The 72,089-nt window shown below is 40.5% G+C and overlaps 1 protein-coding gene across 1 annotated transcript; it reads left to right on the top strand.

Moving 5' to 3' along the window:
• Positions 1-26,492: 26,492 nt before the first annotated feature.
• Positions 26,493-34,413, top strand: KCNJ2 (potassium inwardly rectifying channel subfamily J member 2). Its single transcript, XM_004592951.3, has 2 exons — positions 26,493-26,797; positions 31,820-34,413. Exon 2 carries the CDS (start codon positions 32,036-32,038, stop codon positions 33,317-33,319), a length of 1,284 nt encoding a protein of 427 aa, XP_004593008.1. The 5' UTR covers positions 26,493-26,797; positions 31,820-32,035; the 3' UTR covers positions 33,320-34,413.
• Positions 34,414-72,089: the final 37,676 nt, after the last annotated feature.

Below are 72,089 nucleotides of genomic sequence, written 5' to 3'. Positions count from 1 at the left end.
AAACACTAAAAAGCCATCTACTGGGCTGCATTCCTTGGAGAGCTCTTCTTCAGGAAGAAAAAAACTTATCCACACGCAAATTCCCATGCATCTTGCTCTCTCATTACTTTAAGTTGTTTTTCTAAAGCAACTTGGAGACTCCGCAGTCATGGCCAGGATTTTGCTGAGGATGCCTTGGCAAGATGTGCACCTGTGGTCGGGCTACTCTGCACAGTGCGTGAATGGGTAGATGCATCCTCATGTTTCCACATTCCATAGACTCTCATTTGCTTAATACACACACATACACACACACACGTATATATAGAAACATATATATAATTAAAAATGAATAAGATAAACTGCTGCCTTTTACTGTTTGGTCTCATTGATTTATTGTATTTTGTAAATACTAAATGGGAAATGAATTCTGTGGATAGAGTCCGTTATCCCAGGAAAAAGCAACTGGGACTGAGAATCCTCCAAGGAAGGTGAGCTGTGCTGGAATCTCTCATTTCCCCAGCCCTGAGTGGAAGATTTGAAGACTCCCCAGGCTGCATGGAAACAGGTCAATTATTGAAAGCATTTCAGCAAGCCCCACAGATGAAAACCCAAACAAATAGATGAAGTCTTGCTAAATTGCATAGCCTATGAATGTCTTTTTCTCTCTGCTACCATTGACCTCCAGCAGCCTATGGAACATCCTTCATCACTACCTAAGTAACCTGAACTGGAGACAGAAAGGGGCCTATGAGAGTCAGTCATTGTGAAACCATCTTGTAGAAAGTTATCAGAAACCTTGCCATTTCCACATAAAATTCTTCAATCACATGCAATGCTCACTGTGGTTAAACGCCCTTTGTTTGAATTAGAAGCACATGTGGCAGATCAACTCATTATTGCGTTGTTGGATGACTCTTTCTGACATTAGTTTGCCTGGGGAATGCAGGGAGGCCGGCCTTGGGGGCCAGGTTAAGGGCAGAGCTAGCTTCTGCCTGCTGCCAATTCTAGGACCGAAGATTTGTAGGACAGCAGTGGCACATCAATTCATTTAACCAGATCTGTTCACAGAGGGGAAAAAAAAACCCTCCAAATCAGAAGACTTTCTGCCCAGAGAGAAATAGCAATGGAGCGATACAGCATGATTATTAATGATCAGCCAAGGGCTCTTTGAATAGTCATAGGAAATAAACAGTTCTTGTGCTGTTTGAAATTCATATTATCATATAATCATAAAATGTAAAAAAAAGATTTTTAAGAGTTTTTGTTAAATAGAAATTATTAAACTGTTAATTGATCGATAGAGAGGCTGGTCAAGGCAGGAAATGGAGGAGGGGAAAATGATAAGACACTGTGAATGAAGGAAATCTTCTCCAAAATGTATTCAAGCAAAAATGGTTGGATAAAAAAGTAAGCAAAAGCCTTGCACCTTTTCAAGGAAATGCTAATGTGCCAGTAGGCACAGCCATGATGAGCAAATCAAACCCAAGGAGCAGCTGCTGGTCTCTTGTGGAGGGAGGGGCCATAAGACCAAGAGTCCAACCTGAGAGACCCAGAGAGTCGGGCTGGCACCTGCTGCCAGTCTTCACTGTTCAACCTACAGCCACTCGGCTGGCATCCGTGCTTTTCATTCTCTTATCTGCAGGTTCTGCTGTTAACAAAAAAAGCATTTAAAACTCAGACTTAATTAGCAATAGTTGAGCAATGTTTTTGTCTACTGTGTGACGGATGAGTGAGTGGCTTAATCTCTGTACCGAAGTTTCTTCAACTGTGAAATAAGAAAAGTGGTCGTTCCTACTTTATAATGTAAGCATTAAAGAAGAAAATATCGCAGTGCTAATGAAATAGAAACTGTTGCTATCATTGCCAGCTGCAAATTCTTCATCTCTTTCAGGCACTGCCACTGTACTTTTTTTAAGCTTTTAACATTAAACTAGATTAAAACATCCACAAACAAACAAAATGAAAACGAGTGATCATGCATTTATTTGACAAAAGAAATATGTATGATACTACTGTGCTGTTTTCCGCAAATCACCTCTGATCACCTAAATAATGCTTTGTGTGTGTTGAGGCAAAAGCACCCAGTAAATGAAAAGTCTACTCAACGAAATCACACATAAAACTGAGCAAGCATTCCGAAGCAAGGAAGAAACAGGCTGCGTACAACACAGTGTAGTCCTCCTTCAATATGGACATAATTAGAGCAGTTTCTAAAAGGAGTTTCTTCATATTTTTAATAACATGTGATACTTTTACACTGTGGGGTGTATTTCAGTAAGTTGGAGGGGACCCGAGAGGGTTAGATTCATTGTTCAACGATGATCCTCTCACAACTGTAAAGAAGCCGCTGCTCACCAATCCTGGAGCGGCTCTCTGCCTGCGATTGCCAATGGGTTCCCTAAGGCTGCAGCTCACCCACAACAGTGACCAAGACTTCCCACGCTCTGGGAGAGCAGCAGCAGCAGCACGTTGGACTCCCTTGGGAATGGGGGCAGAACAACACTTCTTCTTTAATATGTGGCTTTTTTTTTTCAGTTAAACCAGATAGGAGTCAATTCAAATCCCAAATGTATCCATTTAATAATTTGTTCATGGTTGAGATTGGTTTTCTTCATGGGTGAAAACAGAGATGATAATCTTTGCCCTGTAGGCTGTCTTAGCCAGCTTTGTGCTACTTGAACAAAAACATGTATAACATAGCATGTATAGAAAAAACATATTTGCACACAATTTTTAATGCTCATACTTATTTGTCTTTTCATTGATCTACAAAGCAAACTGACAGAGGGAGAGATCTTCCATCTGCTTGTTCACTCCCCCAACGTGGCCACAGAGCTGGAGCTGGGTCAACATGAAGCCAGAAGGACAGAACTCTGAGTCTCCCACTGGGGTGGCAGGGACCCAAATACTTGAATCAACATCTGCTATCTTCCAGGATGCTCATTTGCAAGAAGCAGAGATGGTACTGGAACTTGGGTACTCTGGCAGTCAGACATGAACATCACCAACGGTTGCTTACACCACAGTGCCGCACTGTCCACCCACCACTGACTCACAGTTGCCTAGGGCTGGAAGTCTAAGATGGTGGGGACCCTTTTGTTGTGTCAATTTAGTGACAATGCTATTCGCGGAATCCAACCTTCAGATCTCAGCTGGAAGTATTACTATTTTTTAAAGATTTATTTATTTGTATCGGAAAGGCGGATATACAGAGAGGAGGAGACAGAGAGTAAGAATTTCCGTCCACCGACTCATTCCTCAAGTGACCGCAACAGCTAGAGCTACGCCCATCCGACACCAGGAACCTGGAGCCTCTTCTGGGTCCCCCACATGAATGCAGAGTGCCAAGGCTATCTTCCCAGGCCATAAGCAGGAAGCTGGATGGGAGGTGGGGCTGCCGGGATTAGAACCAGTGCCCATATGGGATTCTGGCATGTGGGAGGCGAGGATTTTAGCTGCTGGGCTATCACACCAGGCCTAGTTCAAATTACTCTTAACAAAATTCAGTGCGCTTAAAACTGACACACAGTCTGACTTTTAAGGAGGAGAAGACATTACTTTTAACATCACATTGGCAGGAAGCAAGGAGTGGCATGAAAAATGCAGGGGCTGGAGTAGAACGGTGAAATTTTGATGAGGGCAACCTATTGATGCGACGTTCAGCAAGGGCAGGATGCATGCCCCTCATGTTTGGTGAAGTGCCTCACATCTCTTGAGCTGTGGAGGTTGGGGAACATATTCATCTACAGGTACTACTCGTCCTGCTTGTTACGAGACAGTGCCGCTTCAGCTAGGTGATTTCTGCAGCACATGATGAACAAACCTAGCTGGTCAGCCTGCGGTTCTCTGCTACCTGGGAAAACATGGCTGCTCCTTTCTACCTTCCCAGTGAGCGTTTGTTAGTTACACTGCAACAAGTGTGCTGCCAGGCAGGAGGCTCTCCTACTTCTCTGAGTGTAAAGAAAGAAGATTCTCCATGCAAAAAAAAAAAAAAAAAAAAAAGATGTAAGATACACGGAGAACACATTGGAATATTTTGGGTGCGTCTTAGAGTACCAGACAAGTGGCTATTTCAAAATAATACATTTAAAGCTTTACTATAAAACACCGTTTCTAGAATGGCCTTTTTTCACATAATTCATGTGAGGGCGGGGAAAGGGAATGGCAAAGAGGCAAAAGAGAAGAGAAATATCAAGAGCTCGATTACTGCATCCTCCTAAATCTCCGTTGGCTGGAAGCCACAGTCAGAGGCTGCCCATGGAAATGGAATTCAATCATTCTAATGGAGGACGTGGGCATGCTAGCCCCTCAGCTAATCGTTGGCATCCAGAATGACTCTTCTTCTTTTTCTTCTCCTCCTTCTTTTCCATTGGTAAGTCAGATGTACAGAGAGGAAAAGAAACAAAAAGGAAGATCTTCTATACCCTGATCTACTTCCCAAGTGGTCACAACGATTGGAACTGAGCTGAGCCAATTCGAAGCCAGGAGCTTCTTCTTGGTCTCCCATGAGGGCGCAGGGTCCTAAGGCTTTGGGCCATCCTCAACTGCTTTCCCAGGCCACAAGCAGGGATCTAGATGGGCAGCGGGGCCACCGGGATTAGAATCAGTGCCCTTATGGGATCCTAGTGCATGCAAGATGAAGACTTTAATAGCTAGGCTCATGCCAGGCCCAGTTTTTATTCTTATGCTATAAAGAAATGCTTGATTCAGGGCTGATGTAGTGGTATAGCACATTAATCCTCCAACTGCTGTGCCAGCAGCCCATGTGGGCTCCAGTTTGAGTCCTAGCTATTCCACTTCTGCTCCAGCTCCCTGCAAAAGGCTTGGCAAAGCAGTTAAACTTAGTCCAAGATCTTGGGCCCCTGCACTCATGTATCTTGAAGCTTCTAGCTTCAGACCTGCTCAGCTCTGGCCATTGTGGTCATTTGGGGAGTGAACCAGTGAATGGAAGATCTCTGTCTCTCCTCTATCTCTAAAATCTGCCTTTAAAATAAAAACAGATAAATCTTTAGAAAAATAAAAAGAAGGCCTGGTGTGATAGCCTAGTGACTAAATTCCTCACCTTGCATGCACCAGGATCCCAGATGGGTGCTGGTTCTAATCCCGGCAGCTCTGCTTCCCAGCCAGGTCCCTGGTTGTGGCCTGGGAAAGCAGTCAAAGACAGCCCAGGCCCTTGGGACCCTGCACCCGCGTGGGAGACATGGAAGAAGCTCTGTACTCCTGGTTTCGGATTGGCTCAGCACCGGCCGTTGCGGTCACTTCGGGAGTGAATCAGTGGATGGAAGATCTTCTTTGTCTCTCCTCCTCTCTGTATATCTGACTGTTCAATAAAAATAAAATCTAAAATAAAAAAAGCAAAAGGAATGTTTAAGTAATTAGAAAATAACTAAAACTGAACTGAGAAAGCATCATTAGTTTCATCAAACATTACAAAATTTGGCCTTTTGCACCTATAAATGTGGCTTGTTATCTACATTATGATTCTTCAAAATTTGGCCAAAAAATAAATAATAACTAATCTGCCTTTTGGGGAATTGATGATTGAAGGAAAGCAAAATGTTAAAACCAAAAGCTAGTGTAACATTCGAGTGATGTTCTTTTGCAATACCGTAATAATAACAGCGTTAATAACAATTACCAAATGCCTCCGGTATTTGCAGTTCTGTCAAGAGACTAAGGATTCTTGGTCACCATTGTGCCACCTTGTGGTCACAAGAAAACACACTCTCCCCCCCCCCCCCCCCCCCGCAAGTGACTTCATTAAGTGTTTTTCTCCCCTTGCTCTGGGATAATATTTGAAAGAATAAATTAGAAAATATGGTGCTGAGATATGTAACAAAATATTGGGGCTACCACTCAAATCAGAAATTAGCACACGCTGAAAAATAGCGAATGCTATTGGTCTAAGTGTGGGTTCCAAGACCAGACCTTCCTCCCAGTTACCTCAACATGGTTATGTAATGGAAAGATGATTTTGGAGCTAGTTTAGGCTGTCCTTCTCAATCCAAAAGTAGAGGCAGAGAAATCTGGATAAGGCCCATGAGAATCTAATAAATAATTCAGCAATCTATGTGTTGCAAGAGAAAGCAGCCAGAACTGAGGGAACAGTTACCAATACTGTGTGAGAATAATCATTCTCAGTTATAGAAACAGCTTCACAACCACAATTTTCAAAACATGAGTAAAAATTTGTTTTTTTGATATGTGTATTATAATTTCTTTCTTTTCTTTTCTCTACAAAGCATTGTGATATTTGCTTAAAGGCTTTTGTGTGCTCAGAATTTCTCTTATGTCTGCATCCGGATGTGAATGTTAGAGAGGGCTGGGCACCTCCCAGCGGAGAGCTGTCTGCTTGTGACTAATCAACATATTGAGTGGCCCCTGGCTTCTATTATCAGTTGATCAAGGATGTCAATTTTGTTTTTATCAAGGATGAAAATATTAGAATGAGATGTAGTTCTCATGCTTTATCATAAGCAGAGAGGAATAATGAGAGAAACAGGTGCGCAAGAGTTGAACATGTCTTCCCGGATGGACTGTCACACCTGTTTACATCTCTGAATTCACCTCTCAATCTCTACTTTCCATCTCTTTCTCTTTGTCCCTTTGACTTTGCTTTCTCTTTTTGTTTCTTTATTTGATTAGTTTCTTAATATATTTATTTTCACTGGAAAGGCAAATTTATGGAGAGAAGGAGAGAAAGATCTTTCATCTGCTGCTTCACTCCGTAAATGGCCGCAAGGGCTGGAACTGAGCCAATCTGAAGCCAAGAGCTAAGAGCTTCTTCCAGGTCTCCCACGTGGTGCAGAATTCCAAGGGTTTGGAACCTCCTCTGATGCTTTTTCCAGGCTATAAGCAGGTAGCTGGGTAGGAAGTGCAGCCTCTGGGTCATGAGCCATGCCCAAATGGGGTGCTGGCACTTGAAAGTGAAGGATTAGCCAATTGAGCTACCACCCCATTTCACTCATTTAATTCAGAACAAAATCCAGGAGCTCCAATAACCTATATTTACCCCCCAGCCCCGTGGCTTACCGGTGATAGGGCCTTAGGCAAACTCATCAGATATCCAAACTTTAATTTTCTTATCTGTGAAACAAGGTTAAAATACTATGTTCATAAAATTGTGACAATCACATGACACAGTGCATGAAAAGGTACTTACGATGATACCTAACAGAGAAAATGGCCAATACTATGCCTGCCTTTATTGCCTAAGAAATCGTGCTTTTTTAATAGATGCTAGAAAATATTCTAATGCAGCTTATTTATATGTATATTTGCCATCAGTTATAAATCTAACATATTGGATTTTTTCTTTGAAAATTTATTCATTTTGCTTGAAAGCTGTAGTTACAGAAAGAAAAAGGGTGAGACATACAGAGAGAGCGAGAGAGAGAGAGGAACAGAAACAGAGGAGAAAAATCTTCCATCTGCTGGTTTACTCCTCCAATGGTCAATATGGGCTGAAGCTAGGAGCCAGGAGCTTCTTCAGGTTTTCCCATGTGGGTACGTGTGCCCAAGGTCTTGAGACAACTTTACTGCTTTTCAGGCCGTTAGCAGGGAGCTGGATCAGGATTGGATCTGACCAGATATGAATCGGTGCCCATATAAGATAAAACTGCAACAGAGGATTCGTGTGTTAAGCCACAGTGCCCGCCACATCTTATAAAAATGTTCAACAGAATCTCCCATGTACATCTATCAACTGTTTTATCAATGGAACATGGAAAAATATCTATGTATCTATAGATGTATATCTTGCCTACAATCACATAAGTAGACTATCAGCGGGAAATACGGAAAGTAAAGGAAGTAAATATGTAATTGAGTGGTAATGTAAGTGAGTATTTAAAAAACACAGCAATTTCCTAATGCAAAAAAAACGAGGATGCTTGTGTACTGGTCATATGCAGGCCACTGTTTAAAAATCGGGGTTAGCTTGGATGAGAACGCAGAGGAATTGCCTGGGATGAGGATGGTTATCACCCAGTCAAGCCAGGGACACCGTATCACTGTGCTGTGAATGCGCTGAAAAGGAAGAAAAGGTGACTCCAAGCAGGACTGAGAAGAGAGAGCGGAGAGCGGCTAATTAAAAACCAGCCCAGAATGTGTTCTAAGGTGGGAGAATAATGAATCGTCAATGTTGGAGATGGTATAGGCTAAAGGATTCACTGAAAGCAGCTCAGTGGAAGCTGGGAGGTGAGAAGACAAGCATGCTGATGTAGAGTCCTGAAGACAAATAGCAGAGGGACAGTGGAAACCACGGGAAGACCCCCTCCTCACCCTGCTCTCCCTTTCTCTGTATTTTACTTTCTTTTGTTAGTGGGAGGTAGTTCTGTGTGTTGAAGAACAGATGGGCATAATCTCTAAGGATAAAATAGATAATGTAGGGGAGAGAGATAATTAAAGAAATAGAATTCTTGAACAAATGAGAGGGAATAGCGTATCTACTGCGAGTGGAGAGGTTGGGGTAGCTTAGCTAGAGACACAGAAGGAAAAACAAGCGTGTGCAGTAGAGATGTCCAAGTGCAGTCTGTGTTAGGGTAGAGCTGACTGCAGGACACAGTCTTTCTCTTGTCTGGTCTCAATTTTTCCAGTGTAAATAGAAATAACCGGATGAGAATGGAGGGTATGATTAGACCTCTGCATGTAGGAAAGACAGAAATATTCACATCACACATAGTAGCCGTCAGTGCAACAGGGAGATACAATAGGAGTATCAGGCTTGACAAGGGGTCTTAGGTCTATGATCACAGGTTTCCATGAAAAGTTCACGGAAAGGAACACTATGAGAAAGGGCATGTTTTATTTTGGTTTGCCCCCAAACTGATAAACTTTTAATTCCATGTTTCATAAATTTCTTGACATTCTTTTGTACTTTGTTTTTTTAAAAAGATTTATTTATTTATCTTTACGTGGGAGGCAAATTGAAGCCGATTTATTCCTTAAACAGCCCAAATAGCCACGAGCTTCTTCTAGGTCCTGGATGTGGCTGCTGGGGCCTAGGCACTTGGACCTCTGCTTCTTGTCCAGCCCATTCGCAGGCAGCAGGGTCAGAAGTGGAGGAGCCAGGACTTGAAGCAGCTCCTATATAGGGTATCAGCACAGTGGGCTGAGGATGAACTTGCTGTGCCACAGTGCTGACCCCAACATCTCGGTTCATATTAGAGCATGCATGATAACCACTACATTGACAAAGTTGAATTCATTTTTAAAACTATGGAAAAGTAGACATTTATAAGATTAACTAAACTCTAATACAGTGTTTTTCGTGGCTATTGTAAGTTTAATTATAGTATGTGAATGAGGAGTATATTTATGTTTAGTTTATAGTAAAGCTGTTGATTTTTGGCTTGCCACAGTAAGTCTAGTATAACATAGAAGCAAAAGATAGGCTTCTGAAAACTAGTTATTATACTCACTTACAATTCTTTTGAAGGAAAATACCCCTGAAAACGTCAAATGCATTGTCTTCTATAACGGCCAATGGTCTGCTTGGTTTTTCCAGAGGCTGCATGAAGGAAATCTACAGGACTGCTCAGAATTCTCTACTGCAAAGAAAAAGGAACACAAATTCTTCAAATTTGTGGTAAAAAAAAAAAAAAATGGACTTGGCACAATGGCTCAGCAGGCTAACCACCTTCCTTCAAATGCCAGTATCCCAGATGAGTGCCAGTTTGTATAATGGCTGTTTCATGTTTGATCTGGCTCTCTCCTGGCACTTGTGAGGTGAGGATTTAGCCATTGAGGACCCCACCAGGCCCCGTTTCTGGCTTTTATTACCATACCATCAAGGGACTATTTAAAGATTAAGAAAAAATTTTTACTGATAATGACAATGGCAATAATTACACTGGCAACAGCATCTTTTTAAAAAATTCTTTATTTTTCATGTTGCAGTTGTTCAGACTCAGGGATTTCACCCGCCACCCCGCCGACCGTCTCTTCCCCACTCTTTTTCCCTGTATTGTAACAATAGTATAGTCCCTCAGAAACAACTTTTAATTCAGCTTCAGAGATGATCAAATTAAAGCTTTGCAAAAAAGAGAATATATGATATGTTTGATGCCATATTGAACATTCTAGAACCGAAGATATTCATGGAGAACTAAGGTCATAAATCATATTTAACTGAGTTTATATCCTAACAATTTAAATTGTATGACTTCGAGAAGACCAACATTCATGTGGAGGTGTTTTTAAAAAATATATTTCTTTTTATTATTATCATTTTATGATACAGATCCGTAGATCGTGGGATTTCTCTTATTCCCTTACCAATTTCCTCCCCACTCACTGAGTTCCCCTATATCATTACTACATTATAATTCTTCGTACACAGTCATATGTCCATCATTGTGGGCATGGACAATGGCAGAGTCCAGCATCCTATTGTGAAGGCACAGTAAGCAGTTTCATTGGGAGTCCACCTTTGTCTGGAAGTAGAGATGCACACTGCATTGTATCCTCACATCTGGGTATGACAGTCTCCATTACACAGCTACTGTACATCCCCTTAAATGAAAAGCCACAATACAAAATCACCAACAGGAAGAAAAATAGAAAATTACAATGCCATGAAGGTAAATAACATGCTACTAAATATGTAGAGATTTTAAAACTGATTCTAATACAAGTTCAGTGCTGTGGCTTAAGAGGCGAACCTTCAGCCTGTCAGAGCAGGCAGCCCACGTGACACCAATACCAGACCTGACTGTTCCACATCTTGTATGCATATATATGTACACACACACAGACGTCTATACATATACAAATATATATATATATATATATATATATATATATATATATATATATATATATATGGGCTATTTTCATTGGAAAAGCAAATTTACAGAAAGGAAGAGACAAAAATAATCTTCCATCTGCTGGTTCATTCCCCAGATGGCTTCAATATTTAGAGCCAATATGATCCAAAACCAGGAGCCAGGAGCCAAGAGATTTTTCTGTTTCCCACATGGGTGCAAGGTCCTGAGAATTTGGGCCATTCTCCACTGCTTTCCCAGGCCACAAGCAGGGAGCCAGATGGGAAGTGGATCAGCTGGGACATAAACCAGTGTTCATATGGGATGCCACACTTAGAGGTGGAAGATTAACCAGTTAGCCATTTTGCCATCCCCACTTCTGGTCCAGCTGTGTATGGTCTTGGAAAAGCAGTAAGGAGTGTCTTAAGACCCTCCATCCTGCACACCTAAGAAACTTACTGGCACCTGGCTTCAGACAGGTTTAGCTCAGTATGTTGGACCTTTTAGGGAGTGAACCAGTGGATGAAAAAAATCTTTTCTTCTTCTTATTTATTCTTATTCTTCTTTCTGTAAATGCGCTTTTCAAATGAAAACCTAATAAATATGATTCTAACAGTATTTCCTGGTATGTCAAATTGTTTAGGAGAACGAACTGCAATTTCAGCTGCACCAAAGTGATCACAGGAAAACAAACAATGGGAAGGAAGATTATGAAAGATCTTGTTCAATCATCTCTTCCCTATTTGTGGAAAAAAGAAAAGGTAGGAGAAATGAGTTAATATGATCGTTGGGTTTTGAGGTGTAGTTAACATCAAAGAGAATGTAATCAATTAGCCTTTTGTATGAAAGTGTTGGGTTTTAGATTTAAGACAGAGTCATCTTACATTGTTTGAGCAATTAGCATTATTGGCTGCTTCTGTTTCATTAGAATAAACTGGAAACTCCAGAGTCCACTAAAATCAATGAGCTGATTTTATTCTTTTTAATTACTGATGAATTATCTCCTAGAATTTCTCATAATATGCATGTTTATTACTTTTTATATCTTCATGTTCGATCTTCCACCTCTGTATTGTAAAATGTCTATTTCTGTATTCCAAATGATTCAAATGGCTGGCTGTTGTCTATAAAAACAACCATTAAAGGACTATCTAAACATCAGGAATTTTTTAAATTTTAAAATATTATTATTATTATCATTAGAAACTATACAGAGACAAGGAGAGACAGAGAAGAAATTCTTGCTTCTACTGGTTCATGGTTCACTCCCCAGGGGAGTGCAATAGCCAGAGCTGAGCCAATCCAAAGCCAGGAGCCAGGTGCCTTTTCAGGGTCTCCCATACAGGTACAGAGTCATCCTCTGTTGCTTTCCCGGACAACCAGTGGGGAGCTGGACAGGAAGTGGAGTAGCAGAGTAGCTGGGACACGAGCTGGTGCCCATATGGGATCCCAGCATACGCAAGTCAAAAATTTAGCCACTAGGCTATAACACTGGAACCAATATTAAGAAAAAAAGTTTAAAAATCAATGGTAAGTAACAAAAATTATCTCACAGAAATTCAATATTTCCAGGAAGATTTCCATGCATTTTCAAGGTGTGGGCTTAGAATTTTGTATTATTTATTATGCAAGGCTGAATTGGGTGCAAGAGAATAGTAAGATATGAAGATAGCAAGATATGCTCTCATCTGTTTTGCCTTGAAAGAAAGGATTCAAATGAGCAGATATCCAAAAGCCTTAGTTACTTGATATGATATTTTTTGCATTAAAATAAGTTGACAGATCGACTCTTACAGAACTGTATTCAACTAGGTTCATAGATAAATCTAGTGGGGTTCACAGAGTAAACTCGGACAGTTTTCTTCATTTTTAAATTTCAGGTAAAAGCAGGGCTTCAGTGACGTTGAGCCTAGAAGCCTATATAGTTGTTGGCAGTCTTTGCTTTGAGTGATGCATGGTGATACAGAGGCACAATGAATGATGATGAAGACATATATTCTATGTCTTCCGTTTCCTCATTAAGCCACTAAGGAAATTTCCTCAGAGTTCTGTCTCAACAGGAGATTTATACTGATTTAAAGCTAATTTTAAATTCATTCATTTAGTAGAGGAAGAGAAATAGATGAATCATTCAGTGGTATTTCTACACAGATTTTATTTTCTAATGATAGAAAAACACACATTTTAAGACTAGGTGCATTACAAAATATTTACCCAGGTCTCAATCAAAAATGAAAGATTAGTTTTTTTAAGATTCACTTATTTTTGTTAGAGAGCCAGATTTTCAGAGAGAAGGAGATACAGAGAGAGGAGGGAGAGGAGAGAGAGAGAGAGAGAGAGAGAGGAAGGAGGAGAAAGCAAGAGAGAGAGATTTCATTGGCTGATTAACTATATGAATGGTTGTAAAGGCCAGAGCTGAGCCAATCCGAAGCCAGGAGCTTCTCCCAGGTCTCCCATGTGGGTGTAGGATCATTGCAAGGCTTGGAGCCTTTCTCTATTGCTTTCCCAAGCCACAAGCAGGCGGCTAAATGGGAAGCACAGCAACCAAGACATGAACCAGCGGGCAGATGGGATCCTAATATGTGCAAGGTGAGTATTTAGCCAGTGAGTCATTGCACTGGCCGGAAAGATTAAAATTTTGACTTGGCGTTAGTAAAGAACACACACTTTAGAGAGAATAAAAAGCGGTTATATCTTCTTCATACATTATAAATAATATAGGATATTACATTCTGTTCTTTATTAGGAAATAATAGAAGCAGAAAAGTCAACATGAATTAATAAAACATAAAAATGATTTATAATTATGCAAAAAGGTCAATGTTGTTAAATTGTGTTTCTTTGTATTTCAAATACTTTGTAAAACGTAGAATAAAAGGAGTTTATTCTGTGTAAAAATCTGAAAGTTATGTAGGTTTTGTCCTTTTATACGTTTCCACGAGCATTCTGAAGCCCTCTTACATGTATGAAGTTTCACAATATTTTGTACCAAAATGTTGCCTTTCAATTTCCTTTTCCACAAATGTTTTGACCCACTCCAGTTGCCGTGGAGCCACCATCCAGCCACAAAGTGCCTATTTGTATCAAAGGCTGCTATACCTATTCTGAGCATATGCATATAAATTTACGAATAGCCTATTTTGCTTAGCATCAACTATTTTGTATTGCCTTTATTTTAAGAAGATAATATATTAAATCACTACCTTCATTATGTGGGATTACTTTTTTACCTCCTAAATTTTATCTATGAGAAAAAGTAGTGTCTTGTTTGCTTTACTTCTGGATTGAAGACACAGAAAGAGGTGGCAGTGACTCAAACCTTGATAAAAATCATTACATTTTATCCAAAAAATGGAATCGTGTAGTAGCATCTTCTTCTTCAGAAATAGACATTCTTTAACGTGTTACAGGGTCTTTTGTTCCAAATACTGTGATTTATTCAGTTGTTTGTTGGTTTTTGGATGCCACTTTTCAATCAGTAAACACACTTAAAAGCAACACTTTATGATTGTTAATGAGATCGGGTGATTGAGACATACTGGGTAGAGCACCTTCAAGTTACATATCCCGTAGAGTGTTACCGATCTTTGAGCTGCTCTATGCAACAGCAGTCTGAAAATAGTTTATGTGCAGGCTTGAGGAAGTCAAGAAAGCCGACTGTGTTGAAAAATTTTTCAAAACTTCATCTCTAGAGAATTCATTCCTACATTTACTCATTTTTTAATAAATGGTATTAATAGTAGCGTTAATTTTTTATAGATTCATTTGGAAGATGCACGGTTTTAACAAGTAAGGGTATTTGATCAAAACATGTCAACTGTAATGACTTTGAATGAAAAATGTTTATTGGTTGAATACATACTTAACAGCAACTACACTGTGCATGCTGAAATACATCTAAGGGCATTTCATCTCTGCCAAGAGTTAGGTGGATCGTTCAGGGAGACCCATTCAGCCTCCAAGAATCAGAGCTAAGGAAAGGCACGCAGACCTTCTACTCCATTCCACCGGGTGCTCTGTAGCCTGCCCTCTGCCAGCACTGGGCAAGTGTTTCCATAAAGGAAAGGACAGTAAGTTTTCCAGGTTTTGAGGGCGGCATACGGTCTGTGCCTCGTGCTCCAATCTGCTGTTATAGCTTGGAGACTGTCAGAGACAGTCAGTGAACAAATGAACATAGCCAGGTTCCAATAAAACTTTATTTGGCAATGTTGACTTTTTGACTTTGTAACAGTTCTCCTCACTGAAAGGTACGTGTAACTATAAATGTTTTCAGCTCACAAACCATGTAGGCAGGGAGCCTGTTTAGCCGCTGGGTGTAGTTTGCACACCTGTATTCTAGGATCATGAAAAGTATAGGACTCTCAGTGTCAAATATTAGAAAAGTCCAGCATTTTATTTTATATGAATCTCTTAGTGTAAGGATATTGTCTAATAAAACACATATGACCATTCTAGGTCCCTTTTCTAATCCAGATAATGTTCCACTAAAAATGCTCAAACCTGTGACATCTTTTCCTGAACAAACGGCAAGCAGGATGTTTTATAGCATTGTGCCTGAGGAATCACATCAAAGAACTGAGTTTTTTGAAGAATGAATTTTAAAAATCCCAATAATACTATTTCTGCATATTTTTTCTAGATTGCCAAATTTCCTATTTTTTTTCACTTGAAGGGCAGAAAAACCCAAAGTCAGAAACAACACACACACACACACACACACACACACACACACCCTTCCTCCCTCCCCCATGTGCTGACTCACTCCCTATCCACAATAGCTTAGATTGTCCCAGGTAGAAGCCAGGAGCCAGGCACTCAATACAGATATCCCACGTGTGTGCCAGGAATCTAATCACTCCAACCATCATTGTTGCTGCCTGCCACCTGCTGAAGTCAGGACCACGAAACAGGAATTGAATCCATCTCTTCCAGTATGTGATCTGACGTTTTAACCACCTGCCCCACTACCACTCCCCCTTTTCCATTTAAATTCTGTATTTTGTCAGCACTTCTATTCAACAGTATATGAAGCCCTCCAAGTCTGTTCTATATGCTGTTTAGATATGTGAGCCCAGAGGTTGGGAAGCATTGCAGAAATTTTCCTGGAGCAACCCGTGTGCAGACAGCAGGAAGCAGGTGCACAGGAAAGGAAGAAAAGAAGGAACCATTGCCTGACGTTTTCAGGGCAGTGGCTGTGGTGCAGTGGTATCTAGTGGGCAAGCAGGCAATCCCACAGGCACCCCAATGTATCCACAGCCAAAGACAAAACGGCAACTTTCTCCAGGGCCCCTGCTTTCCAGTTCATGGGGAAAAAATATCTAGAGAAGAAAGGAGAATGAGAGAGGGGAAACGACTTTTGCGCAATGAAGGGGTGTGAGTAGGGGAGGCTACAGTCCATGCAACTCACTTTTATTGGTCTGGGTTGAGGATGGGGGAACCTGCTGTTGAGCGCTGCTCGCCACCAACTTCCTGGTGTGGAGAAATCTCCAGTGAAGCCCCAGGACAGAGATCTGAGCATAAACAGGCTTCACTTGCCCTTTGGTGCTTTTGACCTCAACCGTAAAGGAAATAAAATGTGTGTCTTCCTCTGTTTGTCCCCAGCCACTTCTCCCTTGCATAAATGAGACTTTCTTCTATATTTTGTAAAAAGAAATGGAAAAACACTCCACTTGATGAAAAGCAGTGGTATCGCAGCCAGCTTTCTTTCTTTCTTTCTTTTTCTTTTTTAACTGAAGCCACTGCAGTGGCTTTTATCTGCTCATAATTCTTTCTGGAACCAGTGCCTCTGGCTTTTCAAGCTCTCTGCCTTCCAAGCAAGTTAAGATTGGGACAAAAAAAAAAAAAAAAAAAAAAAAAAACTCCTACAGTTCTAGAACTTGTCAGCCAAATCATACCATGGCAACCCAATCATACAAGGTTGCTCCCTCCAGTCCTACAGTGGAGATTATTTTTCCATGATGCAATGAATGCGTTACATCCTTTTGAAAGAGGACTCACCAGCTAGTACATCTCTGTCCTTAAGGTCCTTTCTAAACAGAAGATGGTTGAGTGGGTGAAAACACATCCTTTGGGAAGAAAGCTTTTGTTTCAACCAGAAGCATTGGTTATGGAGGTTGTCATTGTTCTTGTTCCCTGCAAGGAAGAGAATCAAAATGCAACCACAACAGGTCATGTGTAAATTTATGCTGTTTTTACTGGCTCTTAACCCTTTTCCTTCCAGGAATTGTTAAGTTCCTTTGCAGTCATATATCAGCCCTTGAGTACGTTCTCACCGAGGGTGACTGATTGACGGTAAGGCCCCTTAGTAGACCAGCAGAATACAAATCGGGTCATGCATCTGATTCCCTGGAAATTACGTCAGATAAATAAATACCCTGGTATTTGTGGAGAGGAAATTATGAAACTCATTGAGCATGAACTCATAGACTCTCTTGAATTCTCCTGTGAGAAATTATTTTCTTGGTTGGAAGGGGTCTCCAGGCGCATTAAGAGTAAAGCCTTTTGTGGGAAAGCTCTCTGTTTGCAAGGGCTTGCACAGGGCTGCAGATCTGGCTGCCTCGGATGGAGACTGGAGGGAGTCGGGAGACACGGGAAAGCAAGGAGCACCTGCCAATGCCTCGAGTTCTTTGATTTCTTCTTCCTTTCTTTCTATCGTTATTATTGTTTTTGAAATTTTTGGTCAAGGTCTATAAGGCAAACCCAGAGACTGCTTTCCACGATGGAGAAAACATTGCAACAACGATTTGTTTTTCTCTTCCCCCTCACCCCTCTATCAACTGGACTGTCTCACGCTTTGGGGTATGGCTTGGTTTTAGATCAAGTGTTATGGGGACCTTTTCGGTATGTTCCTTTGATAGTCATTATTTGAGGGAAGCCTGTGGAGCTGGACCATGCACGACTTTCACTGTGTCTGCAGAGGTGAACAAAATGCCGAATGAAAATCATGATAAAACTCAGAGCTCTGTGGGAATCAACAACTGTGCTTGGGTCCCCATCCCCTTTTAAGGCCTAAAATGATGTAAGGACCTTGGGGAAGAAAAACGGACAAAAGCAAGCAATGTATGAGGAAAGATAGCGTATAGAGAACAGTAAACTAATTTCTGTGCCTAATTCAATTAGGGGAGAGCGCTGATTCATTTTGAGCCCAGGATTAATGACTCTTGCATAAATTTTCATTATACTGCCTGGATTTTGAAACTATGGATACGGTCTTGGTAACTAAGCCTGTCATGCCAAATGATGCCTTGACCAGGTAGATGTTCAGATTTTTTCTGGAAACCAATGTAAAGAGTCTTTTCCTTGTTTTCTATTTCAAGCAATGGCTTACGTTAATGTATCCAAACTCCAGATTTGCTGAAATACTGAAGCTGTTCAGCCTCAGAGATTTGCAAATTCTTGTATTTGACAAAATATTGAGAGCCACTGTTACTTGTTTTGAATTTTTCATATTTTACTTGCCTAAGAAATGTGCTTGTAATGGGTGGATAGAGATGCTTCTAACTGCAAATTGTGAAATGCAACTGGACTCTAAATACCATCAAATCAGATTTGTGAAAGTCAGTTGCAGAGAAAGGCAGTCAAGGAGCTGACCAGAGCTCTCCTGTCAGACATTTCAATGCGTTTCGAAGCCTAGCCTTCTTTCGGGTCTTAGGAGGTTTTGGCAGTACTGGGCCATCAAATGTAATTGGGGGTATATATGCATTCTCATTCTTATACAGTGTTTCAATCTGCTTTCTGCTAACACATTAAATATGAAAATATTCCTTCTTCAGTTTAAGGAGGTCACTTTTTAATGTGAAAATAATAAAAACAGCAATAACTTTGGGGTTTCATCTTTGCCCATGTTGGATATGTATTATTTTTCAACAAGTTCTTGAAAACAGTACTCTGTGTGTGTGTGTGTTTGTGTGTGTGTATGTTAACACAAAAAACCATTTTAATTCACTGAGAATAAATGGGAATCCTAGCTCTCCTACTTGCTCCCCTATGTTGACTTAACAGACACCTAGGGAGCTCTCATTTATTTCAGAATGCACGCAGGGAAACCTCAGTCAGATTTCAAAAACAGCATTATTTACAGGGCTGGTTCCTGCCTTGATAAATCTTGGTGAGTCAGTTATGTAAACATAACCGAAAAAAATCTACTTCAGTATACATACACATATAAGCTTGATTGAGATCTTTGCTGATGGAAAGATCAGAAGCTGAAACAGTGGTGTTTTAGAATGTAAATTTGTGTTATAATTCCAGTTTCTCTGTTGTGGATGCTGGAAACGATGTCTTAAACACTTATTTATGATGCCCTTGAAAATAAACTGGATACAGCTCGAATTCGCAACAGAAAAAGTCTCTGGATTTCATCCTGCTAAATGCATGAAAATATCCAACAAAGCATCTACAAAATAAGCAGCGACATACATAATTTTATCTTCTTTGAATAACTATATAATGCTATTAATGCTGTGCTATCATCAATCACTAACGTTATGTTGGTGGCAATCGGATTCTGCATTTTATTCGTGTACCGTACTAAAAATTTTATTGATTTCACACATATACACAAGGGATTAAACGTTCGAACACACACTTATCAGAAGACTAGAGTTGATTATCACTTGAGGATATGTGCCCACACAACGGAAAATGGAGAAGGAGCGAGCAAAAATCCTCACCAAATCCACAGACACTGATCATACTCGTTAAAAAAGAAAGAAAGAAGAAGAAACAAAATCCCTCACAGGAAACACAGTCAAACATTTGGCACAGGGCCATGCAGAAGGGACAAAAATCCAATTTAACAGATTTTAGAATTAGAGGATAAAATAGTTTAGGAGGAATTGGTAGAGGTCCCAGGTTTCTAGATGTTTCTGCCAGGAGGAGCTGTGGGAGTCCCCTTCAGGGACATCAAATTTGAAATCAGCAGACTTAGCCTGTAAATAATCAGCTTCCACATAGGTAAGGAAATTTCCTGGAATATAGCTTTTATGCCTTTATTTCCCTTTTAAATTAAAATTGAGACTAGGGAAATCATATTAAGGAAAAAAGGAAAATAGTTCGGGTTGCCGCCAGAAGCAGTGGAGGAAGAAATGACAGTCACACTCAACCAACTTTTTCCCCACTTCCATTTATTCTCCCTCTTCTCAGGGTCAGGAAAGCCTCCTTGGGAAGAGAAAAAAGTGTCAGCTCAACAGTCTTTTCTCAATGGTCTAAAATCTAACATTCTAAAATATAACGTTCAATCCTAGAATCCCTTTAAGATATTCATGGAGATATTCAAATTTTGATTGTCACCTGGAAAATCCATTGACTTTCATCTCTGTTTAATATCAACCAATATTTCCAGATATAGCTCTAATATTTCTCAAAACCCCTCAGGCACTTAACTCTTCATTTATTTTGTTAGCATTTAGTTCGGTGTCGCAATAGATTAATACGCTTTTTGAAGTCTTACTGGCATAGAACCTTTGATCTCCCAGCTGGCTTATTTTATTTATTGGCCTTATCATTTTTCATCATTATTAGCAGCCAGAGCAATCATGGTTAAAAAAAAAAGCCACTGTTGTTTAGTGGTAGCTATGTGTCAGGTATTTTACATACCTTATTTTAAATCTCTGTAGCTATCTTTCATAGCTAGGAAGTGCCAAGTCAAGCTTGCAAACACATGTCAGGTTAACCCAAATCTCAACCTTTCTCCGCTATGCCATACTGCGAATATCATCAAAGTCACATAACTTAGAACATCCTTGACATGCAAATTGGATTTTGATGTGAACACTCTGCAATCAAAAAAGGCGTTCTAAGGGTTCATGTCCTTTGACCTAGTATTCCATATCCAGAAATCCAGTCTAAGAAAAACTAAGAGGCAAACATGAGCATTACTCTGCAAAGATAGCTAATGCATTCTTAAAAGAACAAAAATGAATATAAAAGCAGGTGATGATAAGCTCAAATTCACAGACACTATAGATACAAAAATATGTGAACATTACCCTGAAAGTGCTCAGTGATTTTAATTGCATTATGTGTACTTAGAAAAAGTGACATCAAGTGATCTTAAAAGTGTAAATGACTTAAAATGTAAATGTATGCTAAAGAAAGATATATCAAAGTTTTTATAATGATTTTCTACTGATGATAATGATGTGGATTGATTTTATTTTCTATGTTCCTTATTCCTCTACATTTAAAAATGCTTATCTTTTATGTTTTCCACATAAACATGCATTCTTTTCATTCAACTAAAAATACTGAAAAAATTAAAAAGCTGCAAACTCTAAAAGTCCATATTTCCAAACCTAAACATTCTAGTATGTATTCTTTCTTTCCAAAACATCATTGCAGACTTGTTTGACACTAGTCAAATATGTCTTAGGTTTTTCATTGCAATTTATGGCATATTGTTTTAATGGTCACGAAAGTGCCAGTGTTGGTAGCATAAAGTTTTGTTTTGTTGGTCAGTTCTAGAAAAAAAAAAAGCCAAGATTCTGAATGGCCTTTGCTAAAGCCACCTTCTCACAGGTGTTTGAGACGTGGCATCCAGTTGCTGCTGATGGGCCTGCTCCTGCAGAGTGTGGGGGAGAACGGATGTTGGTGGCTAACTTGCCTTCTGCAGTGACTACTGAAGGTGTTTCTGTCTCCTTCAGATCCAATCATTCCCAAACAGTATTTTCTACCTCCTCCCTCCACTTCCTCTGTCTTGGATTTTCTCATGCAGATGTCCCTGAGATATGGGAAGTACAACATAATGTGTCTTACAACCACAAGAGGAAGCCTGGAACATGCTCACTACGTGCCAGCTCACCATTAGCCTTCTTATTAATGAGGATATTGAGCCTTTGTTAATAAGGCTCGCCTTTCCCCAATGTGCACAGTGATTTGTATCTTCTCTCAGCTGCCTTCTCCTCTGTCAGGTGACCTGGGCTGATGGCTGGGCTACTGACCTAAGGAATGGCCATCCATGATCACCAAGGATGAACTGGGCTGTGAACCCATTGCCTTCGAGAAGGTAATGGATCAAGGATAACATGGATGAAAATGATGTTTGTAGTCACTGTGTTAAGAAACGTAGCAATGTATGGCCCAGCCCTAAAACACAGATGATATTTCCAGAGTGCAGCTGCCCCACCTGCTGAAGATAAATGGAGTACTCCTGGAAGAGGTGATTTTCTAGGCAGCCTGATTTCTCTGGAAGCCTGATCTTCTTACAGAGCAGTCCTAGCTTTTTTTATTTCAATACAAGCATTTAATGAAAAATAAAGGTCATTAATGGAGATAGTAAGCACTCAAATGTTTTCTCAGTAAATGAGTCTATGATGTCATTGTTGTACATACAAACATGGTTTAAAATGCACATTCAGAGGTCTTAACTGTTCAAAACACAGTGAATGCAGGGGCTCAGACACACACATTTCCTGAGGTGGTATAATACATGCCACACATCCATATTCTGAGGCTTTTTTTAATTAAAAAAGATAAATTAACCAATAGAATGTAATTTCAAATTTGGCAATTTTTCAATCTATTTCAAAAATATATCTTTTTGATGATATTTATTTTTCACTTTTCATTTATTTATACAAAATACCTTCGTTTCATAATTTCTCTACCCAGTACAGATTAGAAATTGCAAATTAGAGCACAGTGACACTTCTGACAGATCTGATACACATTGACAGGAGCCACAATGTCAAGGGGAGGCTCACATGGATGGAGAAGAAGGACAAGAGCAGGTAGAGGTTAACACAGACCCAGTCTAGTGTCATTTAAAAAGGGGGAATGCCCTTCCTTCACTTGCTAGGCTCGCTGCGTTGCAAGTCAAAGGGAAATAGCTTCTGTTGATTATAACTGAGCTGAGTCGTTACGTCAACAGTCAAGTTGAACCACAAGGTGGTTTGTTTCATCACTCCTCTGACATCTGTGCAGACTGACCGAAATAGCTGCTCCTGTGCAAGGCCGTGTGGATATCAAGAGAAAAAGTGATACAGCATCGGACTCAGAAAAGCCCATCCCTGGGAGGTGGGAACAAATATACCAAATGAAAAAAAAAATAGTGCGAAGAGGACATAATACAAATACTCCAAAAAGGTACAGAGTGGGAGTAGGGCATCCAGAGAGGTAAAGAATGCATACAATAGTTCAGAGAATACATTTCTACCCAAGCAAATTAGATTAAAAATCATTGCGCGAGAGAGAGATGCTGCTCTCCCGGGTATGCCGGATCTCTGTGTCATTACCACAGGGCAAAAAGCAGTGACAGATGGCAGATAAGGCTTGCCGTCTCACTGTTTTAGAATGAACAGTGACTGTTGCGAGAGGTATTCAGTGAGAACGAGACAGACTGGGAGGTGAAACGTTAAGTGATTCACATGATCACATGTTTCCAGGATGATCCAGGGCAAAATGAGCCTTTTTTTAAGACATCAGCTGAATGAAGAGGCAACCTTGCTGTCCTTGATGCCACATGCCACATACATGAAGTTTTTCATGAGGTGACCTTCCCCGTAACTCCTCCTCTATCCTACCTCTAAGAAATGCCTGGGAATTATTTTTGTCATAAGTCCTCAATCCTTGTTAGAACGTAATCACCGGTTGCTTTGTCATTTTAGTCACTTAAATATTTCATGTGTTTGTATTCGGATTAGAAATGTATAGCAGCTCAGGACAGAGCCTGCTGTTTGAAGAACTCCCCTGTGTGCCAGGCCACCAAGCACTAAATGGCAAAGTGACTATTCCAAACACACTGATGTTATGTGTAGAGCAAATGTTACCAATGAGGCATCACGTGGTAAGTGAAACTAAGTAATTTCTAGCAACTAAGTTGCTTAATGTGATAGGATTATATTCAGTGCCTCAAGATCCCATAGTAGATGATTTGTCTTCATTTCACTAGATCACAAACTCATCCTGCCTAACCAATCCGATGGTGGTCAATCACTGTCGCTCATTAGAAGATGAATAAATGGTTTGTAAATAGCAGGTTGATACAAATGCAGGGAGCTTTTCATTCCTTATCAATGTGACAGTGAGCTGTAAATGTGGCTACTGAGAGTCTGAAAATAAGTCTCACTGTTGGACACATTTCCTTGCAAGGGGCAATGTATGCTCCTCGTGAGTCTATCATCCCGGACATCACAAAGCCATTCACAGGCTCACTGCACACTTGGACTGTGACTAATATTTGTCTAGTATTATAGGTGGTTACTATGGAGAGGCCTGGTGAGAGCATCGTTGTCATTTCCTTGGAAAGAATTCAATCCACAGATGGATCTCAGTACCAAACTGTATGGGTGTCCAAAACTAATGAGTATTTTTGCTAACTAAGGCCTGACTCAGCCAAAAAAAGGAAACTCTAACTTAAGAAAGCTGTATTACACAGTGCTGCAAAAGCCATATTGATTCAAGCACTAGATGCATTGGCACACAGAAATGTTCTTCATAGGGATATGGTGAGAAGTCCTTTATTAATGAAAGAGCGGTGTTATTCAATATGATAATGTATTTACGAAGCTGCAGTTACAAAATTTAATCTCTCGTGTTTCCTTATTTACCTAAATTAATTAAGATAAACATTCCATTTGGATTGGGAAGTTGCTGATTCAAATCGTTAATTTTTCTCGAGCTTTCTCTTATAAGAAATAAGTCTTGCTGCATATCTTTCAGTCCGTGCCATGGGGTGGCCAAGGAAAGTAAAGCGGAGGGTTAAGGGAAGATCATCATGTATTACTGTATCCCGCAGTAGCTAAAGTTATACACCCAACTGTTTTCTAACATATGAAACCATCGTGGCCAATGGTGTACACATTTTATTTAAAGTCAGATATTGAAGTAAAACAATTTCAATCCAAATTGCAGAACAAAAGAAAGTCCTTTCTTCCTTCGTAGCTGGTTTACTGGTTTTCAAATAGAGCCGATTACCTGGCAGGGCTGAGGAGAGTATTACCTTTCCCAGTTCCCATGGTTTGGAAAATTCTTACCCACATACATATGCACCAATCGAATCACAATAAAGCACGGAAAATACAGCAATGATTAATTTCCTTTTTCCATTTAGGCTTTCACATGTTTTAAGGCATTCATTAGACCCCCCAGCTTGAATGAGAGGGGAAAAAATCCAAAAAGTAAGTGCATTTCAGAAGCAGCTTATTGAACCAGAGTGAGTTGTTAACTTATTATTATTTTTTGTCCCCGAGCTAAGAAGAAATTTATCTCCAGATTCTGACAGGTTTGGGCCAGTCTGTACTCTTCCACGTCCATCTATTTTACAGAGTTAATGAAGGCTATTTAGAAACAGATAGTGACCTAATGAAGTTATTGAAGCAGATCTCCCTTGCGGGAGACTGTATTCTTCTATACAAGTCTTAAAAATAAGGAAGTACCTAGGCTGTGCTGAAAACGCCGAGAAACCGGCTGGAACAGCGACGCGACTCGGCTATAGGAGCAGTCACAAGGCGTGCACGACCTGCCGCACACCCTTTCGTTTTCAATGCCTGGGAGTGCAGGATTAAATTCATCTTTGCAAAATCTAACTATATTTCAGCAGCACCTCCTAGGGGCCACGCGAGGATACAGGCTAGGCGGTGGGTATAGCGGCAGAAGGCATATTCTTTCTTCACGTTTCCCACCCACAAACACCCCCACCCCTAAGGCTACATGGCCCGGCAGAAGAGCTGCTTTGTCCAAGTAGTTCGACCACTCTATTTATCTATCCGAAAGACTACATGATCACTGTAGGTAATCGAGATTTAAAAAAAGAGATTGCAAACTGTGTGTAAAAAAAAAAATCCTCCAAAATATATCATGCCATTAAAGAACAAAGCTTTGTAGATTCTTCGCTTTACACACGTAGAGGGATTAATCCATAAGGCTCCAGGGTCCACACCCGGCTAACTCAACTCAGCAGCGGGATTTTCAGGAAGGGGGAGGCCTGGTTGGGGCGGGGAGGGGGGTAGCACGCTCTTGCCTGGTTGATGGGGACGAGCAGAGCTCAGAGTCTGTAGGAGTTGCTGCTGTCGCGAATTGTTCTGCTTTTAGACCTGCAGAGCGTGCCGGGCGGCGGTGCACTCAGAGGCAGGACGAGGCGGGTGGGAACGAGCCGTTCACCCTCGGGAGAAGCCCGGGCACCCCGTAAGTCACCCACCCACCACCCCCAGCCTTGAGAGCAGATCGCTCAGCCGCCAGGCGGTAGCCACACCCGCGCGTGCGTGTCCAGCAGGGTTCGGCGCGCGCGCTGCCTGGCCCCCGGACACTGTCCCCAAGAAGTGCGTGGCTCCTCCGCGCGCCGCAGGTGGGGGTTCCTGGAGGGGGACTCACGGGGGCTGGGGTTGGAGTGGGCTTCTCGGTGCTGGAGGGGTGGAGACACAGTGATAGACGCGCCGGGGCTGAAGTGGAAGCTTTCCTGGGTTACATACGCCTGGCCCCGGGACTGGCACTTCGCAGGCCCCTGGGGGGAGCTTGCACCGCATCAGTCACAACCAAGGGGGGAAAAGCAAAAACGGCGACGTGTGAGGCTTTGGGAAGGGTAAGAAGCTTCGCTCTAGGCTAGGCTGCAATTAGGCAGCCGCAAAATCCTGACCGCGGCGCTTCCCACCTGCTGCTGTCCCAGCTGAGCCGCAACTTCCTTCTCTCCAGCCCCGCGCCCGACTCCCCAGCCGGGCTCCAAGGGTGGAGGAGGAGGAGGAGGAGGGGGAGGAGGAGGAGGAGGAGGAGGAGGAGGAGGAGGAAGCCGCAGCAGGTTCGCTCCGCGGACAGCTCTGCTGGCCGCGGGTGTAGCATCCTCCCCGCCCCTGCGCGGTTCGACTCTGCGATTGGTGGACAGCGGCCGCAGGCGGAGCCAGGAGGCCAGATTATCGCACCGGCAGCTCAAAAGAGCGCAAGATATTGCAGAGCGCACTGGAGCCCAGGCCAGCGCGCAGCCTTCCCGGCGCCGGCAAGCTAGGTCTTGGGGATTCTGGTTTGCTTTGGCTCCCTCGCTTTCACCAGCCACTGGATCTTACATGCCTCTGTGTCCCCCACTTCCACCCCATGTCCCCATGCTCCTGCGCCAGCAACAGGTAAGGGCTGCTGTGTGTTTTCTTGCCTCCCTCTCGCTCGTTGCCTGTGTGTGCTGGGAGTTGATTCGGGCCACCGTCCCTTCTGCCCTGCCCTGCCCCGCTGCTGCAGAGGTGCCCAGCTGTCAAGCTGCCGGAGCGCTCACCCACGCTCCAGAGTCCCAGATCATGCCTTTATAGTTTGCGCACCAGAACATCCCCAAGAGCTAAAAATACTGAGACATGCTTGGAACAGTTGAGCAATAGAGCCAGATTTCTCTGCAGCATCTGTTTGTGTTCATAACTTCCAATGCACCAGCTGTAGCGAGATACTGGGTTTGCAGGCAAGGGCGAGACAGTCCGCGTTGAAGTCTCCAAGAGGGGAAAGAGAAGAAAAGAAAGAAAGAAAAAGAAAAGGGTGCTTAGGAGTGAAAGGGTGCTTCTAGACTTCTGATCGCAAGCCTTAGCAAACCTTGGGGATCAACATCATTCTAGGTTCTTGGCATTTTTTTCCCCTTGAGTCTTTTGAAAGTTTATTTTGATCATTGCTTCAAGTGTAGCTGAGAGTTCTAGACTGTATCTCAGAGTTGCTTTGCCGGGAGACGGGAACAGAGCAGGAACCCCACTTGGATTTGAGCCTTAACCCAGCAGCACATTGACATCATATGTCACTCTCGTTTGAAGGATTTGTTATTCTTGAAAATACCTAGCTTGGTTTTAGGGAAGGAAAATAAGCATAACAGGTTTATTTTGCAAAAAGATTGTATCATCATATGAATTGATCATAACAATTGAGAAAATAGAGATAAAAAGCAGGGTGTTTGATGCCTGGGTCTGGGTAAGCAGATAGGAGCAGGAAACTTGGGAATGGCTGTGAATTTTCAGAACTGCAGAATATACCTATGGGAAATAAGGCGGTGTTTGAAAAACCTGTTTGGGGTAAGAAAAGCCTGCCTATTTCCGTTTATCAGATTGTTTTATTTTTATATGTTTTGTTTTCGAGTTCATATTCCATAGCCTGTCTAGTAGCTCCCTGGGTTAACCACGGTTGTGTGTTGGCTGAAAATGATTTTTGCACTTGCTGGCTGCTTGCTGCTGCTTATGTCCAAGTGTTGTATTATCTAGAAAATTCCTGGTGCTCAAAGGAATAAGAGGCATTGCCTTGTGGGTGGTGAGAGGGGTGAGTGTTAGGGTCAAGGTCATTTTGCCTTGCTGTCTTGCTCTTCCTTCCCATGTTTTTCATGACAGTTTCCTTCTTTCTTGCATTCTCTTGGTATCCACAAGGAATATCTGCTCTAAATTCTTACATGACGTTGGCTCCCTTTTTTCTAAAAAGAACAATTTTTCTCCGCCCTTCAGACTCTTCAGTTGCAGAGTCTCTGGCTTCCGGGAGTGTCCTTGTATGACTTTTGAGTAGCCTGAATGGGTGACCACATTGTTACCTGTATAGTTTATTACAAGGTTTTTTTTTTTTTTTAAGAGCATAATGTTTTATTTGGAAAACACAAATACCTTTCAACATATGCTGATGCTGAGCTCCATGCGTTGCTGGTGCCTGTATTGGAAATGGTGCTCCCCTCAGCCAGTGGAGATCCTTCTCCCCTCCTGGCTTCCCCCAACCCCCTCTGTTTACTGAGCCTCTAAGAGCTTGCTTGGCTAGCACTTGTGTTCACATAGCAACATATGCCCAGAGCACACTCAGGCTGGTCTATATGGCGTCAGCTGGGGAATAGCTGTTCTGAACACTCATTAGCAGATCTCCCACTCAGCCCAGTCCACTCTCTTTTGCTGTCTTGATTTCTTGTCTTTACTCAGAAAATTTCTTATGCACTGCACAACATGGTCATACTCGGGGACACATTTCTTCCCATGTATTCTTTACGATGACATTTTTATAGCATTTGTTTGATAAGCAATATTGGAAATATTTCCCATGGAGAAAAAAAGCAATTTCGATACCCCCTGTATGGTCTCTTGACCTTGTATTTAGCCATTGCTGTCTTTTCTTTAACATCTGCCCATTTACCTAAGATTAAAGCGCTGAACTATTTTTTTCCATTGCTTATGCTTAATTTTGGCACAGCCTATAAATAGTCTTAACATGAAGAGCAGCACATGTAACCTCTCAGTTTCCCAGAAATACTTTCTACATCGTTTGTTATGGCATGGCTGGAATGATTCTGTGTGTCTGTTACGTTTGCATCCCAAGCCCTTACATATTTTGGCCGCACTGGGATTGCACACGTTGTGTAAGTATCCATTCTCCGTAGTTGTCATTGAGGAGCCAATCACATCGTGCTCCCATGGATTCTTTATGGGCCATTTCTCAAAACGTTATTTTGAGCATCTACTTGAAATAAAGTTCCCATAAAGCCTGGGGGAAAATATATGTGTGAGTATATATTTTATCAGAGCTTCTCCTGGAGTTCAGTGAGAGAGGAGCTGGTAGGGACCTTTTCAGATTGTCTGGGAGCATTCCTGCACGTGGGCAGGTTAACAGCAAAGACAGTCTTTGTAACGCAGTGACACAGTAAGCCTATCAAATTTTGGCAGGTTTTAAACTTGTGCTATGTAACCAGTTTCACAAAACTATGAATATGCATGATGTGTGTGCATACATAAGCACATATACATCTGGGGCATATCTATTTGAAGTGATAAAAATTTCCATTTTGCCAAAAAAAAAACAACTCTTACTTTTCCCTTTCCAGGAAGAAATGGTAAAATTTCTAAGTGATGCTTCACATGTGGAATAAATTCTGTCATGAGCAGTGGCAATATGACAGGAATAGTCACTCAATGCAGGCTTTATTCAAGGTTCTCAATGAAAACTGGTATTGTGAGATTTGTGGAATTCAAATGTGCTGGGGTCAAGATTTTTGGAAAGTCATATTTCAGCCTTTAGACTTCCTATGGTTGTTGTGTCTTAATCTGGAAAGAGTGCAGAAATAATCCAGGGGAAATCCGAGACAGTCTGCTCAAGGCCCCTAGTGGCAACTCAGATGGAAGGATCATTTTGAATCATAAAGAGGGAAATTCCTGTTGTCAGTGTATAACTTAAGGCTCTGAAGTCAATCACAGTTAAAACATACAAACCCTCATTAAATGAGGCTCTCATTACCTCTCTCCCAGCTCCCCCGCCTTTTTATTCTGGAAAGTTCACCTGCATTTGGCGTTGTGTTGCTATATCTGCCTTTGCATAGAAACACTTGGCAATTTCATGTGAGCCAAAAAATAACTGAAATTGCAGTTGGTTCCCCCCACCCCCCAATTGGTAAGATCTAGAGCCCTGAGGAATGTGGTTCATTTTTTTTCTTTTGTCCACGTGCAAACTTCACAGGAAAAGCAGACAAAACATTGAAGCAGGTAGATTAGGAAGGCACAGTAACTTCTTTTTGTAAAGTGATTCAAGGCACTTTCAAATTGGGCATCATTTAGGTGTCAAAAGCTGCCAAAATGTAACACACATTGCAATTTTCACAGATGACTAATCCCAGGAAAAATGTGTTGGGGCACATTCTTGCATAATAACTTGGATAAAGAAGGAGAAGTTAAAAGACTATAACAAGGTATTTTCAAAGACAATGCACCTTGCCTCTTCTTTAAGGGGATGCTCTAAAGCAAAGAGAAATGGTTTACTTCATTTCTTTGCAGCTGGCTTGGCTGGAATTGATTTTGCTAACTGCTTACTCATTCTCTGAACTTAGGAGAAAAAAAAAGTAGACTTTTTATTATCAAAGTTGCAACAAATTTCTGATTAATTCTATGTGCTGTTTATCATCTTCCTTAAATATGAAAGATGGATTTGGTTATTTGAAAAGTTGAGAATCACCTTTATGTTTATTCTCAGATATGTAGCTTTAAAAAAAAACTACATTTGGTAAAGGGGACACCTTAGAATTTCTTTAATGCTTTTACTAGTTACAGAAAAGAAAAATAGTTTTGTTGGAGTAAAAATGGAAAGGAAAGCTAAAAAGATCAGTTTGTGTGTGTGGGGGTTGTTTTGTTTTCACTAAGAGAGAATGAGGCGAACACTGAAAACTAGCATTAGTTCCTATTAAGTAAAGGTGAGTGCCTTCTCCATAGGAACCTACAGCAAACAACCGCCCTCGAAGTGAAAGTGAGCAGATTGGCATTTATGATTTGCTTTGATGGCAATGTTTTCTCTGTTTGGGAGCACGTAGCAGTGGCCCCACATGCAATGAGTTCCTGTCGCTTCTCAATCCACTGAAGACCTGGTCCTCTGGCACAAAGGTGCTTACTTCCCAGCCTGTCGTTACACTTGGCAGTCCCACCTCAGGAGAATTACAGAACCCCTATTGCTAGGCAACAGAATTGCTCTCTGTCCCCTAGAGCAAGCCTGCATCTTCACGTCCGAATCACTTGCTCTAACAGAGATGTTATCAGGTGTTTCTGCATAGTGGCTGCTGGAAGTGTGGGAAGTGATGGGACAAGTCCAAACAGTAACCAGAAATTGGGATCAATTTCAGATGATCGTAAGGACTGTCTGCAAAGTTTTTATCATTTAAACAAAATAACCTCTGCCTGCTGATTTCAAGCTTGTCATCAGAGGCCCATCATGCACCTCCAACTCAATATTAACGCTGAATTATAGTAAGATGCTCTCCGAATCTTATTTCCAGAAGCTTTGTGACAAACGCTGGAATCAGAACGTCTTTCTTCTGCTGCTGAAGAACTTTGGACACTAGCAAGTAGGGCAAGCAAAAGTAGAGAATGTTGGAGGACAAGTGAGCCTGAAACATACAGTTTATAGAACAGTAAACAGTAACAGAAGACAGGATAAGAGGTGGGAGGAGGAGAGAAGGAAAGAAGAGACTTGAAATTTTTGTTGAGTGAATATCACATGCAATTATTTTGTGTTTAGTAACTTTCTGATTTGAAACACAATTTTGAAAAACACAGTTTCCCATAATCTCCCGGAAACTTTATGTCTGATTTGGTGCTTTCATTGGGATCTGTTGCCTTGGACAGTAGATTCTTCCAGAATGGCTTGTCCCCTAATTAACGACTTCTTTCTTCTCACAGGGCTTGTTCTCCGGATAGCGTTTGACTTAAGGAGAGCCCGCTGCATGTCAGTAGACAGACCTTGCTAGAACCCCACTGCTCCTGGAGACACTCATCTCGCCTCCTTTTGTGTGTGGGTGTGTCCTCACTGAGCATTCAAAACTGTTTCTCCAAAGGTTTTTACAAAAACTCAGACTGTTTTCCAAAGCAGAAGCGCTGGCGTCCACGGCAGAAGCGATGGGCAGCGTGCGAACGAACCGCTACAGCATTGTCTCCTCGGAGGAGGATGGCATGAAGCTGGCCACCATGGCGGTGGCAAATGGCTTTGGGAACGGCAAGAGTAAGGTGCACACTCGGCAACAGTGCAGAAGCCGCTTCGTGAAGAAAGATGGGCACTGCAACGTCCAGTTCATCAACGTGGGCGAGAAGGGTCAACGGTACCTCGCAGACATCTTCACCACGTGTGTGGACATTCGCTGGCGCTGGATGCTGGTGATCTTCTGCCTGGCGTTTGTTCTCTCGTGGCTGTTTTTTGGCTGCGTGTTTTGGCTGATAGCTCTTCTCCACGGAGACCTCGATGCTTCAAAGGCAAGCAAAGCGTGCGTGTCCGAAGTCAACAGCTTCACGGCTGCCTTCCTCTTCTCCATCGAGACCCAGACGACCATAGGCTACGGCTTCCGCTGCGTCACGGACGAATGCCCGATTGCGGTGTTCATGGTGGTGTTCCAGTCCATCGTGGGCTGCATCATCGACGCCTTCATCATTGGCGCGGTCATGGCGAAGATGGCCAAACCCAAGAAGAGAAACGAGACTCTAGTCTTCAGTCACAACGCCGTGATCGCCATGAGAGATGGCAAGCTGTGTCTTATGTGGCGGGTGGGCAACCTCCGTAAGAGCCACTTGGTGGAAGCGCACGTTCGAGCTCAGCTTCTCAAATCCAGAATTACTTCCGAAGGGGAGTACATCCCCCTGGATCAAATAGACATCAATGTGGGCTTTGACAGTGGCATCGATCGTATATTTCTCGTGTCTCCCATCACGATAGTGCACGAAATAGATGAGGACAGTCCTTTATACGACTTGAGTAAACAGGACATTGACAACGCAGACTTTGAAATCGTTGTGATTCTGGAAGGCATGGTGGAAGCCACCGCCATGACCACACAGTGCCGCAGCTCGTACCTGGCAAATGAAATCCTTTGGGGTCACCGTTACGAACCTGTCCTCTTTGAAGAGAAGCACTATTACAAGGTAGACTATTCGAGGTTCCACAAGACCTATGAAGTCCCCAACACGCCCCTATGTAGTGCCAGAGACTTAGCAGAAAAGAAATACATCCTCTCGAATGCTAATTCATTTTGCTATGAAAATGAAGTCGCCCTCACAAGCAAAGAGGAAGATGACAGTGAAAACGGGGTTCCAGAAAGCACAAGTACGGACACCCCCCCTGATATTGACCTTCACAACCAGGCCAGTGTACCTCTAGAACCCAGGCCCTTACGGCGGGAGTCAGAAATATGACTGACTGTTTCTCTCTCTGGAATATTTACTTTTCTACATAGTCTGTTGGTCAGAGGCCTGAAACAGTTCTACGTATGACGGTACCGGTCAAGAGGTGGATCGACTCTAGTGGCCACGAGAGACTGGGGCTGGCACCACGGTTTTCAAGGGAAGACTGTAAGCTCAATGGTTGACATTAAGCACTAAACATGCCTCCGCATGACCCGATGGCACATATATATGTTGTAGAATAAGTTATGGGTTTTTATGTATTGTTTTGTGTTTGGACAAAACTTGAACTTGCAGGCAAGCCCTGGTTGGGTATCTGACTTATCCAGAATGCTTCTCTTTAGGGAACAAGAATGTTTTTAATGGCATAACAAAGGCAAGACTCGGCCTTAATTTTTGCAAAGCTGCTAACTACATGAACACAAATTGTATTTTTGTTGCAGTGTAGTTTTTCTTTTATATAATTTAAAAGTCAGTGTTGAACTTTGTTGAAAGCTCATATGTGCTTCAAAGTGGCAAGTATTTGGCTATTAACTGCCAAATGAGAGCCTGATTTTCTGAGGCCAGTAATTTGTTTGCTAGCATTGATTTTTTTTTCCCTCTCTCTTTGTTACATAAGGGCATTATGTAACACTAGCCAAATGGTAGCCTCTGGGTTTTTTTTTTTTTTTTCTGCTCTCTCTTTCTCCATGATATTAATGGGTTAGCTCAAAATTTAAGTTAGACTACCTAAAATAAATACCAAAGATCATGCATATTTTTGCACAGTGATGATTGCGCTTCAAAGGAGGCCTATGGGCCATCTTGAAATTGAGACGAGAAACTTGAACCTCAGCAATACCTAGAACCACCTGTTTCTGTTCATTTTGCACCTTATTCAGAAAATAGAGCATCAGTCACATAGATGCAAATGACTGTACTGTTTTAAAAATTTCGTTCTTTCATGAAGTGTTGTTTATTAGAAAGGAAGTAAAAAAAAAAGGAAAGTAAAATTCACTCCCACACAAATACACACACAACAGTATCAACATTGTTGCGTGAAGTAAGACATGGTGACATACTGTTAGATTTTTCTGCGATTTTATGTTTTGCACATTCCATAAATCATTCCATGATTTATTCCAGAAGACAAGATCTTGGTAGAACTTTGTTGGCATCCTCAAAACTGAGCCATCCAACGTGAAAGATAAATAGGCTTAAGCCTTTGTGGTGGAATTCCTTGCTTGGAGTGTCAGGACATTTCCAGCTTGAGTTCCCCTCTAGAAGAGATTCAACTCTTGGCCTGTAGGTTGTTCTTCCGATCAATCTGTCCGCAGCAGCAAGATCTGCAGTATCACAAAAGGCTGCGGATGCCCAAGTGGGGAAGAAAGGAGGTGTGGACAAGCCTCTGTGATTCCATAGCACAGCTCAGCTCGAGTACTGAAGAGTGAGGGGAAAGGTGCCTGTTTGATGGTACAGGACTGGAACATGAATGTCTCAGGATCGTAGCATCAAACAGAGACGTAGAAATATAACGCAATCACAAACTAAGGAGATGACAGTCTTGACAGGGTCATTTCCCCTTTGCGTCTGCATACTCACAACGGAGCATGAGCTGATCACTGCCTTGCCTGGAACCCTACAGCAGTTTACTAAGGACATCGTGTGTTCCAGAAGCCTTTCTACCAGGCTGCCTGCCTTGCTGGAAACATTTTCTTCTCTGCTTTAGATCAATAACGAACCGTCTTTTTGCAAATTTGGTTTTGGTTTCATGTTTATTTCCTATTAATAGTGAATTCTGAGGTTACTGACTTTTTAATTGGAGTCTCAAAATCAACTCTCTTGTGGTATTATACCCCGTGTATGCCATTAAAAAACAGCTTGTTCTAGAATCATGTATTTGCAATTGGATGTCTGTGATAGTCTCTTGAAAGGCCACATCCGAATGCAGTGCCTGCAAAACTATGGTAGCCTCTGCTGTTTGCAGCCTTCAAGGTCTATGGGATTAAAAACCACACCGTGGTTTTCAGAGAGACCAAGAGAGAGATGTTGAAACACGTTGTGTTATTTTAAATCTAAATTAAAAGGAAGGTTTGGGAAGTTGTTGAAAAGAGTTGGAAGGACTGTAGGTTGGAGAAGAGAGTTTGTGGAAGAGGTGATGATTTGGTCACTGACAATGAAAGGCTATTAAGGGCATCAGCTGCTGCTATTAAGATGTTTTGCAAAGGAAAAAAAATAATCAAACCAAAGAGTATTCAGTGATATGTACATTAAATGAAGATGCAGTGGAGAAAGGGGGTGACCACAAGAGAGGTTCCCCTAAAACATACAGTGCTGCCACTTAAGAAGACTTGAGCTCTGTGAAAAGGGGTGGGTGTGGGGGCAAGAAAGAGGGAGGGAGATATTTCAGCTTATTTCTGAAAGGAGAAAAAAAAATCTAAAATTTCTGGTGCACAGGTTTGTTTTTTTTTTTTTCAAGAATATTTTGCAGAAGCTATGTTTTTAAAGTGTACATTTTATAAAGTTTATCAGATATTTTCATATTTAAAGCCAAATGTAAATAGAAGTCTGTAAAGGAAAAAAATTGCCATAGAAAGTGTAATTTCCATGCAGCAATCTTGGGAGAGCTAGCACCTATATGCTACCGGTTAGCATGGTTTTAGCAAACATTTCCCGGCTTTATAAGGTTCGTATTGCTATGTTCTTCTGTTATTTATTTCAGCATGGGCTGTTCATTTGAAAGCTTTCTTTTAGTTATTGGTATTTTAATAGTTACGAGCTTTAAATGGCAATTTTTTTTTTTTTTTGTCAAGAGCCAAGACACAGGTAATGCATGACATTTATTGCTGCGTTTTACCTTCAAAATAATTGTCCTCATTGACGGGGTCTCCTTAACTGGTGCACACGTCACTAGAATGCAGACAGAAGGGACTCACGGTGAATATCTGGGGTTGATCCCCAGGTGCAAGTTGCTTCTCTATTGCAAGCGAACCCCTCATTACTTAGCTAGGATGTAATCCCTTTTAAAGAATGTTTGCCCATATCGGGATGGGCACTATATTTTTTGGGGAAGGCATAGATTCCTGGTTATCCTATTTTTAAATAAAGGCTAGACAAAGTGAATTCTATTTTGATTATTGAGAAAGGAATAGTTTTCTATCCCTCTAAGCGTATACTTGAATCAGACATTTTGAGGATGTCATTATAGCACTGTAGTTATTTCCAAATTCCTAGAGAAAATTTTTTTTTTAATTTACGTTGTTTTTGTTCTATTAATGCATTATTTCTTCCCTGCCCTTGTATTCTTCCCGATCAATTCCCATCCCAAATCCTGAGGTTTATGTGATGAGCTGTTCCCCCAATCATGTTCACTTTGCAAATAACATGTCACTTCATATTTCATAGTAAACCACTCGTAGTGGCAAGAGGCTTGTCCTAGGAAGTAGAGTGAGTTCTTTTTCACTCTGTGCCCAGCAATATTAAGCTGGGAAATTAAAGTGTTCTGTAATCACCTCTCATCCCAACCTTTGGCAAACTAGAATTTCTTTTCTAGTAATGTTAGGGGAGTGGAACAACCCCGGTCTTTGACAATCATAATTGTTATTATTTTCCCATTTGCCATCTTTTTGTATCTAAAGTCTTCCTATTGTACTGCACAAACCATGGATTGTACATATTTTTATATGTTATGTCTTATTTTATTATTTCTGAATAAAAAATTAAAAACAGAAAACAAAGTGGTGCAAGAATCTTTGGGCTTCCTGCATGAGCACTGTGGAAATGCAGCAGTATAAAGCAAATGTTCCCACACAATGGGACACAAACCATAGAAATTACCTGGATGGACAGGTGCACTGCGGTAGCAGATTAGTTTAATCCAACTTAGAGGAAACCAAGCTCATATTTTGTTTTGGGCCAGAATCGTCTAAGAGACAAAAACATAGAAAAGACTGAAAAACAAGTGAAAAAAAAAAAACCTAACTTACAATGATTAGATTTGATTCTCTTTCTTAGGGTAATAAAAGTTTTTGGTTTTTTGTTGTTTGTTTTGTTTTAACGGAGTGTCATCTGTATGTGGAGCTTTTGCTGATCTGCTATGTGGCCATTCCCGCAAGAAAAAAGTTGAACCTTCTACCATAGCCTAGAACAGGGCTCCATTCAGGACCAGCTAAGCCTTCTGGCTTCATGGAGCTGAGAGGCTGTTCTGGCAGCTAAGCTGTGCCACACTGTAGTCTGAAAGTGCTCTCACACATCAGAACAAGCAGTTCTGATGGATGGATGGCTTGAGACAGCAGTGCTCTGTGTGTACAGCCAGTAGGCCACATTTGACAGAGGGCCTGCATCTGATTTTTAAAGCTAAAGTATCCCTGAGGGAGGCCAGTTGGAATTCAGGTTTTACCTGTCTCCAAATCTAGAACCTAGTTTGAGTTGATAAACTATATACTGTTGTAGGTCACAGAGCTATTAGGAGTTTGTGTTGCCAGAGAAACTACTGCTTCCAGCAGCAAATTTGGATGAACAAAATGCTTCTCCAGGTTAGAACTATTGAGGAAATTTGCAATCTGAAATATTGGATGTTACTTAACTATGTTTTCTAACAAATACTCATATGGTGTTAGGCTTCAAACACAGTTCTACATTCGTCCTGAATATTGAATAATCTTAGCAGTGATCCTATAGCTCTCATTTCCTTTTTTGAATTGAAAGATTTATCTTTCAATTTAATAACGAATTGATTTATTTGAAAGGTACATTTACAGAGTAGGGCAGAGTGTTTCCATCTGCTACAGATTCACTCTGCAAATGGCTACAACAGCCAGGGCTGGACCAGGCAGAAGCCAGACTCCAAGAGCTCCATTCTGCTTTCCCACATGGGTAGCAGGTGTTCAGTGCTCAAGCCATCCTCTGCTGCTTTGCTGGGCACATTAGCAGGAAGCTAGCTAGCTAGGTGCTCATGGTCTTGAAGGCAGAGACTTAAGTCGCAGTACCACAATGTTCGCCCCTGTTATCCCCTTGAAGAAACTAAGTCCCAGACACAAACTAGTCCCCTAAGAAGGTATTTCCACAAGACTTGTGGAGAAGGCTGATGATGGAGGAACTCTGCAAGGATTTGACATTTTTTGTACCAAAGCAAACTCATTCTTTGCTTTCGATTTTCCGTGAACTTTCTCATGCCCCCTTTGCGTGGAGCTGAGATCTAAACTGAAGCCATGCAGTGCCAGGCTGTGCTGCTGTCCTGCCGCAGGTGTCCCCAGTGTGGCACCACCATTTATTTAACCCGAGGCCTTTCTGGCTCTTGGGTTTGTTCTCCCCAGTGGTGAAAGCACATCCTTTGCTTCCCCCACCCAGGATTTAGCAGCACAGGGCTCCCGGCTCTTTCATAATCGACTCCTTCGTTCCGCATTTAGTGTTTGGAGAGTGGGAACAATTCACAAGGGGTAGAACAGTTATGAACCTAAGCATTGGTTGTGGGATTTGGGTAAATTTCAAACTTCAGATTAATTTCAATTAACGAGGAATTGTTTAGGCCTGTCTCCAGGCAAAACCGCAAAGCTCTTTTCCTGCCCAAACTGCAGGCATCTAGCACCTCCCACACCACTGCCTTCTTCCTCTGGAGCCAGCCAGGGGTGTAACCTGATCTTTCTGGTGATGGGGACAATTAAGCAAAGAGGCTTAATGGTAATGGCAGACAGCAGGCTCAATGCTGTATGGGCCTTACTCCTATGAAATCAATGAAAGAAAGGAAGGATGGAAAGAAGGAGGGAAGGAAGGAAGGAAGGAAGGAAGGGAGGGAGGGAGGAAGGAAGGAGGGAAGAAAGGAAATGGTGGAATCTAAGTCCAACTTGTGCCTCTTTTGAGTGGTGGCCAACAATGCCCCGGGATATGACTTAAGCAGCAGCTCCTCGGATAACACCTGCGAGGATGAACAAAAATTTCCCTGTAAAAATGCTCATAGGAGAGCCACTGAACTGACTAAATCCATTGGTTTTGTTGCTTCACATTTAAGTATGTTTGCACACAAAGGAAAGCAAGCCCTCCGCACGTTAACTAAGGTGAAGAATTAAGTCTGTGAACAGAGTATTTCAAGATTTCATGGTCTTGGAACTGAGTGGTATAACGGTTGGAGTTAGTGTTTGAGGATGATTATAATGATATCTTAAAACATTCATATAATTATAAGGCGATGCCTGCAAGACACAGGTGGAATAACACAGGTAGTATACTTGGCTCTGAATTAGAGTTGAACTAAGGAATTTCCCAGAGCAGGACTCCATAGCACTAAAGCCAGGAAAGCTGGGGCACGGGCACAACGGGAGAGCGAGTTGCCTTGCTTGGGAAGCTAGAGAAGTAGAATGAGTGGGGAAGGTAGAAGAGGCAGGGTTAAGTGGAACCTGGAAGGGAGGAGTTTTAAGCAATGTCAGCCAGATTCAACACCGTGAGTGTATTATGAAGCAGTGAGAATAATCGTGGTGAATAATTGTATCTAAGTGGATCTTTTCAAATAACTATAATGTTGGTGCCTACAGCATTTTCATTGCTTTAGAGAAATTTTTAAAAGCTCTTATGCAATTCTCAACCTTATTAAAGCAGGTTGCATTCTATGTAATGCTTCTTTGTCTGACTCAAGCCAATATGCATATTTTATCCTGCTTGGTTATGATTTGAAGTTTGTATATTTACCAAGAAACCATCAGCTGTTATTTTGTCCACTGCCAAAATCTTCTAGCAAAGTATAGATTTGCTTCTTGTGTGCTGAGTAATGGTAATCAGATCAATTAGTCTTCCCTGAGATAATATCACATCATAATGTCATTTTGTACATCATCATATATCTGATATAAATTATCAGATAAGGTGATCAGGTAATTATCACATTGCCATTATAGAATATCAGACAGGCCAGAAAGTCTGCAAGAAATACAAAACACGTTACTGGAATACAAGGGCTGTACGGTGGTAGTTCTGATTTCCAGTGATCTCCTTTATTTCAGGTTTTAGATTATGTTGGGGAGATGGGGGGGATAAAAAAGATTATGCTGAGGATAAGGCATTTCTAGAAAATTCTATTTAGTCTAATCAAAATGTGTGGAGGAAACTTAGATGGTGCTGGCAACTTTAATTTTTCTATAAGGATATTTTCTATCATAGATGCATAGTTTGAAAAAGTGAACAGTATGATTATAGATTCATTTTGCGTCAAAATTAAGAAAATTAGCTAGATTTTAGAAATAGAGAGTTCATGTATCATAATAATTACCAATTATTGAATATGAAGGATCGATTAACCACTGTGCAGAAATGTGACTCTTGCCTTCATTATTAGAAACAATCACCAGAAATATTAAATTTTTTTGTGATTATAACTTATAGATACTATGTTTTCACAGCCTTCTCTTGGGAATTATTTTCACAGTGTAGTATCTGAACATTTTAATTGTAGCAAATGTCTTATGTCTTGCTGGCTAAATTTTACTTTTAGGGAAAGACCAGAAATCAGTAAGAATCGCATTTAAATGATAAAGATTGATAACAAGGAGGCAAATTCCATTTTTTGAGAATAATCAGTGTGAGATTCTACTAAGTATGGTTTATGCTCTTCTATATCTCAAGATAAGGGCAAACATCTTGAGGAAAATGCTGTATTCAAGAGGTAGTTGGATCAAGCAATCAGCCCACTGACAGTGTGACTATGAAGGACATTTCACATGTCTATAAATAAACTGACCTCTTTAAACCAAACCAAACCCCAACAGCAACAACAACAACAGCAACACGTTTTTTCTTCTAAACTGTGAGGTTAACTTCTCTTCTTGATTTCCATTTCTACCTTTGGATTCCAGATAAGTGTTATCTGGAAGCATTTTTAGCTAGTGTAGAAGTTTGCTGATACAAACCTATTTTGTCCAACTTACACGAGCTTACATGAAACTAGTAGGCCTGCATTCTGGCACGGCAGATTAAAGCTCTGCTGACAATGGCCCTGTACTTTTTACTTGCTCAACTCTCAGAGCACAAACCTTTCATTATAATGTAAGTTAACACATGCTATTCCAAAATGTAGAAAAGAATTATGGAGGAACAGAAATATCATTTTATTCTTAGACTTGCATCTGTGAGTTGCTTTGTATCTACTCTATATTAGTGTCACAGTGAGTTATTTTTTAAATGATAGCACTTGTGACATGAGTATCCCATTTTGAAATACTGGTTTGTCTCTGAAGCTGCTATTCTGATGGAGGCTCTTGCTAATGTATCCGGAAAGGAAGCAAATAATGACCCAATCTTGGTCTCTAACCGCCCTCAGGCTAACGAGAGGCAGTTCCTCCCTTCTGGCTTTTTTTGCTCTGGCCCAAACACGGCTGTGGTAACATTTGTGGAGTCCATTAGTGAATGGAATAACTTTCCCTGTGTCTCGCCTTCTTCAACTCTACCTTTAAAATAAATACATCAGCAACTCTTTAAAGAAAATCTTTAAAATATGTAACAAACAGCCTTTCCTCCCCCTTTTAGCATCTCTCCAGTTACCATTTTTGGAACAGATTTTCCGTACATCAATCTTTAAAAACATGATGAAATCAATTTCTTGCAAATACAACACTTTCATAGATACATAGAATAAACATCTGAAAACATTGTTATGACTTTCATGTTTTTAGCTGTTATGGTGGTAACTTTACAGATGAGAAAGTTCCCTCAAGACAAAAGGAGATGATACTGTGTGTTTGGTTTGGTCTTGATAAACTGCTTTTTAATAACAAATACATTCCCCCCCTTCCCCCCAGGCTTCTACTGGTGTGGGCATTATGTAATAGTACAGTAAAAGTGTTACTACAACTTCTTTGTTCAGAGAAATCTAAAGCCAGAAACAGTAGAAATAGAGCAGGTATACTCAGCTCTGTCTCTTCTTCTTCTCTCCCTCCTTCCCTTCCTGCTTGGCTTCTTTCCTCATATTTTGAAACATCTGTTTTGCACCCATTGCTCTGTTTCTTCTTGCTATTATTAGCAGGCATCAGAAGTAACTCAGCAAAATTACAATAAAATTATTGAATCTTACAGTGTGGTTACTCAATACAATGCTCAATTTAAAATTTGGAAGTGCTCGCTCTTAAGTTGCAAGTAATTTGGTAAGCACCACCCTTACCTCCCGTGGACTCTGTTTCTGCATTTTCTCAGGTAAAATGGCTGCTCTGACCTCAGACACTACTTTGATTAGCTCTGTAGATCATCTTTGCCTCAGTATACACCCAGTGGACTCTAAGACAACCTGTGAGCAAGTGTCAGCGTTCATTTCAACATAACAGGGAAATGATTCAAGTGTTGTACTTTATTATTATTTTTCTTTTAGTTGATAGAATTTTACAGCTAACATTTCATTTAAACCACTCCTTCAGAGCGTTTCTCTCAAACAGTACATAGGAGTTCCCTTGAAAATATACAGGTAACTGTGTTAGGAACTTACCTATACAAGTAGACTGTTTACCAATACAGACATCTCAAAGGCAAGTGTATACACATCCCTATCCAAACACTTTTGGCAAGAGCACGCTCAGATGGCATCTGTTCACAACCAAACGAGAAAAAGGTGCATCCAGCAACATGCCTATCTTAATTCCTTTGAATGGCCCTAAGATGAAGAAAGCATTCCAAACTGCCTTTCCTAGGAGCTGCTAAAAGTTGTAACCAGCATCCTTTGGGCACACCCAGTCAATGAGGCAACAGAACAAGATGCCCCAGAGTTGCCATAGCAACTGCAAGGAGCATTGAAGCACCTTTTCCTGCATACTGTTTAAATTCATCTGAGTGACTTTCTTCCAGAACCAAAAATAAAAAAGTGCACAAGGATATAATTATATAAAATGTTATGCTCAATTATAAATACAGTATGTACTTTTGCCTCTGTCTACAGCTCCTTTCTCCCTTCCATTTCAAGAACTAATGAAGAAGGAGTCTTCATTTGCAGTTTAATTGAAGCAAGGCACAGATTCACCAGGGGAACAACGAGGCTTCTGCATTTCTGCGTTTCTTGGGCTCACCCTTGACATCTGCATCAGGGAGGTCTTTTATAACAAGGCGCATTTCCAGGCCATCTGGACTCACCAGGGACTACTGAACTGGCTCTGCCTTCAGGCATTCACCAGTCTAAAACAACCTACAGTTTACAATCATTTTGCAGGATAATAAAAAGGAAGTGGGCAGGAGAGGGCCAGAAAAGCAATTAGGAAAGAAGGCCAGCAAATTAAGGGGAAAAAATACTATCCTGTTGCTACTTGCAATAAAGAAGGTGGGAATCAAGGAACACAGCGATAGTTGTTTAACAATACTGGTCTGACAGGAAGTGTCCAGAATTTAGGGATCTACTTCTCTTTACACGTTGTGCTAAGCTGATGGGTTAAATTTACAGTGAGTAAAAATACCTCTTCCTTCCAATATCCGTTACTGAACCGAGGCAATCCCAGACCTGTACATTGGTTTGAACTGGAACTTTCTTAGGTGGTTGCTTCCTGGTAGTGATTTGCATAAAGTGAGTGCAATGAAGAATTTACTGAAGAATGACACTTATTGAAATGCAAAGGTAGAAGGTGTGTCCCAAGAGCCGATATGGAAGCCTGTGTGTGTGTGTGTGTGTGTGTGTGTGTGTGTGAATTTTGCCGTTTCTGTTGTGTTAACTTGATTTGGAGAATATGGCCTAGACCGAAGTTGTCTAGAAAGCAACCATGAAGCCTTCATATGAAGAACACGTGAAAGGATGTTCCCTATTTTGAGAGCTGGAAGCCAGGTGGTCGAAAATGTAGCTGGTTTTGGCTAATGCCATTTATAAAACTGGATTTGCCATGTGTGTGTATAGCTGCAAAACTTCTAGAGCTATGAAGGGTGAACATTTCAACTTTAAAGAATCTATAGTTTCCAGACATTTGTATTTAGTAGTTTATGATAATCATAAGAGGGCATTCCTTGAATATAATTATTAAATATTTCTTTTCATTCTGTCTGGCTCTATGTTCATATATCTTATTTCTGCCTTTTGTTTGCTTGCTTTATAATTACTTAATTTAGTTGATTTGCATTTTTTCATCACTTGTTAACCTACAATAGGAACCCAATTGAGTTTTTCAAGATAATATAAAAAGTCCATTGTCCATTGTTGAGCAGTGGAAAATTTACAGAATTTTTTTTTTTAAGTAAGAGACAAGGTAGAAGTTCTGAGTAGATAATCCACAGAACACTGAAGTTCTCTTACAGGCTTTATCTCTACCTGAATTTCTTTCTCTTGACTCTGCATGGTCGGATTTACCAGTTTTATTCAATCTTCTGAATGCATTAAGTTGGTGAACAAAACACACGACTCAATGACTCAATGACTCCATGATTAGCAAGACTCTCCTTGTTAGAAATGGACAGTTCTATAATTGCCCAAGTTTATTCTTATTTTCCACAATAAGCATGCCATTAAGATGCAGAGGGTAGTGAAGTTTAATGGTCATGGTCCAGTGGTTGTCGTCAGTCTCATTGCCTCAGAAATCTGATTACATCAGCCTAAGGAGACTCATCCAGCCAGGACAGACAGATGCATGGATTCAATCTAGCTCTTTCCAAAGAGAACTCTACATGTAAAGGGAACCACACACTAGAGCACTCTGCCCCATGGTTTGTTCTCCCTGTGAATTTATAAGGTACTTGCCATCAGAGCAAGAAGTAAGTGATGCAAATTAATTGCAGGGTATTGGCAAGGGCTGCATTGTCTGTGTCCAATGCCTCTGGGGTTGGGACTCCACTAGATCTGTCAGTGCTGGGTCTTCAGCCAGGACTTAGTTTCCTGAAGAATGCTTGGATAAGCAGAACCTTTGCAATGCTTTCAGAGGCAATCGGGGTCATTAGTTGTTCTTCTCCTTACTAAATCGGTCTTTACTTGTATAAATGAATATACACAGTATAGTTAATGGAAAGTTTTAGAGGTGTACAAGTATCATTTGTTTGTAACTTTTCAAGTAATTATCTTAAGGAGTATTTTACATATAATAACATACACATAAATGTCCATTTTTGTCAGTTTGCTAAATTTGCTCACTCTTATGATGATACCCAAATCATCATATTTTCTTTGCCTCTCAGGCCAATCTGACCCTTGGTTGCAGGACACCAATGATTAGCTTTTATTATGATTTACTTTGCCTCTTTCAGAGTGCCCGTCGTCCCTTCCAAAGTCCCTGCATGCTCTAACCATGACTCTGCTTTGATACATTCTGTCTCAATTTTATTCTCTCAATCCGGGCTGAAATCTTGACTATTTTTCTTCATTTTTCTTTCTAAAGGATGTATTTTTTTTTTTTTTTACTTGAAAGATAGAGTTACATAGAGAAGGAGAGACAGAGGAAGGGGTTTTCATCCACTGGTTCACTCCTCAATTGGCTGGAACAGCTGGAGTTGAGCCAATCTGAAGCCAGGAGCCTCTTCCAGATCTCCGCATGGGTGCCGGGGGCTCAAGGACTGGAGCCATCCTCCACTGCTTTCCCAAGCCACAGTCAGGGAGCTGGACGGCACGTGCAGCAGCCAGTACATGAACCAGTGCTCATGCCACAGGCCAAGGATTAACCTTTTATGTCACAGTGCCAACCTTTTGTCTTTAACTTTCAAGATGTTAAGATCTCTGAGTACTGAGTACATGTGACTCATGTCCAGTTTTCTGTTTAGCTCCCATCCTGCCCCATGTACTACTGATTGTTAAAGCTTTGGTGCCAGAACTTCAAAGAAAAAAAGTGAGATTCTAAAGCTATGTAATCATACATATGGAGGTATATATCTGTGTTTCTGTGTTCATGCTTGATGCTGTATATATATTTTTTTTTCTAAAGAAATTTATAATTCTAAGAAATCCTCAAAGGAATTTCTACAGGTTCTACGGAACAGGATTGATTTTTCCTTTTTGTTTATATATGACATCTATTTAATCTCACTAAATAAAATGCTACCAGCACTTAGGTTCATTTTGTATGGAGGAATGGCTACAAAAATGCTGTCTTTGAAAGCAGGTGTGTAGTTTACCAGTTAAGGTATCCACATCCTACAACAGAGTATCCAAGTTCAGTTCCCAACTCTGGCTCCAGATTCAACTTTCTTCCTGGGGCAGGACACGAGAGGCAGCAGTTATGGTCCAAGTAATTGGATCTCTGCTACCCCCCACAAGGGGAACTTGCATGGGCTTCTGGCCCCTGGCTTTGACCTGGCCCAGCCTGTGCATTTGCTGGCGTTTGTGAGGGAGTGAACTCTCTCATTCTTTGTATCTGCTTTCCACCGTGTATACCCCTAGCCATGCAACCACCTCTGCAAAACAAAAACAAACAAAAATGCTTTCACAATTTAAGCATTTTGAGCCATGATTAGCTCCCTGGAACAGAAAAACCAAATGTTGACATAGCAATACTTCTGAAGTTTTCTGGTACCCTATGTATTGTTTTTGTACATATTGACAACTTTTCATTTCTGGATACACAATCTTTATGTCAAATTCCAAATTTTCAATACACACACACACACACACACAGAACACTTGTCATTTGAGAAACATTTACCAAGCATTAAGTGTCTACAACTATGATACTTGTTGGGGTCCGATGGTACTCTTTACAAAGATCATGCAGTGAGGTGAAGGAGAAGAAAGGCAGTTATCATAATCTAAACTTAGATGTCTATATTTGCACTGTGACCTTAGCAATAGAGCCAACGATCTCCAATAAAGCGTCCATGCAGCTGTGCACGCCTGCTTTCCTGCACGTTGTCTGAGAGGACCAAGAGTATTACCTGTCTATTAAATGCCAGGGTGGTGTTTGGTTGGTGATGTTTCTTTTCTTCTTCCTCTTTTTCCTCTTGAGTTTATAAAGTTGAAGTTGGTGTACCTGGACCCTGGCATGTTGTGAAGGGAAGGCGTTGTTCTTGGCAAAATGCTCTGCAGCCGACCTATCAGATTACAGAGTGGATTTCCTTTATCTTGGGGCATGGGAGTCTGTTTAGAGGCCAGGAGGGAGAGGATTTCACAACTTGTTAGGGCATGCTTTTTCTTTCTTAGTCTCCTTCTTCTGAGGGAAGAGCACAGTCTTCTAACCCAGTAGGATTAGTGTTCCAGCAAGAAATGCATTGGGAGCTTTGTGCCTTTGGCTGATCAGAATGATTTTACTGATCAAAGTCACAGTGTCTGCTCCTTCAGAGCAACAGCTGGACCTTCCCAGAATGTCCAGAGCAAACCCGAGTTCCACACTGTTTGGCAAGGGTTTAGTCTCCTTCTTCTTGTTCTTACTAAAAAGTTCCTTGTAAGGGGAATTCCCTTCTACATGCTGCCTGAAGTGCCCATGGGGTTCTCTTCATGGGACTGCACTGTTATTTTCCTTGTCACTTCCTTAAACCTATACTTTTTTTTCTTTCACTCTTTTCATCACTTTCTGTGATAGGTCAAATCTTTACCAAATTCTCATGGCACTGATTTTTTTTTTTTAAATCTGGAAGAGCTGCTAAAACAAGTGATAACCTTTCTCCTGAGAGATTCTTGCAAAAAGAAAGCCATGCCTGACAAATACGAAGAGGTACATTTTGCCTAACACTGCCATAACACATGAAGGCACAGATAACACCTGCACATAATCCCAGAAAACTAAATCCATTCCAGGATTTATAAAATTAAAGGGAACAATTTATCCCTGAATTCATAGAGACATTGTGTAATTGAGGGCTCTTAGTCTGATTCATTGGTATCTGTAATCTCTGTGAACTTACTGAATTAAAAAAAAAGTAGGATTGTAAGTAATTCTCATTATACTTTTGTTTCTCTACAGTAAAATAGATAGCTTTATCATCTTTTACAAGGTTGCTGAAAACACACGTTTGATTTTTCTTTCATGTTCTTTTGTTTCATAATAAATGTATTAAAATGTATAAAATGTCATCAGGCTACCACTTGTGCCAACATTCATAGGTTTTGATGTGCTGTTGCATTAAAAGTTTTTCTTGTAAGCATTTGATACTAATCCAAAGGTTATGAAAAAGTGATATCAGCGGGTCTAATTTGATTTTTGTTTGTTCTTTCGCTTTTGTGGCAAGATGCTATCTCTTACTCCTATCTTTAACATTTACTTTTACCGAACTCTGCTCTGGGAACATGGAATAAGAGAATGCCACCAAATTTTTTTTTAAATTTATTTGTTTTTATTGGAAAAACGGATCTACAGAGAAGGAGAGACAGAAAGGAAGATCATCCAATGGTTCACTCCCCAAGTGGCTGCAATGGCTGGAGCTGAGCCGATCTGAAGCCAGGAGCCAGGAGCTCTTCCGGGTTTCCCACGGGGGTGCAGGGTTCCAAAGCTTTGGGCCGTCCTCGACTGCTTTCCCAGGCCACAAGCAGGGAGCTGGATGGGAAGTGGAGCTGCCGGGATTAGAACCAGCGCCCATATGGGATCCCAGGGCGTTCAAGGCGAGGACTTTAGCCACTAGGCCACTATGCCGGGCCCAGCCAAATTTTTGAAAGTATTTCTATAGTATTTTACTTAAATATAATGATCAATTTTTTAAAATAAGATGTGGCTATTTGAAATGAAAATGAATTATTTCTTATGTGCACAAAATGAATATTTATAAAATTGCAATTTATAGATAATAGAATAAGATTGTATAAATCAATTGTTCAAAATAATGCATATATTATATATGTTTCATATGCTGACTATTTAAAAAGGTGTATTTAAGCGTTCACCCTGATGGTAGAATCATCTATTTTTGCATATTTATTTCTATTTTGCAAAGTTTTATTTTTCTGAGAGGAAGTGAGAGAGCAGGGGAGTAAGAGGAAGTGAGTGAGCTGCCATTTGCTAATTCATTTCCCCAAATACCCAGGAACTGGGTGGGCAATTTAGATCCACACTGCAGGAGTTCAAACACTTGTGCCCTCGTGGCCTCCCAGGGTCTCCATAGCTAGGAAAGGAGACTACGGAGTCCAGGAGGACTCGGAAGCGGCCTCCTAACTGCTGGCCCACTCCAGTTTAATTTTTCACTTGCATTTCTAGTTGTTCTTATTTTTTTTCCCAGAAAATGAAAAGTTAGCATGCTTTCCTCCTGTTTTCTATACTTGGAATGTCTGCATCCTGTAATACATCATAAAACTACAAATGCCATGAATTGTGCTGAGTTTTTGTTTTAACTTTGCTGCAAATTCATCATGTTACCTTAATGAAGATGAAGCAAACACCACTGTAATCAAAGCGAAAAGCAACTTTTTTGTTGTTTGTACATCAACAGAGGCACTCTGAATTCAATTATACATTCCAGGAAATAGGTCAGGTTGTTAAGTTGAAATGGAGTGCAACTGCCTTTCACAGTCTGCTATTGAGAACTCACACAACTAAGCCTGCATCCAATATTGCACATGCTATGCCATTTTGTATTTAAATGGATTCTTCTTCAAGTTAATATAATGAACTGTGATTGGGGAAGCCTGCCGCATGTTGAGCCTTTCAAACCCAGCTTTACATGGAATCGGGGAGCCAGTTATTAATTTATAGTTTTTTTTTCTTTAACAGAATTTAAGTATTTTATTCCATGATACAGATCTACAGACTCTGGGATTTCCCTACTTTCCCCTCCCCAAATCACCACCACCCCCTGATTGGTTTCCCCATGTCATTACAATAGTATAGTCCTTCAAAAGCAGTCATAAGTCCATCATTCCACTATTGTAGCCATTAATGATGGTGGAAAGTCCAACATCGTGTTGTTAAAACGCATTCAACAGTTTCATTGGGAGTTCATCTTTGATTTTTCATGTCTACTAGCCATTTGTTCTTTTGAAAAATAGCTGTTCATTTCCTTCACTCATGTCTTCACAGGGTAGTTTGTTTTACTGTTGCTGAATTTCTGAAACTATTAGTAAATCTTGGTTATTAGTCCCCTATCAGTTACGTAATGTGCAAAGATTTTTCTCCCAATTTGTTGGTTGAGTCTTCACTTTGTTGATTATCTACTTCGCTGTAGAGAAGCTTATAGTTTGATGCAGTCTCATTTGTTTATTTTGGCTTTGACTGCCTGTGCTTTTGGTGACTTTTCTAAAGAGTCTGTCCCAATTCCTATATGCTGGAATTCTTCCTATGTTTTCCTCTAATTGTTTCATGGGTCTGAGTGCAGATCTAGTTCCTTGATCCATTTAGAGTTGATTTTTGTATAAGGTGGGCGACAGGTGGGGGTCTTGTTTCTTGCTCCTGCAGGATGCTATCCAATTGTCTCAACAGCATTTGTTGAAAAGGCCAAACTTTTCCCTTGGATTATTTTCAGTTCTCTTATCAAAAATTAATTGGCTGTACATATGTGGGCTTCTTTCTGGGGTCCCTACCCTGTTTCACTAATGTTCTCTGTTTCTGTATCAGTACCAGATTGTTTTGTTGACCACTGCTATGCAGTATGTCTTGAGGTCTGGAATTGTGATTTCTCTAGCTTGATTTTATTCTTCAAGATATCTTTGGCTATTAGTGGTCTCTTAAGTTTCTAAGTGAACTTTTGTATCCAGGAACATGGTAGATTTCCCCATCTTTTAATATATCCTTCTACTTCTTTTTTTAAGGCTTTACAGTTTCTTTTAGATTTATTTATTTTTATTTATTTTAAAGGCAGATTTACAGAGAGAAGGAGAGACATAAAGATATTCTTTCCACTAGTTCTCTCCCCAGATAGCCACAATGGCCAGAGCTGAGCCAATGCAAAGCCAGGAGCTAGTGGCCTGGAGCCTCCTTGGCGCCCACTTCCCATTGGGGGCAGTGTCCCAAGGCATTTTGGGTCATCCTCAACTGGTCTCCCAGGTCCCAAACAGCGAGCTGGATGGGAAGTAGAGCAGCCAGGACATGAACCATCACCCTCATGGGATCTAGACTCTACCAAAGGAATGATTAGCTATATAAGCCATCACATCTACCTGAATGCGCTTTTCTAACAAGCTCCCATGCTGAGTATGTGGTGCTGGTCTGAGGATCCCAAATGAGAAACAGCTGCTTTAGTGAAAAAAAAAAATTAAACAGGAGCCCTGCTACTTGCCCTAAGTAAGAGATTAGGTTTAACACCCAGAAGAAATGTTATTTTCTCTTCCTGTGTCCTACTTATCTCAGGCGAGAGCTCAGAAGGACCAGTAAGCTTCCAAAGTCTAGCTGCCCTTGGCTGCTATTTCTCTCCCTCAAGGGGTTGTGCCTTTTTCCCCACCACATTCAGTAAATGAAGGCATTATATTCTTACATTCATCAGTGAGGTATGTATGAAATTGCTACCTAAGGACTCTTAGCATTTATATTCCAGTATTTTTTTTTAAAGAAGCTCTGATAGATTTGTTTCAGGGACAAAATATGAAGTAAATTTCAAACAAAATAAATAATAATTTATTTAATTCATGCCATGACTATTTATGCATATACTTCACAAGCCCCAAATTTGCTTCTTTATAAATTTGGCTTGTGTATAGCAGCCAAATTAGAAAGAAGAAGACAATAGGAATGTAATCGACTTAATAAAAATCAGTGCTACAGTGATCCAAAGGTGAAGGAAAATACTTTAATTCAGACAAAAACCAGAACAACAAGTAAAGACTTTGATAACAGGAGGCCACTAAGGTATGGCACAAATAATAGACAGGGTTTAAATAGTCGGGGATGACAGGGAGGGAATTCTGTGAAGGGGTCTGCTGTGGACAACACCACAGCAGTTGGAAACCTAATGTGTTATCTTGATCATCGCAAGTGATGTATTGTGTGCAGGACAGGAATTCTGCTCTCTGGAAATGCTGACCATGCCTGGAATAGTTTTGGTTGTGAGAACTGGATGAGAAGTTCTCTTGTCATTCACCAGATAGAGACCAGAGATATCTATCGCTAAACATTCTACAATGCTTGGTAGTCTTCCCACATCAAAAAGGACGGCAGTCTAATGAGTTAGTAATGTTGACTTGGGCGCCGTTCTAGGGGGTAGCTACTTTTAGACACTCATGGAGAGTAGGATGGGAAAAGCAGCTTAAGGATTTTAAATGCCAGCCTGAGGAAATTATATCTGAAAAAGAAGGTTGGATGCAATCATTGAAATTTTATTTAATCCAAAGCATGATGTAGTGTTTACAGTATCTTTTAACAAAATGATGTATGAAATAAATAGGACTGATTGGAAGAGCGACAGATGAGACAAAGAGATACATAGCTTGACTTAAGAGTCAAGAGAAGTGCATGTGACTTGGCACCTGCTGTGTTCTCTGGAGGGGAGATGGCAGCTGGGTGAGATAGCATTGCCAGATAAAGAAACAGGGAGAAATAGGAAAATAATTTCTGAAGGGGAAGAAGCAGTATGAATCTGAGGTGTTGAGCAGATCATTTGCAGGTATACACAATCGGTAGACCTTCACAAGAAGGCAGATCCCTTTTATATAGACACCATTTCTGCCTACATCACTGAACTTTGCCAGTGGAGTTGGATCCAAATTACCGCACTCACTTAGAAAAATGCAACCTTTTCAGGTAGGACAGTTGGGCAGGGCTTGGGCCTTCCAAGCTCAATCATTGACACTTGAGTTTCCAGTCTGTTCGTATCAGCACAGTGTTGGATTTCACTAAACGTTTCACGTTAGTCAAAAGGAGTAATGATCTGTGTTTACTATCCCTGCGACTGTTTCTGCATGAAGCTTCTGTTAGTCCGGAGCTGTAAATTTGCAAGTCACATTTGTGTTCTGGGCAGGAGTTCATGTTTATGTAAATCATTTTCACATGCTGCTACAAATCCACTCAAGTCGGCTGTTTAACACATCCCAACATGTACATTTGAGAGCTTTCCATGAATTACATACTTTGTTTTAATCCAGCATTGACTCATTCTCGTGCATTTGCCATCACTCTTGCTGCAACTTGACCCACGGAGCTTTGTTAGCCCTGTTATATGTCTTCCTTTATGGTGGGCAAGGAGTCTGTCCCTGTTCTCCTGGTATGAACTGAAGTTGAAGAGGCCAGCAATGAATCATTCCCCAGGGCTGATGTGCACTGCCGCCGGAGGCAAGCATGGCCAGTTTCGTTCCTTCTGACATATGCAAGGCACATTTTATTTGTCTTCGTTGCATGAATACTTCATGCTGCCAGCCCCATCAATGTTGGATGTGATGTTGGAATCTGTAAATCTGATATATTTGAATCCCATTCTTGCTATGCCATTTGAGATAACGGTATGGAGAATAGATATAATGTAAGGTGGTTCATCTCTGGAGGAGTCACACAATTTCTTTGTGTGGCCTGAGAGCTTTCTGTCAACTGGTTTACCAATGAGCTCTAACAGTCAAGGGAGTGGAGAGAATATACATTCTATGTGTTTTGCTAACTGTGCTGAATTTGGTATCTGAGGTTTAAAGTAAGCTATCGCTCCCCACATACAATGAACTCATACCCTAGATGAATATGAGCCAGGGTGTTCCACTGCAAAGCCTGCCTAGACACAATCTTTTGACAAATGAGTCCCAGAAGTGAGAATGGACAAAGGGCAGGCTTCTTTTTTTTTTTTTTTCTGTCTGCCATTTGGCTTATGCCACGAGAGAAGCAAATGCCAGGAGGAGGATCAGCCATTGCTATCAGTCCATTTTGCTTTCCTGGAGGTTCTCTCCAGTGGTCACAGCATCCTGAACCAGGATTCGGAGAAACTCCTGGGTCGTTTTGAATGCTTGTTAGGATACAGTTCCCTCCACTGTCACTTTCGTTTTCTTGTATCAGTTGCATTGTGTATTTTTTTCAGGAGTTTGTGGGAAATGCACAGCCAATATCTTAGAGATGGAAGGTAACTCACTGGGTGGGTCTGTGGTGGGACAGACAAGGGGAAGATTCACTAGTGTCATGGTCACCCAGAAACAATGCTGCTTCTCTGGCTCACTTTAAGTTGCAATTTGCTTGAGAATCCTGTACTGAAGAAGAAATAAAGACTTTAAAACAGTAAATAATGCAGTGACTACACACAAGAAAAAAAAAAACCCTTAAAAGTTAATACATGAAAGACCGAAGAGACCGAATTTTCTGGTCTAACATAATTAAGATGGCTGAATTTGTGTTTCATTTAATAGCTACACTTACTGCAGACAGAAGTCCTTGGGACTTCCACAGTGATACATGTCACAAATCAGTCTCAGAAAAAGAGGAACTACCTTTGGAACTCTTCCCATCCCTCCAAATAAAGGCTTTTTGGCCATGCTTCTTCTCACGTGTTTTTACCAATATGGAGAATCAGAAAAGGGCACCTTCAAACTCTAAAAATTAGCAACACGAATACATTTTTGTGAAAGATAAAGTGGAAATTATGCCACTTAGATCTCCTTTCTTTCTATGGCAAACGTTTTTAGTGCTCTTCCTGACTCATATGGACTCCTACTCAGATTTTGTCAAGAATGGCCAAGGAGGCTACATGGGGGAACTTGATCCATCCGGTGTTTGAAAGCAATTTTGGTCTGACCTTAACTGTAAGCCACCAACTAGGTTTTCCAGCTTCTGCTCACTGACTTTGCGCATTGACACAAGCAGCCAAATGGCATTAACTAGACACGTGATATTTTGCATTGTGTCTTCAATTATTCCTCCATTACCTTCTTGTCTACGATAATCCTAGTTGAAAAATCTTCCTCAATATTGTTACATGTTCTTTCTCCTGAGATAATAAAAAAAGGATTTATTAATTCTATAGCAGTAAAATAAAAAGGATCAAAGCTCATTAGTTAGCTTTGGTATTTTTTTAGGATGCATAACTATCAAAAGAATTTACGCTGATATTTTAAACCAAAAATTATTGGAAAATATGGGTCATTATTTCATGCCATATGGCAAAGATTGTTAATTAGGCTAAATGAATAGAACCCGCCTGGTGTGACTCAGAATAAAGATATCATTTCATAAAGAGGCTATATCGCTTATTTTCACCAGATAATGAGTTGGTGCAAGGAAATAAACATTTTTTGGTGACACAGAAAATGAGCCCTTGAGGTCACTAACCTGATATCTGGCAATCTTGTTGTTAACTTCAAATCTTCCTTTCAAAGAATTACAGGAAAGCTTAAATTGATCAGGATAATTCTGGACAACCTTTGAAAACTTTAATAAAAAACATTGCTTTTGGAAAAGGGCTACCCTGATCTTGGAAAAGTGAGGTTTTAGGCAGTACTCTTTCTTAAGTAGTAAATTTACTGGAAGAGGAATGTTTTAGCATTTTCATGGAAGCAAATCAACAAATACTAAATGAGCACGATATCAGTGATAACTGTGTTTTAGAAACTGCAACTGGAAATTAAGTATGAACTTCACAAAATTTCATGTAAAAACGAACTTAAAAGCACGTTAGAAATTGGAAGCCATGTGTTTGAACGATCTTTAAAATGCTCATGGAAGTGCATGTTATTTAAAAACTGCATGGAACTGTGTCACATAATACAATGTAATTAATGAATTAAAAATAATAAATAATTAAAAAAAACTGCATGGATTTCAATTTTGTTTGCACCTAAATACATTTTTCTCTTTTTTAGATTTAGTTATTTTTATTTGCAAGGCAGATTTACAGAGAGAAAGAGAGACAGGGTTATTTTCCCTCTGCTGGCTCACTCCCTAAATGGCCACAACAGCCAGGACGGGTCTGGTCCAAAAATAGGAGTCTAGAGCTTCTTCTGGGTCTCCCCACAGGTGTACAGGGGCCTAAGGGGTAGGGGCGTCATTTTTGCTTTCCCAGGCACATTAGCAGGGAGCTGGATCATAAGTGGAACCGCTGGGACTCAAACCACTAGCCATTTGGGATGTTAGCACCACAGGGACAGGCTTAACCTACTAAGCTACACTGTTGGCCCTGACAAATTATCTTTTAATTCTATTGTTACTTGAGCTTTTTGAAATCCCCTTAAATCAGTGGTGCAAATCAAACTATCATAGTTGTTTAAGTCTTTGTGATGTTGAATTTTAAACATAAGATTAAGCAAAAAAGAAGTAGGAGTTGTCCTTTAAGGATTTTAATCCACTGCTTCAGTTTGTGCATTTCTCAGACTATCTTGACAACTGTATCTTTGTCTACAAATTCCACGTGGCAAAAGGAGTATTATTTTTCAGAGTTTCTTTTGGGTCTTGGGCCATCTTTTGCTGCTTCTCCAGGCCATTAGTAGGGAAATGGATGCAAAGGAGAAGAAATTCAAAGTACTCAGGCAAACACCCTTTTGGGGTTCAGACATCACAAGTGAAAGATGAGCCACCGGATCTGGGTGTTGGTACCCAGATCCAGTATTTTAACCCATTTCTTGACTTTATTTAATGCTAAGTGTTGTGTTACATTATAAAGAACCACAATTTATGTGAGCACAGTAACTGGTGTTTTCTTCTCAGCATTTCATCCAGGATGGGATCAACTTTGCGGCCTCACAGAGGAAAGCTGCTATCTGCATAGCTGGCATTCCATACAGGAGCCAAGTTGTGTCCAGGCTGTCCCACTTCTGATCCAGTTCCCTGTTAATGGCCTAGAGAAAGTGGTAGAAGATGGCCCAAGTGTTGGGCCCTTGCCATTCAAATGGAGATTAAACAGAAGCTTCTGTCTCCTGGCTTCAGCCTAGTCAAGCCCTTGTCATTGTGGTCATCTGGGAAGTAGATCAACAGATGGGCGACTCCTCTCTCTGACTCTGCCATCTCTTTCTCTCCCTGTAATTGTAACTTTAAAAATGAATAGATATATCTTTAAAAGAATGATTGGGGTTGTTATTGACCCATGTTAATGGGTGAATGGGCTAATGCTGTGAATTACTGCTTATATTTCATTTGATGAGGTCTGGATTTCTTTGAAAACAATTATATTACTGCACTTGCCCATTAACCTTGCCTTCCCATAGGTGCATACGTTTGGCTTTCGTGTTCACTGGTGACAACTTACAGCATGAACGCAATAACTCAATTGCTTGTTCACTTAAACACTTAAACATGAGCACAGGGACTGAGTGTTTGGGCCCATTGTGAAGACACCTCTTGGAACACTCACATGCCAGATGAGTGCCTGTGTTCAATTATGCACCGTGGGAGGTAACAGGTCATAGGTCAGGTACATGGGTCCCAGCAACCACATGGGGCACGCATGTAGAGCTCCTGGCTTCTGTCTTTGGCCTGACCCATCCCCTGCTGTTGCAGACTTCTGGGAGTGAATCAGCGAATGAGAGACCCTTTTGTTACTTATCTTCATCATGAGCCATATCCTTATCCTCTATCTCTTTATTGCTTTTCAAGTAAAATAAATAGATAACATTTTTGGAGAAATGCATAGTAAGTTTAAGAAACACTCGTTAAAAATCAATTTAAAAATCTGTAGGAATAGGTTAGGCAGAATCCCAGGAGCACAAAAGAAACTTCCAAATATTGCATAAATATCATGGCACAGGGCATTGAAATTACAACATTTAGTGTTTCTGTGCTTATGAAGTTAGTGTTTACATAGTTAAAACCATTTGTCATGAAAAGGATTAAATGCTTTAAGAAATATGAGTCATTTTACATTTATGTATTTTTAGTTTATTTTTTTCTGAATTTTTAAATCTAGATATATGAAATTTAAGCTAGAGAAACGCATTCATTTAAGCCTCAATATCCCTAGATTGAGACTTACAATTCTCGTAGTTTAATTCAGCATGGCTTGATGAATAAATCAGCATTTAATATATATATATATATATATATATATATATATATATATATATATATATACATATATTTGTTGTGTGTGAGCAGGCATGGGAACAGTTAGCTTAGGTGATATTAATTGATTTGAGTGAAGTAGATAACTGCATGCATGTTTCATCTGCCCAACAGTACTTCAAAGGAGTTGACAGAGTAAAAGCCCTTTTATTTGGCAGTTCCCCATAGAAGACACCCACATCAGCTAAATGAATAAGAAGAGGAAAAGAAAGAAGCAATGTCTTGCTCAATGGAATGCAGATCTGACCACAGAGGCAGCAAGAACATGCTAGGCATCTACCAAGCACGAGGACCGCGGGATTCTTCCGAAGAACACAAACAGAAACCACACGACAAAATCAAAGACGCAACCCTCAACTGCTTCCTTGGAAAACAAAAAAGCAGGTGCATGAACCAGTGATGGGAAGAGCCACAGATCCACTTGATTCTAAAAAATTCTGGTTCTAACGGAAAGGCATTAGGAAGGTCAAGAGGAAAGATCTCAACAGACGGCCGCCGTGTTCCAAGAACTGGGCTTCACATTTACAGGAAGGCTGAGAGAGAGGGAAGGGGCAGTGAAAATTGAGAAGAGGAGCAGTCATTCCTGGTGCAGCTGTTGATCTCACATCTAGAGTTGTGTAAAGGAAATAGCAATGAATGATGGCACTGAGTCTAGTATAATTGAACCAGAGACAATTAGAGAAACCTACATGTTTCAGAGCAAACACGCAGATTAAGTAAGGAGACATGAGCAAGAGGCATTTGGGAGTCAGGAACTTGACACTTGCAGGATGCCCTCCACTGAGTAGAACATGACTGCCTTATCCATGGTTTCCCTTCCTGTGGTTTCATTTACCCATGGTCTGTCAAGGTCTAAAAATATTAAATTGGAACATTCCAGAAATAGCTCTTAAGTTAAAAAAATACTGTCCCTACACTGTATTGTTATAATTCTTCTGTTATTATTGTTGTTTATCATCTCTCACTGCTATAAATTACTGTTCTTAAAGGTTAAACTGGGCCCGGCGGCGTGGCCTAGCGGCTAAAGTCCTCGCCTTGAAAACCCCGGGATCCCATATGGGCGCCGGTTCTAATCCCGGCAGCTCCACTTCCCATCCAGCTCCCTGCTTGTGGCCTTGGAAAGCAGTCGAGGACGGCCCAAGGCTTTGGGACCCTGCACTTGCGTGGGAGACCCGGAAGAGGTTCCAGGTTCCCGGCATCGGATTGACGCGCACCGGCCCGTTGCGGCTCACTTGGGGAGTAAAACATCGGATGGAAGATCTTCCTCTCTGTCTCTCCTCCTCTCTGTATATCCGGCTTTCCAATAATAATAAAATCTTAAAAAAAAAAAAAGGTTAAATTTTATCATGAGAGATCTGTATAGGAAAAAAATAGTGTGAGGATACGTCAGAATGTTTGTGGACAAATGAAATTCAAAGCCAAGTGTAAAAAAAATAATAGGCTGCTATTTAGAGGATGCTGAGAGATTGTTTATCCTTTATTTGTTTAGTGGAGAGAGAGAGAGAGAGAGTTCACCTACTTTCACTCTTCAAATGTCTGCTAGGGTCAGGACTGAGTGAGTCAAAGTCAGGAGCCCAAACTCCATCTGAGTCTCTCCCCTGTGGTACCAGGGTCTCAACTATTGAATGATGGATCATCTGCTACTTCCCAGAGTGTGCATCAGCAGGACATTTGATCAGCAGTGGAATCAGGACTGAAGCCAGCACTCCAGTAATGGAGCCCAGCTTCCCAAGCCACAGTTTAACCTGATGTAGCACAGTGGCCCATCCATATGATCTTTTCAGATGAAATGGGGTTACAAGTTAGCATGCTCCTAGGTTTGACTTGAATAAAAGTATTTACTTTGACACCAAATGAAATGGAAATACACATTCCTCTACCTCATCTTCATGGCATCCAAAGATAGGGCCTGGGATGAAATTAAACTTACTTCAGTTATTTTTAATGATTGCTCAAAGAAGTGTTGATTATTCCAGGACTCCTCAGGGGACATAGACTGTTGCTGTATGTCCTGGGAGTTAAAGATAGATCACAATGTGCTGTTCTGTCTCAGATGCAGATACACCCAGAATATCACATGGGCTCTAGATGGTTAGTTAAAAAAAAAAAAAGGAAGCAAAAACAACATCTATATGTGGCAAGGCTGTAAATATGGTGATGCGGAAGGAAAAAAAAAATGCCGGCTGCTTGCTCCTAGCTGTCCTCCCTGCCTTCCTTGGCCCGCTTTCTCTCTGTTCTCTCCTTCTTTTAATCAACCAGGCAATAGTTCTTGAGTGCGGGAGTGCTTTGTGATCCATGAGGATAACATCCCAAGGTTCCTGGCAGATGCCTGCAGCTACGAATCCTTTCAAATCTTACACATAGGTTTGTAGAAAGAATATTTATTTTGGGGCAAGACATTCTGAAATTCATGTATGTGGGAAGCCTTCAGAAAGTTCATGGAAGATGTGTGTTAGGAAAGGGGCTAGGTAGAGATTTCAAGAAAGAAATCATTGCACAGTGGTGACCACTAATGTGTTTTGCAACACATTAGTGAAACCTCTGCTGGTTGGATATGGTGTAGCAACTAACATATTATTTAAAGATGCTTGAATTCTATATTGGGATGATAAGAGTGTCTGGTGACAATGTTGTTTGGCATCCAAAGCATCTAACACAATACCTAATTTAGTTTTCCCTCTTTGGCTCAGAACCCTAATCCATTCATATTATCTATCTTTCCTGGAAGTATATTTTATCCCATTATATTTATTTGCAAGTGATGAAACAGACAGTCAAATCTAAGATTTCTAAAATGTTGGAAGTTACTCATTAAAACAAAACAAAACAAAAGGAACAGCTGAAGGCGAAGGGTCGTGTGCAGAGGTGGAAGATCTAGCGCACGTTCGCTGTTTAGAGTTCGCTGAAGTCCAACACTGCTAACTTCTTTTCTCTGACTTCCTGGGCTTGCTTCCTGTTCTCTTGAGACTGTCGGGGACTCCAGGACTCTGGGTCAGCTTCGGGCAATGGCTCAGGCAAATATTTTAAGTTGAGAAACGTGGAAGATTTTCTTTTGTCAAGCCCAATCAGAGGGGTGGGAAGAGCTCCCTGGAGCCACCTCTTGCGCACAGAAATGTTTTCTAACTGATGCAACAAGCCCCAGGCTGTCTTGAACTCAGACCTAAAGAGTCTGTGACCTGCTTATCATCCTGTTCCCAAACTAGTTCTCCAAAGGGGCTGTAGCCTTCTCCAGGGTGTGTATGGGAACATGTGAATATGTTATTCTTTGTTGCAATGGCCAGAGGGGGTGTCTAATATTTAATGCCAGGGGTTAGGGATGCCACAGTCGTGCTATGTGCTAGGAAGACTACAAAAGGAAAATGATCCTTTGCAATCTGCACCTTGGGAATTTTAAGCTGTTGCTGTACATATGCATATGCATGCTTCAAGGTGCTTCAATAAATTTGGGGAAAAGGGAATTAAAAGATAAGGTTATTTTAGTATAAAAAATTGAAATCTGTACACACAAGGAATCTTCAAAAGCTTCATTGAAGATATGTGTTCTGAAAAGCTCATGTCTGTATTCCAAGTTTTCTGTGCAGAAAAGTAAACATCTTTATGCACGCATAACAAAGTATCCATTTCAAAATATTCATGTAAACAAACACATAGAGTGAGTAATGCAATTCTTTTTGTTAAGATTTATTTATTTTTATTGGAAAGACAGGTTTACAGAGAGAAGGAAATACAGAGAGAAAGATCTTCCATTCACTGATTCACTCCCCAAGTGAGTTTATGGCCAGAGCTGAGCTGATCTGAAGCCAGGAGCCAGGAGTTTCTTCCAGGTCTCCCACTAGGGTGCAGGGTCTCAAGGCTTTGCTGCCTGCTTGACTGCCTTTCCAGATTGCAAACAGGAAGCTGGATGGGATGTGGGGCAGCTGGGACATGATCTGGCACCCATATGAGATCCCAACATGTGCAAGGCAAGGACTTTGGCCACTAGGCTACCGTGCCGGGCCTGATGCTATTATTAACAGCTGAACTGTTTATGGCTTAATCTTGTTCATCTTTGAGTGTCTGTCCTCACATCATTTTCCAAAAATGCAACCCTGGGGAGTGGTATGGCATGCACCCACCACTCCAATGTCTGTTAAATATTTAGGATGACGGAAGATAGCTGAAACTCATGTAATTTGTTAAAAAAAAAATCCTCCAAATTTAAAGATTTCCCTAGAAGAAGTCGTTGTCAAAAGGCCACTCTGGGTAGGCAGTAAATCTGTGTGTGAGCCTGCATGCAAAATGTCTTCTTTAGGAATGGGTGCTTTTTAGGGAAAAAGTCTTGTAGGTGGTTCCTTTTTGTTCTGGCATTGCCTTTATATTGGGTGCCACCCTCACATTCTTACATTTAGTTGCACTTTCAGAAAGCCAACTCTTAAAAAGATTTATGTTTTTCTTTGTCCTATCCTGGGGTGGAACTTCTTATTTATATACACTGCCATAAACAGATGTTGTAGAAACACAATCTTTTATTTTTGGTGGCACCTTGTTCTTCCTAGCCTCATGCAGACATGAAGGAAATTTTATCCTGAGAAAACAGAGTTCTGCAACACATTAGTGAAACCTCTGCTGGTTGGATACGGTGTCTTCCTGAGCAATGTTATGAAAGAGAAGTGAGTCTAGTCTCTGCTTGGATGGCCTTCTAGAGTCTCTGGGCAAGAAGGCTTTACTTCTTCAGGGTAAATTGTCACCTGCAAGACAAATGTATTGCCTGACTTTCCCTAGCCAAAATTTACAATGTTAAAGAAGAATAGAGATAGACTGAAAACTGTTTCACCAGAAGATTAATCACTCAAGGTGCGGGATAGGGTTTACATGGGCCAGAATTGATGGTGGCCTGTGTGTTGTCCAATTCTGCAGCAGACTCTGTCAAACAAAAGTCCTTAAGTCAAATGTCCATTGTAAAACCTGAACCTACGTAAGTCTCTATTTGTGAGAGACAACAGTAAAAGGTTTTTATGTATACCTAATCATCACATGGGTGTGAGCTTTAATCCCTAGAGGAGACATTCTATTTGAGGCCAACCTGAGTATACCTTCATCAGAGAAGGCCTTAATTAGCCATTGCACAGCATGATAACAATCACATTTAAGGTCAATGTGCAGTATATAGGATCACATGAATTCAGATCTCACTGCGACATGTGCTCGTGCTGTTTGAAGAAGTTATATCCATGATTGGAATTTCTGTTCAGTTTGTCTTTCTCTTTCTATTCTATCTTACTTTTATATTCAGTTACCCTTCTTGACTCTATCCTGAAAGGTGAACACCAGCCATGCCAGAAAATGGATTATTTAAAAGTATTGGAAAAAGCAGAACTGTTATTTTGAAACTTCTAATATAGATGCAGAAATTTAAAAGTTTCAGACTGAAGCTTCCCCATGCAGTCCCAGATCATCTGCTGTGGGAGAAACCTATGCTTCATAGTTGCCTGAAAAGAGGTGCGTACGAGATAAGAGGTTTCTGAAGAAACTTTGACTAATTGGCAGAGGGTCACTGGATGTACCTCAGCGTTTTACTGTTGTCTTTTATCCTGATCACTCTCAGACTATGCTCAGTATTTTCTTTATATACATATATGATTTTTAAATTTTTGATTAAAAAAATCTTACTTCTTTTTATCATTATCATTATATGATACAATTCCATAGGCCCTAATTTTTGAGTGATGGGATTGGGACTAATTCTGTTAACCATTAAAACTGCACTTTCTGGGTTTTGTGATGACTAACAGACTAACATTGTTAGAAGAAAGCAAAGACTCAGGGTGTCACCAGTAAAGTGCAATTAAAATTTGCTCCCTGTCTGAAACCCTTAATTTCAGAATCGGAACACTAAATTATTTCTCTGAGGTGTGGACTGTTATGCAAACAACTGAGGCACATATAGGGTGCTTAATGACGGCAGAAGGCACAGAACACTCTACAGCAGCCGAAGCTACTGGGCAAAATATCTTTATGTGGGCTAAGGGGATGTTCATATGTAGTATACAGAGTGTAGATTAGCAAATAGTAGATTTTATAGATGCATATTTATCATGCTGAGAAGTTGAAGCACAGATCAGATCATATACATCATTTTATGCTTAATCTTTTCTGTTTTAAAGATTTATTTATTTTTTATTGGAAAAGCAGATTTACAGAGAGAAGGAGAGACAGAAAAATCTTCAGTTCTCTAGTTCATTCCCCAAATGACTGCAACGGTAGGAGTTGAGCTGATCTGAAGCCAGGAGGCAGGAGCTTCTTTCAGCTCTACTGAGCAGGTGCATGATCCTAAGGCTTTGGACTATCCTCTTCTGCTTTACCAGGCCATAAGCAAAGAGCTGGATGGGAACTGGAATCTATGGGACACAAACTATCACCCAAATGTGATCCCAGGGCTTGTGAGGAGAAGATTAGCTCGTGGATCCATTGTAGCAGGTCCTCTATTTAACCTCAAAGCTTCTTAAATGGGGACTTGATCTGATTATGACCTTGACTATTGACGATCATTCTGTTGGAAGAACTTTAGAGTCTATGCATGAAGGCTGCAGTGGTTTGTGGAGTGGCCTACGTTTTCTAATAGCAATAATTCTTGATTCTTCCTTGTAACAACAGTACCAGTCACCACATTTTATCAGCATCTGCTCTGAGTTATCTGAAGAATCTGTTCACTGCATTCACTTCTACCATTTCTTGGCGTGGGTTTTCTTATCTCTCCCAGGCAGCATCCTCTGTGTTCACTGTAGCTTCTGCTCTTCTGCCTCTATGAGACCTTTTCAGCTTCTGTCTTTGAGCTGCTGGATACAACTTGCAGTGGTTGCTCATGACCACAGGACTGATCTCCGTGGTTACCGTTGCTCCACCTGCTGCGTCTTCTGTTTAGTCTCTGCACCGATACATCTGTACATTTTTATTAAGTTTAATGGACATGTTCTTTTGTCTCCATTTTTGTGTATGTTGATTGTTCAGTGTGGAATGCCATTCCTTTACAATTTCAGTTATGTTATGCACCCCTTGCCACAAATATTAACTCATTTTTATCTTCATAGAAATTCATGAAAGTAGCATCAATACTACTGTAAGAGAAGACTTCGATTGCAGAGAACTGCAGTAAGTCATTCCAGGGCATACAAGGGAAAAGACTCGAACCCAGACAATCTATTCCACTCCACAGCCTGTAGTCTTGAAGTTGGACGGTCTCGTCCATTCTAGAGCCTGTAGTCTTGTCGACTTCCATGTTACCTGGTGTCTTTCTAATGGACATCACTCCTCAAGGCACGTACATCAGTGGAGTTTCAGAACAACAAATGTGCTTCAGAATGGTTAGGATGGTTTTTATTACTCATGTAATTACACAGCCACACATGGAAATAACCAGACGCTTTCCTAGGACCACAATGCTGGATTCAGACAGCTGTTTGGGGTCACACGGCTTACGCTCTCTTCACTCACGTAGTGCAGGAACCAGAACAGCCTGTTCTCACCGAAGCTGGTCTCCAAAAGTGGAAGCAATAGCCAGTGCTCATTAAGCTTTATGAAACCGTGTGCTAAATGGAACTGGGGTTGCTTGGAGACTAGGTATCCTTGTATCTTCTGGTTGCCCGGGTTATTTCCTGGGGCAGAGCTCAAGGGTTGAAAGTCCACAGCCTGGAGATGATTCCTTTTTTCCTACATTGGCTTTGAGTTGGTTAAAGGTTCTAAAATATGTAGGCTACACATAAACCATAATCTTTTTGGATGATTCTTCTCTAATGGAATGATATCTTTTTTCGTCAACCATCCTTAGTTAATGATTAAAAGGTTTGGGTCATAAGTAATGATATAATTCAAAACTTAATTATTTTCCGATAAATTCCATATTTCATGAAAAAGGAATAAGTGTTTTATAGATATCAGCTATTCATGCATTTAATGTTTTACCTGGGTGTTTTGTTTTTGGATTGAAAGCTTTTGTAATACACCTTCATTATATACTTTCTGAACAATGCACAAAGCTTAGCATGGAATCAAAACAGACCTCAATTAACAGCTTCTGACAGAAGACAGCAGCCAGAAGTTTGGTGCATTTCTTATCTCTAATCTATGCACATACCTAGTCCCAATATACTTACATATGTTTTTATTAAAATTTAATTTTATTATAAATACTTCTTTAAACTTTGCTTTCCAACCAAGCAATACTTTTAAAATGTAAAATCATTCAGGTCGTATCACATCACGTAATTTCCTTTGTGCATGGGACTTTGATAACTTATTGTTGCTTAACTTCAAATCTCTCAAATTTTTTTTGTTCTAATCACTTAAAGTAATCTTTGGTAAGAAATTTATTTTGTCCTTTTAACTAATGGACACTTAAAGGAAACTTAAGTTTCTTTAAACTTCCTCCATGCTATTTATTGTTCTTGACCACTGAATTGACAAAATGAGTTGTATTATAAGCATTCTTCTTCATTTTAAAAACAATTGAATTGATGCTCAGGAAATTAATTCACATTACCTACTCATTTGCAAAATTTTTAAAGATTTATTTTACTTTTATTAGAAAGTCAGATATACAGAGAGGATGAGAGACAGAGAGGAAGATCTTCTGCCTGATGATTCACTCCCCAAGTGACTGCAATGGCTGGAGCTGCGCCAATCTGAAGCCAGGAGCCTGGAGCTTCCTCTGGGCCTCCCACCTGGGTGCAGTGTCCCAAGGCTTTGGGCTGTCGTTTACTGCTTTCCCAGGCCACAAGCAGGGAGCTGGTTATGAAGTGGGGCTGCTGGGATTAGAACCAGTGCCCATATGGGAACCTGGGGCATGTACAAGGCAAGGATTTTAGCCGCTAGGTTACTGTGCCAGACCCTGCACATTTATTTGAAAATATCTGAATCTTATCCCTAATATGAGAAGGAAAAAAAATCCTCTCCAAACAAACAAATTTAAAAAAAACCCTTTTATATATTCTCCATTAAATTTTCATGGTAAGCAGTTTTAATAATTGAAGCCTAAAAAAAGAAGCCATGTACAAAGTGAATAAGATGGAAAATAAAGGCCTCCCTAGATAAGATAACAATGACCAAGGCTTACAATGGATTAGACTTTACTAGGGCTCGTTATTATTCTCCATAATGACTTTCTAATCACTTTAGCACACCTGGAAAAAAATGTTTTCAAACTGAAATTCTCCTCTAAAGTGATGCAGGGAACTTTAAATATCATCAAGTGATATTTTATAGTTCATAGTAATTGAAGAATATTTGAAAAACATGGGCTTATATGCTCATTACTCATGTAATAGCAAAGTCAAATTAGTCTTCCCGCCTATTTTTTTTTTCCTTTCTTTTTTCTGTTACTCTCTCTGCTTGCATTTTTTTCTCTGTATTTAAGTTTGAGGGTGGGGGATGCCTTAGATCACAGCCAAAACAGAGTTGTCATGGGGACACAGTAATAGTTGAGTTCAATCCTGTTAACTATTTTAAAAGGTTATGAGTGACTAAGGTAGGATTCATGAGAGAAAGATTTCTACATTCGTAATTAGACATGTGCAAAAGCTAAATATGGCAAGTTGAGTGACGGTGGAAGTGGTGCTGATGGTGATGTTGGTGCTGTTATCAAGTTACATAAAACACGAATTGATCACTGTCAAGTACCCTCTATGCATCTTAACACTTAATCCTTCCATTAACTTCATGTGCTAGCCACTTCCAATGTTAACCCCACTTTCTAGGCAGGGAAATACTAACACTAACTTTTTGAATGTCCAACAGATTTGCCTCAGCAAACTCTAGGTAAGCTTTGTAGAGGTGAATTGCACTCTAGAGGCTGAGCTCCTAAGTACATTGTGACACTAAATGGTCGTGAATCATTGCTGGCTACTGAATCAAACATTGCATCACCTGGGCAAATATTTAGTAATCCCTCCAGCTAATAATGAAAGCCATTGTGATAAGAAGAATGTGGTGGGATTCAAGTAACTAGCAAACCACTGTATTCGTGTTCACTGCTTTCTTATTTGATGACCAATCAAATAGCAAAGTCATTTCTTGGGTGATAATTTTCAAATGTTACAGTTCTCAAGAATATTATATGCCCCCATCACAGACACAAACTTATTTTCTCATCTTTGTATGCACACATAGACCTACACTGCCTGCCCCTTCCCCCCAACACACCCATTAATTCCAAATAATGGCTGTCTGAGATTTATGATCCATGAGTATAGCTTAAAAAAACGACAGACTACAGAAAACTCCATCATCCTGGCAGATTCTTTGGAGGAAACATTTGCCTGGCTTCTGAGTTCCATCTTTAAGTCTTGTTTTTTGTTGTAATGACAGTGACGAGCTGCTCATGTTTGACTGTACACCGTTTCCATTGGAGATAAGGAAGAATCCACGCAGTGAAAGAACTGTCATGGACCTCAGCTCAACTGTAAGCCAACCTCATCACCCCACACTCCAGGCTCTCGAAGCAGCTTATTCTCCAGTTGCACAAATAATCTGTCACGTTTCAGGGAACCTGTTTGGCACAGTAGTCGAGATGATGATGATACCATTTGGAATTCGTGTATCTCACTGAGAACACCTGGAACTCTGCTTCTCATATAGTTTCCCGCTAATATACATTCTAGGACACAGCCTAGGACGGGTCAAGTGCTTGAGTCCCTGCCAGGCACACTGGGGAGCCCCAGCTTCAGTAGGCTGCAGACCCAGGAAGGGAAGAACCATGAATCCCCAGTTAAAAGCACACTGGAGTCTCGGGTTTTGGAGTGCTTGCCTGGTCTCAAGTATATTCTCCTCAGTAAACGTTGCCACCTCATGCACTGCTAAAATTTAAGCAATTAAAAAAATTCTATATCATAGTCAAACGCTGATGCAAATTTCTAAAAATTGCATCACTTTACCAAACATTTGGCATCTGAATCTATTCCACAGGATAAATGTTTGCTTGTGATTTTTTTTTGCTGGACTCATTGTCAATATCCCTAAGGAATTAACTCTTAAAAAAATACATGAGCCTCTTGGGGTTGTAAAACTGTTGATGCATTTGATTATTTTTATGGATGGTGCATTTTATTTCAATAAATTGTGCCAGAATGTTTTTTCCAGGTGTTTTATGAAACTGAAGTCAGCTCTGAGTGCTGAATTTTAGAGACGCCAACGAGGATGCAGTTCTGATAGCATATGGCTGCACTTCTTCCCCAGGAGCCCACGGCTATTTTCCATGGCATTCAATTAGAGGAGTTTCCATTCTGACTAACTTTATGTGTTCTGAAGATCTTTCACGATAGAGTGCCACGTGGCACTTTTTAAAGCTGAAATGCCCATGAGAAAACTCTTTCTTTTCTTTTATTGGATATATTCCTTTTAAGTATATGCACATCATTCCAACACCATACTTTTTTCCCGGCTTCCTCCTGATGTCTGTAATTCCCCAACGCCTGAAAGCTGACTTCAAAGATGAGCTGAGGTCTTTGTCCTAGAGTCTGGCTGCTGGACGTCCATCAGGCTTGGACTGAGCACCTCTCACTCTCCTACTCTAGAGAGGAAACTTCAAGTGCAACTTTATTTTAAGAACTGGTAACGGGTAAGATAGGGTCTCCGCGCTCCAACTTTGCTACTGATCTGACAAGACAAATAAATGAAAGAATTGAGTACGGTGCTTTGTAATGCATCAGCGTCTCACCTCCAAACGGCTGAACTTATTTCACAAGATATATTACAATACGTAGATCAGTGAAAAACTGACAGCTGAGTTCCCAACATACGTAAATCAAAACTGTGAATTAAACTAAGGCCAAGTTCTCAGGAGCATAAAGAACATTATATATACATATGTATGTATGTATGTATGTATGTATGTATATTTAAAACTCTTTATTAAACTGAGACCAAGTTTTCAGGCGCATAAAGGACATCAGGTGTATCATAGGGAGTCATATTACCTTAATGCAATGTTGTGGGTTAAAGGTGAATCTTGCTGTACTTGGAAGATCTTACAGCAATGATATGTGCAAAACTTGAGAATTGAAAAAAACATTGTCATGATAAGCACTCATTTTTTTCTTACTTTCACAGATTTGGGGGAAGATATTATAATTAATGCATTTTCATCGCTTTTCATGGACATTAACACAATTGACAACTGGTTGCCTCTGAACTTTTCTTCATTAGCACATTTCCTTTTAAATGAAAATATCTATCTCTCGATTTCGGCTCATAATAGCACACAGTTGTTTTATCTCCAAATACTCTCAACCTAGAGTTTCTCTAGAAAGACTTCTCATATTGAAAGGCAAAGAAGCCTCCTAGCAGATAACCAAGAAAATGGAATTTGTGGAATGTGGTGACATTTTCCATGTTGGATTGAAGAAGGAATAAGACAAATTTCTTCCTGAGATATCTTTGTGTTTCATCAGCAAATAGACAAAATTTAGGTTACTCATACACAGAACTCCTATAAGTCATAGAGATTGTAAGATCAGAAACCGTTTGAATCAACAGGTTTAAATAAACATATGTATTGAACATAGAAGAGTTTTAGATTTGCTTTACCTATTCAGTTTAGTTTACCTTTTAGTAATTGGTAATGTTGTTTTAACATATTTTATTAAAGTATTGAATAATATGTCTCAGTGTTTGTGGACAGTTTGCCCTTACTTCAGAATAACAGATTCTTTTATTCAAAGTAAAATAGTCTCTTCACACTAGGAACACTTGACTGGCATCTCCAGTTGTTTCCAATGACCATGAGTTACATTACAATGACGATGTTAAGGAGAGATAGACAAAGTTGCTGCACAATGACATTCAGATGTAAGAGAGATTCTTAAACATTGCTTAAGTATAAAGAGCTACTTCTTATTCCTTTTGTAGTTCCATTCATATATTCAAAAATGCTCCCAGTGAATAAATCTATGTCTGAATGACTGCCCATAGAAATTCCTTTTCATTTTTTTTCCCTTTGTGTAAATATTCTATTCTGGCAACAAATATTTGGACTGTAACGTTCACTTTGTCTTTAACCTCCTTTTATCTCTATGTTCTCAAGTAGTAGAGTGAAAAAGTCAAAAATTACTTTTTGTCCCTGACCAACTTTTCTCCATTTTCAGATGGAGTTCCTTTGGTTAAAAAAAAAAAAAAAAGCAATCACAGTAGTTTACTGGCAAAGTTTTTGGTGTCAGATGGTCAGCAGCTTAGACACCCATCCGGTGGGTTTCTTATTGGTTGTCAACAGATAAAGGTCTAGGGTGTATTTAGCACAGTGCCTGGAGCTGTGTAATATTACTTATAATTGTGACTTTACATCAGAATGGTGTCACTTTCTGTGTAAGTGTTATATTAGTAGGCTGGATGGTTAGACATATTGCCCTGGATAAGATATTTTCTTACAGAGAAATTCCTGAAGCAGTCAAAGTGGAGATTGATGCAGGTTTAGGATAGCGCTCTCCAAGGTTTTTTGGTCAATTTTATGTGAAGGAAGTTGCCTAGGGCCTAGAAGGATTCATTATACCAATTTTATGTATGTATAGAGTAGGGACTAGGGAGCTGTAGTTTATAGACCAAATTACCTAGTTTTATTGAAAGGATTTTATTCTTTCATTTATGTGTTATGAGTGACTGCTTCTGAACTGTCATGAGATAGTGAAGTAGAGGCAGCAGCGATTGTGTCTGACCCTGCAAGGACCAACATTTACCAATACTTGATAAAGATGTTCAGTTTCTGTTGATTAAGTTAAAAATGAATACAGTTTACAAAACAAATATAAGCCGGGATTCAAAGTTCCCGACATGGAAAGTTGGCAGACATTTTCCTAACGGAGATGAAAGAATAATTAAGACAGGCAAAAGTTTAGAACACGTTAATCCAGATTGATTTTTTAAAAAGTCTTTAAATAATTCACTGATTCCCCTGAATAAGCCTTCTGAGACAATACTTCCCAGTTCATCTCTCTGCAGTGGGTCTGAATTCTGACAGAATTTCTACCTGTGTAAACAGTTGACTTGGGGAGGGAAACAGATGAATCAAAAAAGAACTTGTAAGTCCATAAAGAGAGAAACATAAGCTC

This window comes from Ochotona princeps, chromosome 17 (assembly GCF_030435755.1).
Source record: "Ochotona princeps isolate mOchPri1 chromosome 17, mOchPri1.hap1, whole genome shotgun sequence".
In the NCBI taxonomy this organism is placed as follows: domain Eukaryota; kingdom Metazoa; phylum Chordata; class Mammalia; order Lagomorpha; family Ochotonidae; genus Ochotona; species Ochotona princeps.
Note: the sequence above shows the minus strand (reverse complement) of the source record. Positions and strands in the feature narration are given on the sequence as shown.

Excerpts from the sequence above, each read along its gene's own strand:
- KCNJ2 (XM_004592951.3), top strand. The coding sequence starts at position 32,036 with ATGGGCAGCGTGCGAACGAACCGCTACAGCATTGTCTCCTCGGAGGAG.